The sequence below is a fragment of the Mobula birostris genome, chromosome 5 (assembly GCF_030028105.1).
Source record: "Mobula birostris isolate sMobBir1 chromosome 5, sMobBir1.hap1, whole genome shotgun sequence".
NCBI classification, from domain to species: Eukaryota; Metazoa; Chordata; class Chondrichthyes; order Myliobatiformes; family Myliobatidae; genus Mobula; species Mobula birostris.
Genome location: NC_092374.1, coordinates 90180188 through 90252276, shown reverse-complemented (window position 1 = coordinate 90252276; position 72089 = coordinate 90180188). Strand labels below are relative to the sequence as shown.

The 72089-nt window shown below is 45.6% G+C and overlaps 1 protein-coding gene across 7 annotated transcripts; it reads left to right on the top strand.

Annotated features, from left to right (window-relative positions):
- Positions 1-13468: 13468 nt before the first annotated feature.
- LOC140197864 (uncharacterized) lies at positions 13469-54125 on the top strand. Of its 7 annotated transcripts, none has more exons than XM_072258390.1 (8): positions 13469-13567; positions 14863-15219; positions 16353-16727; positions 20395-20514; positions 23123-23150; positions 32892-32938; positions 39398-39450; positions 52882-54125. In XM_072258390.1, the coding sequence occupies exons 1-8, from the start codon at positions 13525-13527 to the stop codon at positions 52957-52959; spliced, it is 1101 nt and encodes a 366-aa protein (XP_072114491.1). In that variant the 5' UTR covers positions 13469-13524; the 3' UTR covers positions 52960-54125. The 7 variants fall into 7 exon arrangements, with proteins under 7 accessions (XP_072114491.1, XP_072114490.1, XP_072114488.1 ...); XM_072258389.1 differs by lacking the exon at positions 52882-54125 and adding an exon at positions 51250-52874; XM_072258387.1 differs by lacking the exon at positions 52882-54125 and adding an exon at positions 46342-47280.
- The last annotated feature ends 17964 nt before the right edge of the window (positions 54126-72089 follow it).

Genomic DNA, 72089 nt, shown 5'->3' with positions numbered 1-72089 from the left:
GGAGAAGCCTGGGGAATATTCCGTCAGGCCCCGAGGACTTATCTGTCCTAATGTATTTTAACAACTCCAACACCTCCTCTCCCTTAATATCAACATGCTCCAGAACATCAACCTCACTCATATTGTCCTCACCTTCATCAAGTTCACTCTCATTGGTGAATACCAAAGAGAAGTATTCATTGAGGACCTCGCTCACTTCCACAGCCTCCAGACACATCTTCCCACCTTTATCTCTAATCGGTCCTACCTTCACTCCTGTCATCCTTTTTTTTTCTTCACATAATTGAAGAATGCCTTGGGGTTTTCCTTTACCCTACTCGCCAAGGCCTTCTCATGCCCCCTTCTTGCTCTTCTCAGCCCCTTCTTAAGCTCCTTTCTTGCTTCCCTATATTCCTCAATAGACCCATCTAATCCTTGCTTCCTAAACCTGCAAGAAGCATCAGGAACAAAGGTGATGAACTGAGAGCTTGGATACATACATGGAATTATGATGTAGTGGCCATTACAGAGACTTGGCTGGCACCAGGGCAGGAATGGATTCTCAATATTCCTGGATTTCAGTGCTTTAAAAGGAATAGAGAGGGCGGAAAAAGGGGAGGAGGGGTGGCATTACTGGTCAGGGATACTATCACAGCTACAGAAAGAGTGGGTAATGTAGCAGGATCCTCTTTTGAGTCAATATGGGTGGAAGTCAGGAACAGGAAGGGAACAGTTACTCTACTGGGGGTATTCTTTAGGCCCCCTGGTAGTAGCAGAGATACAGAGGAGCAGATTGCGAGGCAGATTTTGGAAAGGTGCAAAAATAACAGGGTTGTTATCATGGGTGACTTTAACTTCCCTAATATTGATTGGCACCTGATTAGTTCCAAGGGTTTAGATGGGGCAGATGGGGCAGAGTTCGCTAAGTGTGTCCAGGATGGATTCCTGTCACAGTATGTGGACAGGCCGACCAGGGGGAATGCCATACTAGATCTAGTACTAGGTAATGAACCAGGTCAGGTCACAGATCTCTCAGTGGGTGAGCATCTGGGGAACAGTGACCACCGCTCCCTGGCCTTTATAATTATCATGGAAAAGGACAGAATCAAAGAGGACGGGAAAATTTTTAATTGGGGAAAGGCAAATTTTGAGGCTATAAGGCTAGAACTTGCGGGTGTGAATTTTGTGGGATGATGTTTTTGCAGGGAAATGTACTATGGACATGTGGTTGATGTTTAGAGATCTCTTGTGGGATGTAAGGAATAGATTTGTCCCGATGAGGAAGATAAAGAATGGTAGGATGAAGGAACCATGGGTGACAAGTGAGGTGGAAAATCTAGTCAGGTGGAAGAAGGCAGCATAAGCTTGATTCTGTTATGGGTTTCTAACATGGACTGAGAGTGAGAAGGGGGCAAGGAGAGTGTTATTATTGTTGGGAAAAGGGGAAGGGAGAGAGAAAGGATAAGTTAGATAAGTCACCAGAACCAGATGAGCTATATCCCGGGCTATTGTGGGAAATGAGGGAGGTGATTGTTGACCCTCTAACAATGATATTTGAGTCATCAGTATGGATGGGAGAGTACTGGAGGATTGTAGGTTTGCAAGTGTTGTTCCCTTGTTCAAGAAAGGGAATAGAGCTAACCCAAGAAATTATAGACCAGTGAGTCTGACTTCAGTGGTGGGCAAGTTGTTGGAGAAGATCCTGAGAAGCAGTATGTATGAACATTTGGAGAGACATAATCTGATTAAGGATTGTCTGTGTGTCTTTGTCAAGGGCAGGTCATGCCTTATGAGCCTGATTGAATTCTTTGAGGATGTAACAAAACATAATGATGAAGGTAGAGCAGTGGATGTAGTGTATATGGATTTCAGTAAGGTATTTGATAAGGTTCCCCATGCAAGGCTCCATTAGAAAGTAAGGAGGCATGAGATCCAAGGAGACCTTACTTTCTGAATCCAGAATTGGCTTGCCCATAGAAAGCAAAGGGTGGTTGTAGATGGTTCATATTGTGCATGGAGGTCGGTGACCAGTGATGTTCTGCAGGGATCTGTTCTGGGACCCCTCCTCTTTGTGATTTTTATAAGTGACCTGGATGAAGAAGCGGAAAGGTGGTTTAGTAGGAAGTTTGCTAATGACACAAAGTTTGGGGATAGGTTGGAGGGTTGTCAGAGGTTACAGTGGCACATCGAAAGGATGCAGAACTGGGTAGTGGCAGATGGACTTCAATCCAGATAAGTGTAAAGTGTTTCATTTCGGCAGATCCAATTTGTAGACAATATAATATGAATGATAAGACTCTTGGCAGTGTGGAGGATCTGAGAGATCTTGGGGTCCACGTTGATAGGACACACAAAGCTGCTGTGCAGGTTGACAGTGTTGCTAAGAAGGTATATGATGTGTTGGCCTTCATCAACTGTGGAATTGAGTTCAGGAGCCGTGAGGTAATGTTACAGCTATATAAGACCTTGATCAGACCCCACTTGGAGTACTGTGTTCAGTTCTGGTTACCTCACAACAGGAAGGATGTGGATACTATAAACAGTGCCGAGGAGATTTACAAGAATGTTGCCTGGATTGCAGGGTGTACCTTATAGGAATAAGTTGAGTGTACTTGGACTTTTCTCCTCGGCGCAATGGAGGATGAGGGGTGACCTGATAGAGGTGTATAAGATGTTGGGGGGCATTGATCGTGTGGGTAGCCAGAGGCTTTTTTCCAGTGCTGAAGTGGCTAACATGGGAGGCATAATTTTAAGGTGCTTGGAAATAGGTACCAAAGGGATGTCAGGGGTAAGGCTTTCACACAGAGTGTGCTGGGTGCGTGGAATGCACTGCCGGCAGTGGTGGTGGAAGCAGATACAATAGGATCTTTTAAGAGCCTCTTAGGTAGATGAATGGAGCTTAGAAAAATAGAGGGCTATGCGCTAGGGTAATTCTAAGCAGTCTCTAGAGTAGGTTACATGGTCAGCACAACATTGTGGGTCAAAGGGCCTGTACTGTGCTGTAATTTTCTAGGTTCTATATTCACTCCAGGTTAACAAATACAGTATTGCACAAATATCATAGTCTCCCTAGCTACACTATATATATATATATCTAAGACTTTTGCACACTATTCTTTGGCTGTCACCTGCTTGGATAAGCAGATGTCCTGAATACCTGTTGCACCATTTCTGCTGGTTCAGTTCACACTGAAAAATCCACCTGCCTGTTTACAGATGCCTACAGTCAGGGATTGAAGAAGGAGACATTCCAGGAAACCCAACTCTGAGAAGCACTGGGTGAAACAGAAGATCACTCATCAATGCAAAGTGAGATCACGTCACAGTGACAGAACTCAAAGCAGCAGGGACAGGGGCCAATCTAAGCATCATAGTGTTCCTATCTCTTCTGGGTATTTATGGTTTATGTGCAACACCTCAGTGTTACCTGTGTAATAAAACCCTGGAACTAATTTCCAAATATGCGGGATATTTTCATAGCTTGGATGACCAATATTGTTCAGTGATGTTGGCAACAATTTTGAAAATTTCCTCTTTAGTTCTGTTGATGAATATATTAATAGTGCAATGCCTTAAACGCAAGGTGTTTTAAAGTCGTGGGAAATCCAGAGGAACACGCACAGAATGCTGGTGGGAGCCTGCAGGTCAAGCGGCATCAATTGAAATGAATACACGGTTACAATTCCAAGCTGAAACCCTTCTTCTGGACTGGGGATGAAGCAGATGGTGCCAGAAGGGGGGGATGGGAAAGAGGACTAGTTAGAAGTGATATTGAGGCCAGGAGGGTGTGAAACCTATAGGGCTGGAGAACAAGGATCCTGATATAGGAGAGGAGTGTGGGCCATGAGGGGTAGGGAAGAATGAGTGCAGCAGGGGGAGGTTTTTGCGTTGGTGAGGCGAAGAGGTTACAGGCTAGATTAGGGAATAGAGGGAAAAATACTGGAAGGAGAAATCGATGTTCACGCCGTTAGTTTGGAGTTTATACTCTTGACTACACCTCTCCCCACACAGTCTGCTGTAAAAATGCTATTGCCCTTCCTCAGTTCCTTCGTCTGTGCGGTCTACACTTTGTCCATCCCATCTGTTCCCAGGATGAGGCTTTCCTTTCCAGGACATCAGAGATGTCTTCACTCTCAAACTGGAGATGATCGTCGATTTCAGACGGTCTCAGCCTGAGCACACAGCCCTCAGCATCAGCGGCTCCACAGTGGAGAGAGTGGAAAACATCAAGTTCCTTGGGGTGCAGATCTCGGACAATCTCACCTGGTCCAGGAACACCACTGGGATTGTGAAACGGGCCCAGCAGAGATTGCACTTTCTGAGGAAGCTTAAACAAGCATCACTCCCCACTAACATCTTAACTACATTCTACAGAGGCATGGTCGAGAGTGTGCTGATCTTTTGCATCACAACCTGGTACTCCAGCTGCAGTGCTGGTGACAAAAAAGCCTTGCAGAGGGTGGTTAGGGGAGCAGAGAAGGTTATTGGGGTCTCCCTACCTTCTGTCCAAGACCTCTTTCAGAGTCAATGTCTTCAAAAGACCCTGTACGTCATTAAAGACCCCTCACACCCTCTCCATGAACTGTTTGTTCTTCTGCCATCAGGCAAACGATACAGGAGCATCAAAACTAAAACCACAAGGCTACTAAACAGCTTCGTCCCACAGGCAGTCAGACTGCTAAATAGCTGCTCCACCTGACTCTGCTTTGGACACTTTTAACTTGCACTGGACACTTAAACCTGATTTTAACTGACATGTGGCTGTTGTGTTTTACTATTTATTGCTATGTTTATTATTTAGTGTTGTGTTTGTTACGTTATGATTGCACTGCTCCTGAGAAACTCTGTCTCATTCTGCCCTGCAGAGCTGATGTACGGTTAGAATGACAATAAAGTTTTCTGAACTGAACTGAATTGAATTGAGTTTCACTTACACCACCATTGACATTGCCATCACCCATATCTCCACGATTTCCCGGATATCCGTGCTTACACCATCTTCCAGCAGCCTTAACAGAGATAGAGTTCCACATGTCCTCACTTATCACCACATTCGCCTCCACATCCAACACAAAGTTCTCCAGACTTCCACCATCTTCAACAGGATCCCGCTGCCATACGCATTTTTATCTCCTCACCCTCACTCTCCACTCTTCGCAGGGCTCGCTTCCTCCATGACTTCCTGTCTATTCATCCCTCCCTATTAATCTGCCTCCTGCCCTCCTGTCACATGTTGTGCAAGTGAAAGAATTGCCACATCTGTCAATTCACTTCCTGTCTAGCCTCAAGTCAGGGATCCATATAGTCCTTACAGTTGAGGCCACAATTCACCTGCAAATCTGCTGGGCTCTTCTATTCGATGCAACCTCATCAACATCGTGGTGAGACCGGGGGTTAAATTTGCAGACCATTTTCACCAGCAACTCCACTCCACCTGTGGTTAACCATTTTAATTCCTAACCCCATTCCCCTTCCAACTATCTCCACATTCGCTATGATGAGGCCACATTTAGGATGGAGGAGCAAAACCTCCTATACAGTCTAGGGAGCTTCTAACCTGATGGCATGGAGAAGAATTTCTCATTTTGGTATTTTTTTTCTCTCTGTTTCCCCTCTACTATTCCCCACTGTGGCCTCCTACTCCTTTCTACTCACCTGCCTATCAATTCCCCCTGTGCCCCTCCTTGTTCCCTTTCTCCCGTGGTCTATTCTCCTCTCCTATCTGGTTCCTTCTCCTCCAGCCCCTTCCCTTTTCTACTCACCTAACTTCAAGTTTCACCTTCCAGCTTGTCCTCCCTCCCCTGTTCCACCTGTCTATCGTGCGATGTCATTCTGTGCATCACAGGCCCGTCCCTCCCCACCGTCGGTAAAGACTACAGGAGGGGCCACTTCAAGAAGGCAACATCCATCATTGAATATTCCCAGCACCCAGAGCATGCCAGCTGCTCACAGACAGGACGTACAGAAGCGTAAGATCCCACATCACTGAGTTAAAGAAGACCTACTTCCTGAACCAAGCGGCACAACCCTCATCACCAGAGCTCAGCGACATTTTGCCAACTGTGACTTTGCACTGAAATAGACTTCACTTTTTAACGAATTGCATATTATGTGTGTATAATAAATGTTTTGCTTGAGCATGCTGCTTATCTGATGCTACAGTGTGTGTGATGCTGCTGTGAGTCAGTTTCTCATTGTATCTGTGCACACGTGAAGTTGCTCGTCTGACAGTAAACCTGACTTTGGCCTTGACATTGACTTTATCTCTGAGCAGGACTGAAGGAAGATTTTGCATATTGTGCTTCTCAGGTGCACTCTGCTGTGATGCAGCCCACAGCTCACTGTGGTGTTGGGTGAGATCTTACATGTATGATATCAGAGCAGAATTGAGTCAGCTCCCCCCAATGCATCATGGCTGAACCATTTCAGTCTCAGCCCCAACATCCTGCCTTCTTCCCGATTCCCTTCATGCCCTGACTAACCACAAATCTAGCAACCTGTGTCTTAAAGCTGCCTGTGCAACATCTTCCACAGATTCAACACCTTCTGTCTAAAAATGTTTGCTCATCTTCATTGTTCTAAATGGATGTCCCTCCAATCTGAGGCTATGTACCTTAGTTTTTTGACTCCCTCACCACAGGAACATCACCAGTGCTTTATAAAACCTCAACATTACATCCTTCCTTTTCTGTTCAAGTCCTCTCTAAAGAATACTAGCATCGCATTTGCATCTCTCATCGCAGATTGTAGGCAGCCGTCAATCCCAGGGGATCATGGGTTTGCCCCTCTGGTGGACTGTGTCCTCTCCAGGGCACAAGCCTGGGCGGGAAGATTTGAAGAGCCGGCTGTTGCCCATGCAGCGGGCTTCCCCTCTCCACGTCACTGATGTAGTCCAAGGGAAGGGCAAGTGCTGATACAGCTTGGCACCTGTGTCATTGCAGAGGTTGCCAGAGTGAAGTTGTAAACAACATCAAGCTGCTGTAGGGAACCCAGCTCTGGATTTCTTCCTCAAGGTTTACTCCTTAAGCCTTTCCCGTGGGTGGGTAAGGCTGCAAGGCAGCAGAGGATTAAAATCAGAGTTTTCCTTCTGATAGGCAGGCTGCTGTCCAAGGCTGATGAGCCCCACCTCCCCGAAGCAACTGGTTTTGAGGTGCTAGTAGGCCACCTTTGTCCCTTCTCTTGTCAGTAGGAACAGTTCTGGGCCTATTCCATCTGCCACTACTTTGCCCATTTTCCTAGTCTGTCTACAATGACTTAGCATCTCTGCTTCATCAAAATCACCAACCCCTCCACCTATCTTCATACCGTCTGGAAACTTAGCCACAAACTCATCCTAATCATTGATGATGAATGTAAAAAGAAGTGGTCCCAACACAGACCCCTATGGAAAACCACTAGTCTCAAGGAAAGGCCCCTTTTATTCCCAATGTTTGCCTTCTGCCCATCAGCCAATGTTTAATGCATGCTAGTATCTTTCCTGTATTACCATCGTCTCTTAACTTGTTAAGCAGCCTCACATGTGGCACCTTGTCAAAGGCCTTCTGACACTCAAAGTATGCGACATCCACTGATTCTCTTTTGTTTACTTTGCTTGTTGTTTTCTCAAACAATTCTAACAGATTTGACAGACAAGATTTCCCCTGAACGAAGCAATGCTGACTTTAGCATATTTTATCATGTGCCTCCAAGTGCCTTTAATCTACATCTGTACTAATTAATTTCAGCATCTTCCCAATCACTAAAATCAGACAAACTAACCTATAATTTCTTTTCTTTTCACTTTCCTCCTTGAAGAATGGAGTGATATTTGCAATGTTCCAGTCTACCAGAACCTGGCCAGAATCCATTGATTATTGAAAGATCATTGCTAATGCCTCAACAATCTTTTCAGCCACCTCTTTCAGAACCCTGGTGTGAAGATCACCTGGTCCAGGTGACTTGTCTCATTTCAGAACTGTCAGTTTCCCAATAGCCTTCTCCCTAGTGACGGCAACTCCACCAACCTCTGCCCCCGACACTCTTGAACTTCCAGCGTGCTGGTTGTGTCTTCCACACTCCACAATGGCCGGTCTTTTTCTTCATCCTGTAAAATTTGATGGCGATTGGCAGACCAACATAGGGTGTATTATCGCCACCTGCTGAATGGGCGTGTAAAGCAGGAGCCGGGAAGTATAACCATGCCCCCTCCCAAAAACTCAAATAGTATCAAAAAGTCTAATGCCTTTTAGAAAGTCAAATACACATTTATGCACACATTACAATTGGAGTCATACCCTAATAAAATTTCCAGGTTAAACTCCATCTATCCCAAAGATCACAATTTAACAATTAGATGGTTCCTTTGCTCCTCTTCCCAACATTCGAACAATATTTGTGGCACAAGTTCTTGATCAGTACATTTCCTACAGATGCTAGTATCACAAGATCAAAAGACCATTCAGCTCATCAAGTCCACTCCACCATTTCATCATGGCTGATCCCGGATCCCATTCAACCCCATACACCTGCCCTTCCACCTTATCTCTCAATGCCCTGACAGAGCAGGAATCTATCAACTTCTGCTTTAAATATACTTATGGACGTGGCCTCTACCACAGTCTGTGGCAGAGCATTCCACAGTTTCACCACTCTTTGGCTAAAAAAAGTTCCTCCTTACTTCCGTCATAAAAGGTCACCCCTCAATTTTAAGCTGTGCCCACTAGCTCTGGGTAGCCCCACCAGAGAGAACATCCTCTGCACATTCACCTTAAGCAACATTGAGATCCCCATGCATTCTTCCAAATACCAGTGAATACAAGCCTAAAGCTACCAAACCCTCCTCAGATCTTAACCCCTTCATTCCCCAAATGATCCTCTTGAGCCACTTCTGTACTCTCTCCTGTGACAATACATCCTTTCTAAGATAAGGGGCCCAAAGCTGTAGACAATACTCCAATTGTGGCCTGACCAGTGTCTTATAAAAGCTCAGCATTATTTCCTTGTCTTTATATTCTATTCCTTTGAAATGAATGCCGAAGTTGCATTTGTCTTCTTTACCGCTGACTCAGCCTGTGAATTAACCTTCTGGGAGTCTTGCACGAAGGCTTCCAAGTTGCCTTGCACCTCTGATGTTTGAATTTTCTCCCCATTTAGATAATAGTCTACACTTTTGTTCCTTTTACCAAAATGCATTATCACAACACTATTATTCCCAACACTGTATTCCGTCGGCAACATTTTTGCCCATTCTTCCAATTGGTCTAAGTCCTGCTGCAATTGCATTGCTTCCTCAGCACTACCTACCCCTCCAACTATCTTTGTATCATCCACAAACTTTTCCAGAAAGGCGTCAATTTACTATCTAAATCATTGACAAACAAGGTGAAAAGTAGCGGTGTCAATACTGACCCCTGAGGAACACCACTAGTCACTGGCAGCCAACTAGAAAAGGCCCCTTTATTCCCACTCGCTGCCTCCTGCCTGTCAGCTATTCCTCTATCCAGCCAATATATTTCCTGTAACACCATAGTTTATCTTGCTAACCAGCCTCATTTGAGACACTGTAGCAAATGCTTTCAGAAAATTTTAGTAAATGAAATCCACTGCCTCTCCTTTATCCACCCTGCTTGTTACTTCCTCAAAAAAATTTAACTGATTTGTCTAGTAAGATTTCCCTTTGCAGAAACCATACTGACTTTGACTTATTTTATCATTAGTCTCCAAGTACCCTGAAACCTCGTCCTTATTAATAGACTCCAGCACTTTCCCAAACACTGAAGTTAGGCTAGCTGGTGTATCACTTCCTTTCTTTCTGTCTTCCTCCCTTCTTAACATGAGGAGGTGATAGAGAGGAACGAGAGGCAGGTAGTCACTCTGGGGCCTGGGGAGACAGATAACTGGGTAACAGTCAGAAGAGGGAAGGGTGAGTCAGCTACCAGAGAGTACCCCTGTGGCTGTCCCCCTTAGCACTAAGTACTCCTGTTTGAGTACTGTTGGGGGGAGGGAGTGACCTTCCCGGGGGAAGCAACAGTGGTCATGCCTCTGGCACAGAGTCTGGTCCTTTGGCTCAGAACTGTAGGGAAAGGATGAGGGTGGAAGCAGTGATTGGGGATCTCTATAGTTAGGGGGTCAGACAGGCGATTCTGGGGACATAGGAAACAAACTTGGATAGTAGTTTGCCTCCCAGGTGCCAGGGTCTGGGACACTTCTGATCGCGTCCATGATATCCTGAAGTGGGAAGGTGAACATATTAGTACGAAAAGAGAAGGAGTTAGGAAAGAAGCTGAGAAGCGGACCACAAGGGTAGTAATCTTGGGATTACTGCCTGTGCCACGCGACAGTGAGTATAGGAATAGAGTGGGGTGGAGGATAAATGTGTGGCTGACTGATTGGAGCAGGGGGCAGGGATTCAGATTTCTGGATCATTGGGACCTCTGCTGGGGCAGGCATAACCTGTACAAAAAGGACGGGTTGCACTTGAATCCAAGAGGAACCAATATCCTGGTGGAGAGGATTGCTAAGGCTATTGGGGAGAGTTTAAACTAGAATTTCTGGGGGGTGGGAACCAAACTGAAGAGGCGGAGGAAGGGGCGGTTGGCTCACAAATAGAGAAAGCTTGGAGACAATGCGAAAGGGAGGATAGGCAGGTGATAGAGAAGGGATACACTCAGACCGATGGTTTGAGATGAGTCTATTTTAATGCAAGGAGCATTATGAACAAAGCAGATGAGCTCAGTACTTGGAGCTATGACGTTGTGACCATTACAGAGACTTGGATGGCTCAGGGGCAGGAATGGTTACTTAGTGTGCCAGGCTTTAGATGTTTCAGAAAGATCAGGGAGGGAGGCAAAAGGGATGGGGCGTGGCGCTGCTGATCAGAGATAGTGTCACGGCTGCAGAAAAGGAGGAAGTCATGGAGGGTTTGTCTACTGAGTGTCTGTGGGTGGAAGTTAGAAACAGGAAGTGGTCAATAACTCTACTGGGTGCCTTTTATAGACCACCCAATAGTAACAGGGATATTGAGGAATAGATAGGGAGACAGATTCTGGAATGGTGCAATAATAACAGAGTTGTCATGATGGGAGATTTTAATTTCCCCAATATTGACTGGCATCTCCCTAGAGCAAGGGGTTTAGATGGGGTGGAGTTTGTCAGGTGTATTCAGGAAGGTTTTCTGACACAATATGTAGATAAGCCTACAAGAGGAGAGGCTATACTTGATTTGGTATTGGGAAATGAACCTGGTCAGGTGTCAGATCTCTCAGTGGGAGAGCATTTTGGAGATAATGATCACAATTCTATCTCATTTACCATAGCATTGGAGAGGGATAGGAACAGACAAGTCAGGAAAGCATTTAATTGGAGTAAGGGGAACTATGAAGCTATCAGGCAGGAACTTGGAAGCATAAATGGGGAGCAGATGTTCTCAGGGAAATGTATGGCAGAAATGTGGTAATGTTCAGGGATATGTGTGTGGCATTCTGCATAGGTACATTCCAGTGAGACAGGGAAATGATTGTAGTAGGGTATAGGAACCATGGTGTACAAAGGCTATAGACAATCTAGTCAAGAAGAAAAGAAAAGCTTTCGAAAGGTTTAAAAAACTAGGTAATGATAGAGATCTAGAAAATTATAAGGCTAGCAGGAAGGAGCTTAAGAATGAAATTGGGAGGACCAGAAGGGGCCATGAGAAGGCTTTGGCAAGCAGGATTAAGGAAAAACCCAAGGCATTCTACAAGTACAGTTTGTGAAGAGCAAGAGGATAAGATGTGAGAGAATAGGACCAATCAAGTGTAACAGTGGAAAAGTGTTTATGGAACCAGAGGAGATAGCAGAGGTACTTAATAAATACTTTGCTTCAGTATTCACTACAGAAAACGACCTTGGCAATTGTAGGGATGACTTATAGTGAACTAAAAAGCTTGAACATATAGACATTAAGAAAAAGGATGTGCTGGAGCTTTTGGAAAGTACCTAGTTGGATAAGTCACTGGGACCAGACGAGATGTACCCCAGGCTACTGTAGAAGGTGAGGGAGGAGATTGCTGAGCCTCTGGCAATTATCTTTGCATCATCAATGGGGACAGGAGAAGTTCTGGATGATTGGAGGGTTGCAGATGTTGTTATTTTATTCAAGAAAGGGAGTGGAGATAGCCTACGAAATTATAGACCAGAGAGTCTTACTTCAGTGGTTGGTGAGTTGATGGAGAAGATCCTGAAAGACAGGATTTATGAACATTTGGAGAGGCATAATGTGATTAGGAATAGACAGCATGGCTTTGTCAAAGGTGGGTCGTGCCTTACGAGCCTGATTGAATTTTTTGAGGATGTGACTAGATATATTGATGGAGGTAGAGCTGTAGATGTAATATATGTAGATTTCAGCAAGGCATTTGATAAGGTACTCCATGCAAGGCTTATTGAGAAAGTAAGTCGGCATGGGATCCAAGGGTCCTTGCTTTGTGGATCCAGAATTGGCTTGCCCACAGAAGGCAAAGAGTAGCTGTAGACGGGTCATATACTGCACGGAAGTTGATGACCAGTGGTGTGCCTCACCTCAGGTTCATCTTGGACAGCACTTGGAGGCCTATGATTCCCATTATGGTTTCTGAACAGAATTAGCACGCATGATGCTGACGTCGATGTCCGTATTTAGCTTCGACGTTCACCCCCGTGACCCAGAAGGGTTCCCTCTGGGTGTTCCCACAGTTCGAAGATGTACGGGTTGCTGGATTGTCCCGTGATTCGTCTAGGATTCAATCAGGGGCTGTTGAGTGGCGCGTCTCGAAGGACTGGAATGGTGCATTCCAGGCTGTAACTCAATAAAGAAACTATTTAAGAGTATGTCCAATACATAAACGTGTCAGTATAACTTCTTAGGTCATTTTATACCGATCTCCTATTTAAGTTCCCGCCATCCTCCGATTTTTATATAAATGCCATCCTTCGTTTTCTTTTTCCCAATTTAGTTGCCACGGTGATAAATAGACTTTTTAATTCTGGATTTTATCTCCCTGTCACGCAAAGGCACCTCTACATTTATATTCTAATGTTAAGCGATTGTTTGGCAAGAATCAATGGCTGTTTGCAGGCTCCTAACTTCTGTTTCTGGCTGCTGTCAATCAACTAACTAACTAATCAATTTCCTCCCAATAATTTGCAAAAAGTGTCTCTTTCGGGCTTCAGAACTTCTGAACTATGCAATACGCGTGGAGACACAACATTTATCAGAACTCCCGCCTCCTGCTCCAACCTGCGCCTCACTCGTTTGTGGTGCTGCTTTCCCGCTTCACTGACTCTCGCATCCCGAACTCAACCTCAGTACAGGAGGATTCACCTCACTCCCCACTTTGGCCGCACAAGCCGACCCAAGTGTAGAGAGCGGCGGGTGGGGCAGGAGCAAGGGAAATGTCCCGAGGGGTGATGGAACCCAAGAGCTGGAGGCGGAGTCGGGGGACTGAAGAAAGCAGAAGCATTGATTCAGTGACAGGGCAGTCGTGAGTCATAGTCAGAGTTAACTCCGGACGCGATCAGGTCCAGAGAGGAAGTTTTGGTGGGTGAGGCGCCATGGACGTTTCGCTCTGTCTTGTGTTGGTACAGTTGATAGTGGGTGAGTAGACTCACTTTCATCATGTACCTCCTCTATCCCCATTCCTCAACCCTCCTCTCATCAGCCAACCCCTCCTAACACGCCCTCCAGAATACTCTCTCCGGTGCAGAAACCTCGGCACCGTTTCGAGAGGCCTCCCTCCTGTCCCGCCTCTCTAATTCAGAGAGAGAGAGAGTTAGTCCGTGTGATGCCTTCCCCGGCTGGAGGAACAAATGCCTGCATTTGACTTGCACCCTCACAGGAGATTAGGAACAGCCCGAAGTGCTTCCCACCCGCTAACGGGTATGAAGAGTTGAAATGAGGAACAGAAGATCCGGGAAAGGCCTGTTGCTAAAGTCGGGGTTATAGGTGGAGGATTGCTGAAGCGGAGGATTTCTTTTTTTGGAGAGAGACCATTCGTTGCGGCTTGTATAGCTGATCGGAGAGTGGGCAAGAACAGAACGGGCAGAGAGAGCTCGAAGGGCGACAGTGCGAGATCCGGGTTTTAGTCCATAACCGATTCCCGGGGATAGTTACAGGTTGGAATCCAGTAAAAGGTTTTAATGTGTTTATACAACGAATGACAGATCCTCAGGGGTTAGTTCCAGGCTGGAATCTCATGCGAGGGTCTGCGGTGTTTATACAGTGAATAACAGATCCGAAGGGTTAGTGCCAGGCTGGAATCTACACACGCAGGAGCACACACACATAGTATTGCAAGGGTTAAATGCGTTTATATGGTCAATAACATTCCCGAAATGTGTAGATTCTGAAATCTAATCCCCGGGCCCAGGAGTTTAAAGCTGTGTTGCCTGATTCCCCATTGGTGATCTTAGGCTCGGAGTGTGAAAGGGAATCGTAAAATTTACTATCGATGTAGGTAAATGTCACGATATTTCAGAATTTCAGGACAATAATGTAATAATGTAATACAATGGAATTTATGATAATCGGCACATAAGCATAAAACTGTCAACCAATGCGCAAAGCAAGTCAAATTCTGCAAACAGAAATTTTACTGACAACTAGATTTGTAAAGAGATCTTAAAAGTGAGTGTGCAGCTGGGAGAGTGAGTTCACAGATTCAGTGAGTGAAGTTCTCCACGCCGGGTCAGGGTGCTGGTGGTTGGTAATGCGGGTCTTTTGCAATTTGGATTTAACGGGTTTGAGAGGAGAAAGAATTGTTCTGGAGCTCGGTCTGTCAATCAGAGGGCAGGGATTTGCCTGGCGCTGAGAGAATTACGGGCTGATTATCCGCCGGGTGAGATGTGGGTGGAGGTTCCCAAATGACCATTTGCTCCCTCCCTCTCCCTCAGCATGGAGCAGCGGAAGTGGCTTCCGGGTGGAGCAGCCGAAATACGTGGAGGCTGTAGAGAACGAGTCCGTCACTCTCACCTGCACCTTTACCCACCCGGAAATCTCCTCACTCCGAGACATTGACATCAGATGGAGAGTTCGCATTCACTACAAGACAGATATATTCAGGTATCTGGATAACTACACACACAAAGTGTTCAGTGACCGAATCAAGTTCGTGGGTTCGCCGCTTGGAGACAACACGGGCTCCATCCGCTTAGACGGGGTCAGAGAACTGGACAGCAACATGTACTTCTGCAGTGTGGTGATCTTGGGGGAAGAGTACACAGGTCCTGGGACCGTCCTGTCGGTTCAAGGTGAGAACCCCTTCCTCTGTCTCAGAGATGGTGGAGTTTGTTGCGGCTGGAGGTGTTGCCTGGGGTTGGGGTGTTGCAGGTGAGGGAAAAACGAGTGGTAAATGGGGGAAGCTACGGGTTTACGGAGTGTACATGTCTCTGTGCCGAATAAGGAATTAGACAGGCAGACGAAGCAGATGAAACTGCGGGAGTCTCACAGACACACACAGGCACGAACACACACGTAACAATTCCTGACAGCCCGTGGTGAGAGGGGAGTCGGGGCGGGCATAATGTAATTATGTTGGATAACAGACCCCTGGGATTCAATTACTGAAGTGGGTGTAACTTCGGCGCTCCGTGGGTTTATATATCGATTAAGTGATATTTAGCTGTGAGATGCAGACGGGGATCTAATCCAGGGGTTCGGGTGTTTCTCTGCAAGAGACCCCAGAGAGTTAGTAGTGAGTGGAATCTTATCCAGGGGTTCATTGAGCTTATGTTGTGAAATACAGATTCCCAGACGTGAGTTAGACGCTGTGATCTCTGAAACAATCTGGGAGTTTAATATAGAGTATAACAACTAACCATGAGTTGGGTATGGACCAGAATCTAATCTGGTGTTCAGATTGTTTGCCTAGCAATGCACAGATGCCCGGGAGTGGGTTGCAGACTGGACTACAATCAAGGGTTCAGAGGTTTTATATTTAGAAATATATGCCCAGAGAGAGTTTCAGGCTGTGACAGGTTGTTTGGACTTCGGGACTATATATAGATAACAAATTCCCATCTACGTGTTACACGTTGTGATCTAATTCAAGAGTTTAAACGGTCTTTGTTGAGAATGGCAGGACCCCAAAAGTGAATTTGATGCTGACATGTAATCTCGGGGCTCAGGGGTTGATGTCTGATTTGCCTAATTCCCGATTGGTGGTCACAGGCTTGGAGAGAGGACGATGCTAGCGGTTAGGAATGGGGACTTGTTTTCAGTAAGCATTTGATGGATTTGGAAGGGGAAGGATTTAGTCCAGAGGTTAGCTTATTAATCAGAGCGCAGGGACTTGTCTGTTGCTGAGAGTATTATGGGATGATTTTCTGCCAAATGAAATGTGATAGGAGGTTCCCGAATGATCGTTTGCTCCCTTTTCCCTCAGCACTGACCGGTAGCCGTGAGTTCCTGGTGAAGCAGCTGGGGTACCAGGAGGCTGCAGAGAATGGGTCCGTCATTCTCCCCTGTTCCTTCACTTACCCGGACACTTATACACCCAGAGACATTCATATCACTTGGAGAGTTGGTGGCTTTCATGGTATACAGATATTCGATTCTTCACGAAACAGCGCACTCGGTGAATACCGAGGCCGGATCGAATTCCTGGGCTCCGCACTTCGAGACAAGACGGGCTCCATCCGCTTACATCGGTTGAAAGGAAATGACTCCAATTTCTATGTCTGCCGTGTGACAATTTTGGAAGATCATCGGAAGCCGACTGAATGGCAAAGCATCTCAGGGACGTTTCTGTCCGTGAGAGGTGAGTCCTGAATCCTTACCCTGACCTCTGCTCTTGTCTAAATGTTGTTTCAATTAATCCCTGTGCATCAACCCAGCTTCATGTTTTCACATTCTCCTCCTGCAGGAGGTCAGTCCGCTTAGTCCATCACATCCATACTGACCGATTGACTGCCACCCGCATTATGCTCACCTCCGGGGCTTCGTCCTGTACCTGTCCCTGGATAGTTCAGGTACTGGCGTAGATAATTCCGAAAGGATGTCAGTGACTGCTCCGGCCCTCCCTCTCTGGCAGTGGGTTCCAAATACTCACCGCTCTCTGTGTGAAACTTCCTTCTCAGACCCCCTCCAAATCCCTTAGCCTAAACCTTTATGTTCTATCAAATGTTACCTGTAATCTACCCTGTCTCTGCCCTCATGGGCATATGTACCTCAATCATGTTCCTGCACAACCATGTCCTTTCATGACATGTAATCTCGGGGCTCAGGGTTCGATGCCTGGTTTGCCGAATTCTCCACTGGTAGTCACAGACTTGGAGAATGGACGATTTAGTCTGGATTTATTCTGCATTGGTCTAGTTTATGAATCAGAGTGCAGGGACTTGTCTGTTGCTGAGAGTATTATGGGATGGTTTTCCGCCGAATGAAATGTGATAGGAGGTTCCCAAATGATCGTTTGCTCCCTTTTACCTCAGCACGGACCGGTAGCCGTGAGTTCCGGGTGAAGCAGCTGGGGTACCAGGAGGCTGCAGAGAATGGGTCCGTCATTCTCCCCTGTTCCTTCACTTACCCGGACACTTATATACCCAGAGACATTCATATCACTTGGAGAGTTGGTGGCTTTCATGGTACAGAGATATTCGATTCTTCACGAAACAACGCATTCGGGGAATACCGAGGCCGGATCGAGTTCCTGGGCTCCCCCTTGCGAGACAAGACCGGCTCCATCCGCATAGAAATGAGTCCAATTTCTATGTCTGCCGTGTGAGAAGTTTGAATGATCATGATAAGCTAACTGAATGGCAAAGCATCTCGGCGACGTTTCTGTCAGTGCGAGGTGCGTCCTGAATCCTTACCCTGACCTCTGCTCTTGTCTAAAGGTTCTTTGATTTCATGGTTTAATGTAGTTTCTCACGATTTATTTCCTGTGCATTGACTCAACTTTATGTTTTCATACAGCAAGGACGCAGTCCCCTCCACCCATTATGTCCATGCTGACTCTTATCCACATGAAACTTGTCTCCCGCCACTTGCCTACTCACCTTTTGTCCCTGGGTAGTTCAGGTACTCGTCCAGACGCTTCCTTGATGCTGTCACTGACTCCGCTTTTTCAGGCAGAGTGTTCCAGGTGCTCACCACTCTGTGGTTCTCCCCACCCCCATCACCTCTACCCAATCACCCTAAAATTGAACTCGCAAGTTTTATTTACTTCTGACATGAGCATCCTGTAGTCTATATCTCTTATAATTTTAAAGACCTTATACATATGTCCCTTCGAAATCTCCTCAACTCCAGGGACAACTGACCTGGTCTCTGCTCATCACTGCAGCTCTATCCCAGATTACATCCTGTGAAACTTTCCACCATCTCCAGCACTACCTCTGTTTGACAATACTCAATATTTTCCTACCATTGGTGCTGTGTGTCCTGTCCTAGTGGATACTGGCAAAATATATCGCCTCACATGGATCAGGATTGAACTCCACCAACCACTTGCCAAATACAATAGATTCTGCAGATGCAGAAAGTCCAGAGTAACACACACAAAATGCAGGAGGAATTCAGCAGGTCAGGCAGCATCTATGGAGGGGAATAAATAGCCAATGTTTTGGTCAGAGATCCTTCTTCAGGACTGGAAATTAATGGGGAAGAAGCCGGAATAAGAAGGTGAGGGGCGGCGAGGAATGAGTACAAGCTGGCAGATGGCTGTGTCTGGGTGCAGTCACGGTTGAAGAATCAGAGAGCAGCAGAGACAACAGATGGGAAGCAGTGGGATGAGGCCCTGTGGGAGAGATGACTAAACTTCTCCAGAGTAGGCATACCCTGAAGAGAGATTGCGGTGGTTCATCAAATTATAACACGAGGTTCTGTAGATGCTGGAGGAACTCAGCATGTCAGGCAGAATCTGTGGAGATTTCTCAGACCATTTCATCAAAACATTCCCCATAGGGAAAAGCTAACACTTCCCTCCACACTGCCAACACCTTAACCCATCTTTGTGTCATCTGAAAACTTACTGATCATGCCTTCGACATCCACATTCAGATCAGCCATATGCACGCAGAAGCCACTTTATTAAGTACACCTGCTTGGTAATTCATGTATTTAATTAGCTAATGATGTGGCTGCAACTCAATGCCGACATGGTCAAGAGGTTCAGCGGTTCAGCCCAAACATCAGAATGTGGAAGAAATTTGACTGCAGAATGATTGTGGTTCCAGAAGAGGCAGTTTGAGAATCTTAGAAAGTGTGGATCTGCTGGGATTTTCACTCAGAACAGTCAGTCAACGTCAGAGGAGAATGGCCAGATTGGTTCAAGTTGTCAGGGAGGCATTCACAACAGGCGCTTCAACAGTGGTGTGCAGAAGAGCACCCCTGAACGCACAACACATCGAACCGTGAAGTGGATGGGCTACAGTAGCAGAAGACCATGGACATACACTCAGTCACCACTTTATTTGGCACAGAAGCTACAAGATAAAGTGGACACTGAGCAGCAAGTTGGATCCTGATGCTTTGAGTCCAAAGGTACTTCAGAAGTCAAGAATCAGGCATAAATCCTGCTAATGATCATCTCATTTGATATTACAAGAGCAGAAAATGGACAAGAAAGAGGAGCTTAAAAAAAAACAAAGAAATGGTCAAAGGGAAAAGCGGTTGTAATCACCTCAGTGATAACACAATCTCTAGTGTCAAAGACTAGAGATAACTCAAATTCCAGCGATAACAATTAGCCCATAAAAGACAAACACAAGAAATTTGGACGCTGGAAATCTAAAGCAGCTCACAAAAAAATTGCTGGAGGAACTTTACAGGTCAGGCAGCATCTATGGATATGAATAAATAGTCAACACTCTGGCCGAGTCCCTTCTTCAGGGCTGGAGAGTAAAGGGGAAGACGACAGAATAAAAGGTGGTGGGAGGGAAAGGAGGATAGCTGGAAGGTGATCGGTGAAGCCAGGTGGGTAGGAAAGGTAAAGGATTGGGGAGGAAGGAATCTGATCGCAGATTGGACTATAGATGAAAGGGATGGAGGATGGAACCCAGGGGAGGCAATAGCCAGGCGAGAAGAGTTAAGGAGCCAAAGTGGGGAATTGAAGAAAAGGGTAGAGGGTCATTTTTTTTTAGCAGCAGGAGAATCGATATACATGCCATCAGGTTGTAAATAATTTATATTTAATTAATATATTTCTTATGAATGTTTTGTGCCTGATGCTACATGCCTGTGATGCTGTTGCAAATTAGTATTTCATTATACCTATGCAGATGACAATAAACTTGACTTTGACCCTTCTCAAAAAACAAATGCTCCCTCTTTGTGGTGAACCTGCCCTGGACATTTGAAGTGGCAAGTTCTTCATGGCTACTGACCAGGAGCAACACATACCCTCCTTAACATGGAAGGGGTAGTTCAAGGAGTAGAGATTGCAGAAGGCAGGCTAATCACTTCTCTGCTTGAAATCTTCACAGCCGGATCAGCTGACCCCAGGGGCAGTCCGACCTTGCTCTACACCCTTTTGGGGGTCTGTGGGCTAGCACTATGTGTCGGACTGGTCTTCGGGATTTGGATCATCAAGAGAAAGAGGAGTGGTGAGTAATTCTCCAGGATATATATGGAAGCCCTTTCCGTGGCAGATCCCTCTCACTGTGAGGTCCCTCGCTGACACATGCTTTTGGGAGATGACTCTCATTGGGAGAACCCTCAGTCTCTGGAAAATCCCTCTCACAGAGTTTACTCCCTGTGAAATTCCTCTCACTAGGAACCCTGACTGGACAGTCCCCCGCTCTGCGAGATACCCTCCTTCCCCTTTGGAGAACCCCCCCCCCCCAATGCTCTGGGAGACTTACTCCTCCCTCTCCCACTCTGGGAGATTCATCTTCCCCCCCGCTCTAAGAGATTTGAGCTTCCTCCTCCCCCCACTCTGGGAGATTACACCCCACCCTGCTCTGGAAGGTACCTCTCCCCCACACTTGTGGCACCAGAGACCCAGATTCAAACCCCACCTCCGGTGCTACCTTTCTATGTGTGGAATTTGCATGCTCTCTCTGTGACTGCATCAGTTCCAACCCCCCACCCCCAACAAACCCCCTTGTTCTCTGGTTTCCTCCCACATTCCAATGATGTGTGGGGCCGGTTTGTTAACTGGCTGTCGTAAATTGGCCTGCGTGCGCGGTTAAGGGTGAGAGAACATGGGAGGAAGAGGGCAGATGGGGAATATGTGAGGGGAAAATTAGTTTCATAAGTGGAGGAGTGGAATTGTTCTGAGGGGCTGCAGAGCCTTGATGAGCCAAATGTCAGTACAGAACACAAGTGACAAATCACCTCATAGCTAAAGCGAGGATGTAGGAGTTTTGAGCTTATGAACAACCTAACTCTAACACAACGAGCGTCAGCACCCTGCACCCCTCCTGTGCAGCTCAGTTGCAGCTGGAGCAGTTGCGGTTAGTTCTGCAATACAAATATTTGTGTAATAAGTGGGAAGTCATGTATTTAGGGTAAAGCAACAGGAAGTGGACATGAAATTCTACAGCTGTTGGAAATCTTGAGCAACATGCACCAAACATTGAAGGAACGCAGCAGGTCAGGCAGCACCTATGGAGAGGAATAAACAGTTGATGTTCTATGTTGAGATCTTTCATCAGGACTGGAAAGGAAGGGGGCAGAAGCCAGAGTAAGAAGGTGGGGGCACAGGGAAGGAGTACAAGCTGGCAGGTGATAGTTGAGACCAGGCAGGGGAGAGGGATGGCAGGTTGATCATTCCTCGTAATTACTCACCCCCCTCCCCCTTCTCTCTGTTTCCATTCCTCATTCTAGGCACCCTTTCTTCCCTTCTCTTCTCCTTACCTGCCCATCCCCTCCCTCTGGTTCTCTGCCTCATTCCCTTTCTCCCACAGTCCACTGGATCTCCTTTGGGATTCCTCCTTCTTCAGTCCTTTACCTCTCCCTCCTATCCTTCCCTCACATCATCCACACTTTCCCCACCCACTCACCTTCCTCCCCACCAGGGTCTCACCTATCACCTGCCAGGTTGTACTACCCCTCCCCCACATTATTCTGACTTCTGCCCTCTTCCTTTCCAGTCCCAATGAAGGGTTTCCGCTTGAAACATCAACAGTTTATTCCCCTCCATAGATGCTGCCTGACTTGCTGAGTTTCTCCAGAGTTTTGTGTGTGTTGCTCCGGAAGTAGATGAGTTGAACAGATCACAGGTTGAGAATGGAATAAATTTCTTTCAGGGTCTCTCTCATTCCACAGCTGGACGCAGCCCCACTTCCGACAGATGGATGGAGAGAAGCAGAAGAGAGAGAGAAAGGTGGGGGGAGAGGGAAAGGAACACAATGAGAGAACAGGGCAGAGTTAGATAGGGAGATGGAGATAAAGAACAAGTGAGCAAGATAGGAGGGAGACAAAGAGAGAATGAGAGATTGGGGAGTGAAAGAGAAAGAGGAAGCAAGGGAGAGAACAAGAGCAAGCAAGTCATGAGATGGCAAGAGAGAGATGAAGTTCCTCAAACAGAATTGAAAGGAAGATTAATGATACCAGAGGAGATCACTTGGCCCATTGTATTCATGCCAGCCAACGTGCCTCATCCCAGCTCTCAGCACTGGATCTGTAGCCCCACCCCACCCCCCAGAGGTCACAATTCCTCAAGCACACTCTGTAATTGTGACAGTTGTCTCCTTCTCCACCAATTCCTCGAGTACACTCTGTAATCCTTCTCCACCAATTGCTGAGGCTGTGAGTCTCAGAGCCCCAGCACCCTCTGGTGTGGAACACATCCCCCTCCACCACCATCACCAATCACTTTAATCTCCTGCACTCTGAGGGTTCATTCCTCTTTGGACCTGTTTCTGTGAGATAGTGCTCTATGACTCTATGTTGTTGAAACTAGGGATCAGCAGGTCCCCCTCAGAGGTATTTCGATTCTCCCCCACCCACAGACGCCAAGTGCGCCGTGAGCCCAGTTCCCACGACAAAACATCTCAGAGGGTTGAACAGGGATGTCGGCGTAGTTTCAGACAGGATGACTTAGCCAACAAGGCTCTACGACCCATGGGGTAGAGCAGGTGTCAACAATGACCTCTCAGAATTGTCCAGGAAGTCTAAGCTTCCACAGACGAGCATGAGAGAAGCTGAAACCCTGCCCAGTATTCGCCATCTCCAAACTTATTCTCTTCCTTGTCTGTCTCTCCACAGGGAATATAAAGAAAGAAAACCACAATCCGTGAGTATACAGTATTAATAGCCTGTTTTATTGGCTCAACACTGCTGTATTATTTGCACTCAGTGGCCTCTGTATTAGGGACACCTGTACACTTGTCATTAATGCAAATAGTTAATCAGCCAATCATGTGGCAGCAACCTAATGTGTAAAGCATGCAGGTATGGTCAAGAGGTTCAGTTGTTGTTCAGATCAAGTATCAGAATGGGGCAGATATGTGATCTAAGTGACTCTGACTGTGGGATGATTGTTGGTGTCTAACAGGGTGGTTTGAGTATTTCAGAAGCTACTGTTCTCATGGGATCTTCACACACACTAATCTCTAGACTTTACAGAGAATGGTGTAGAAAAACAAAACAAAAAAACATCCAGGCAACAGCAGTCCTGTTGGCAAAAATGTGCTGTTAATGAGAGAGGTCAGAGGAGAATGTTTCAAGCTGGCAGGAAGATGCCAGTGTGTTAAATAACCACATGTTACAACAGTGGTGTGTAGGAACTCACCTCTGAATGCACAACACGTCGAACACTGAAGTGGATGAGCTGCAGCACAGAAGACCACCAACATTAGGTACCTTCTGTACCTAACAAAGTGGCCACAGAGTGTAATTAACTGGGCTACTGACAGTGCAGTTTCACTACCTAACACTTAACACAGCATAAGCTACGATAGCTTCCTGCTTCTCTCATGCTCGTTTGTGGAAGCTTGGGCTTCCTGGACAATTCTGAGAGGTCACTGTTGGTGCCTGCACTACCCATGGCTTGCAAAATCTTATTGCCAAAGTTATCATGCGTGAGTCCCTGTGGATCTCCCTGTTCCACCCTCTGATTTCCTCCAGTAGATGGTTTGTTGTGGGAACTGGGCAGTTGAGGAACCCGGAGCCCTTGGGGAGGAGGGAATCAAACCCTCTCTCAGGTGCAACAGCATAGAGTCATACAGCACTACAGCACAGGAACAGGCCCTTCGACCTGTCTAATCCATGCCAAACTATTATTCTATCTATTCCCATTGACCCACACCTTGACCTTAGCCCTCCATACCCCTCTCAAGCGTGTACTCATCCAAATTTCTCTTAAGTGCTGAAATTGAAGCTGGCAGCTCGTTCCACACTCGCACTACCCTCTGGGTGAAGAAGTTTGCCCTCAAGTACCCCTTAAATCTTTCACCCTTAACCCATGACCTCCAGTTCTGTGGAAAAAGCATGCCTGGATTTACCTTGTCTACATTCCTTATACCTTGAGCAAGGCACTTAATCACACATTGCTCTGCGACGACACTGGTGCCAAGCTGTATGGGTCCTGATGCCCTTCCCTTGGACAACATCGGTGTCATGGAGAGGGGAGACTTGCAGCATGGGCAACTGCTGGTCTTCCATACAACCTTGCCCAGGCCTGCGCCCTGGAGAGTGAAAACTTTTCAGGCGCAGATCCATGGTCTCGCAAGACCAATGGATTCCTTATAGTTTTGTTGTATCTCCTCTTCATTTTCTATATTCCAAGGAATAAAGTCCTAACGTGTTCAATCTTTTCTTATAGCTGATGTCCTCCAGACCTAACAAATTTTCTCTGTACTCCTTTACCCTTGTTTACATCTTTCCTGTAGGAAGGTGACCAAAACTGCACTCAATATTCCAAATTAGACCTCACCAACATCTGATACAACTTCGACATAACATCCCTGTACTCAGTACTTTGATTTATGAAGGCTAATGTGTCAAAAGCTCCCTTTACGACCCTATCTGCCCGTGACATCACTTTCAATGAATTATGTACCTGTATTCCCAGATCCCTTTGTTCTACTACACTCCTCTGTGCCCTTCCGTTCCTGTGTAAGACCTATCCTGGTTGGTCCTATTAAAGTGCACTTCTCTGCATTAAATTCCATCTGCCATTTTTCAGGCTATTTTGCGAGCTGGTTCAGATCAGCTGCAAGCTCTGATAATTTTCCTCGCTGCCCACTGCACCCCCAATCATGGTGTCATCCGCAAATTTGCTGAACCAGTTAACCACATTATCCTCCAGATCATTGATATAGATGACAAACAACAATGCACCCAGCATCACTACCTCCACTAGTTACAGGCCTCCAGTCTGAGAGGCAACCATCTACTACCACTCTCTGGCTTCTCCCACAAAGTCAATGTCTAATCCAATCTACTACTTCATCATCGATGCCAAGCAACTGAGCTTTCTTGACCAACCCCACATGTAGGACCTTCTCAAATGCATTGCTAAAGTCCATCCACTGTCCTGCCTTCATGAATTTCCTGGTAATTTCTTCAAATACTCTATAAGATTGGGTAGACATGGCACACCATGTACAAAGCCATGCTGACTATCTCAACCAGTCCAAATCCATCCAAATACATATATACCCAGTCTCTTAGAATACCTTCCAATAACTTCCCCACTACTGATCTCAGGCTCACTGGCATACAATTTCCTGGTTTATTTTTGGAGACTTTCTGAACCAGCAGAACAACATTAGCTATCCCCCGATCCTCTGGTACCTCACCTGCCGCTAAGGATGATTTAAATATCTCTGCTAAGGCTCCTGAAATTTCTGCACTTGCCTCCCACAGGAACACCTTGTCAGGCCCTGAGGATTTAGCCACTCCAATTTGCCTCAAGACAGCAAACACCTTCTCCTCTGTAATCTGTGTTGGGTCCATGACTTTGCTGCTGCTTTGCCTCACTGTTATAGATTCTGTGTCTGCCTATTGAGTAAATACAGTTGCAAAAAAATCAGTTTGAGATCTCCTCCATCTCTTTTGGCTCCACATATAGATTACCATTCTGATCTTCCAGAGGACCAATTTTGTCCCTTGCTATTCTTTTGTTATTAACATATCTGTAGAATCCCTTAGGATTTACATTCACCTTGTCTGCCAGGGCAGCCTCATGCCTTCTTTCAGCCCTCCTGATTTCTTTCTTAAAGGTTCTCTTGCTTTTCTTATACTCAATAAATACCTTATTTGTTCTTATCTGCCTATACCTGCTAGGCACCTCCTTTTATTCTTAACCAGATTCCCAATATCTCCAGAAAACCAAGGTACCCTAACCCTATTATTTTCACATTTTTAATATGACAGGCACATGCAAGCTTTGTACTCTCAAAGTTACACATTTGAGGGCCTCCCACTTCACAAGTACACATTTGCCAGAAAACCACCTGTCCTAATCCACACTTGCCAGATCCTTTCTGATACCATCAAAATTGGGCTTTCTCCAATTTAGAATCCCAGCCTATGGATCAGACATATGTTTTCCCATATTTAGATTATGATCACTAGTTACAAAGTGTTCCCCTACACAAACATCTGACACTTGCATTGTCTCATTTTATAATCGGATATCAACTATTTATCTCTCCCCCTCCCCCTTCCCCCTCTCCCCCTCTCTCTCCCCCTCTCCCCCTTTCCCCCTCTCCCCTCTCCTGTGTACTGATTAAGGAAACTTTTCTGAACACATTTGACAGACTCTTTCCCATCTAGTACTTTTACAGTATGGGAGTCCCAGTCAATATGTGGAAAGTTACTATTTCCACTGTAACAGACTTGTATTTCTTGCAACAATCTGCAATCTTTCTCCAGATTTGTTCTTCTAAATCCCATGGACTGTTGGCTACTCTATAGTTGAGCACTATTAACGTGGTCATACCTTTCTTATTCCTCAATTCCACCCATAAAGCCTCTTTAGATGAGTTCTCAAGGCTGTCCTGACTAAGCACTGCAGTGACACTTTCTAGTACCACCGCCCCTCCCCATTTAATCCCTTCTGCTCTTAAAATAATGGAACCCCAGAATACGGAGCTGCTGGTTCCGCCCCCCCCCCCATAATCAAGTCTCACTAATAGCTACAATATCACAATTCTATGTGTTGATCCATGCCCTGAGCTCATCTGCCTTTCCTACAATACTTCTTGCATTGAAATATACACACTCATGACACTAGTTACACTATGCTCAACCTTCTAATTCCTGACTTGTCTGAGGTCTTACCAACTTCTGGCTCCACAAACTCTCCACGATCTGTTCTGGACCTCTAGGTCCCATCCCCCTGCAACTCTAGTTTAAACCCCACCATGCAGCACGAGCAAACCTTCCAGCTGGGATATTAGTCCCCCTCTACTTCAGATGCAAACCATCTCTTCTGTACAGGTCCTAACTTCACTGGAAAAGCGCCCAGTTATCCAAAAATGTGATGCCCTCCCTCCTACACTAACTCCTCAGCCACATGTTAAAATGTATGATCTTCCTACTTCTGGCCTCAATAGAGTGTGGCACAGGTAGCAATCCTGAGCTCACAACCCTGCAGATCCTGCCCTTGACTTAGCACCTAGCTCTCTGAACGGACTTTGCAGGATCTCATCATTGGTACCTACATGGACCATGATCTCCAGCTACCCACCCTCCCACTTAAGAATGCTGAGGACTCAATCGAAGATATCCCGGACCCTGGCACCTGGGATGCAATATACTATTCAAGAATCTCATTCTTGTCTACAAAGCCTCCTTCCTGTCCCCCTAACTACCAAATCCCCTATCACCACAGCTCACTTCTCTCCCTTTCCCTTCTGAGTCACAGGGCCAGACTCTGCTAGGTCATTTCCTCCGTGCCCCAACAGTATCCAAAGTTGAGGAGTATGGCCACAGGAGTATTTTGCACTGGCTGTTTAACTCCTTTTCCTTTCCTGACTGTCACTCATTCTCACGTGCGCAATACCTTGGGTGTAACTCCCTCTCTATATGCCCTACCTATCAGCCCCTCAGTTTCCCGGATGATCCAGAGTTCACTCAGTTCCAGCTCCAACTCCTTAACGGGGAGTGTTAGAAGCTGCAGCTGAACGAGGAGAGATTGAGTGAAGTAGGGTTTTCCTCTTTGGAGTGAAGGAGAATGAGAGCTGATTTGACAGAGTCATACAAGATGATAAGAGGCCTGAATAGATTAAATATCCAATCAGTTTTTCCCAGGACAGAAATTGCTAATACAAAGGGGCAAAATTTCAAGGTGATTGGGAGAAAGTATGGAAGAGATGTCAGCTGTATGTTCTTTACACAGAGTGTGGTGGGTGCATGGAACATGCCATGCCTGGGGCGGTGGTAGAGGCAGATACATTAGGGGTTTTTAGGAGACTGTCAGATAGGGACACTAATGATAGTAAAATGGAGGGTTATGTAGAAGGAAGGACTTAGATTGCTCTTAGTCTAAGTTAAAAGGTCAGCACAAAAGCGTGGACTGTGCTGTAATATTTTATTTTTATGTATTAAGTAATGTCAAATATCATTGTCTATAGTTAGATATGTCACATTTTAACTGTAGTGGTGTCATATTTCAGGGAAGTATGTCCTTTGACCCAAGTGCCTGCATTTGGTGCATTTCCTTCTCAACAGTTTCCATCCATGTACCCGTCTTATGTCTTTATCCTGCCCGTCTCAACTACTTGATCCTTATATGCACCACCCTCTGCATGAAGAAATTGTCCCTTAGGTCCCTCATAATTTTTCAAAAATATTTTTGAGGTACTGCACGGTAACAGGCTCTTCTGGTCCAATGAGCCCATGCAACCCAATTGCATCCATCTGACCAAATAACCCACTAACCTGTAAGTCTTTGGGAAGTGGAAGGAAACTGGAGCACCTGGAGGAAACCCCTGTGGTTACTGTAAGAAAGTACAAACTTCTTACAGACAACAGCAGGAGTTGAACACAAGTTACTGGCATTGTAATATGGTAACTGCTACGTTGCAGTCCACCTGGTGAATAGCTTTCCCCTCTCATCTTAAATCAATGTCCTCTATTTTTCAATTCCCTTTCCCAAGGAGTATGTGAAACTGTGCCTTCACCCTATCTATGCCTCTACCAAATTTCCTCTCATCCTCCTACGTTACAGCCTGCCCATCCTTTCCTGGCAATATTTTCATAAAATCTTCTTTGCACTCTTTCCTGCTTAATTTCTGAGAGCAGGAATGACCAAATCATACACAATACTCCTACACACGGGCTCACCAATGACTTGTATAACTGAAACATTACATTTCAAGTCCTATACTCAGTGTCCTGTCTGATAAAGGCTAGCCTGCCAAATGCCTTCTTAACCAATCTACCTGTGACATCACTTTGAGCGAACTATGTGTTTGTGCTCCTGGGTCCCACTGTTCTACAACATCTTCCAGATGCCTACCACTCTCTGTGAATGTTCTTCCTTGTCCTACTCGGAATTTCTGAATTAAACACCATTTGCCACTCCTCCGCCCAATTTCCTGGATGATCAACACCTGCCTGTAATTTCGATAGCTGCCTTCACTCTCTACAATATCACCTACAGACTTGCTAACAATCTGCTGGGGGTTCTAATGGGTCAAGCAACATTTGTGGGAGGAAATGAGTTGTCTGCATTTTGCATCGAAACTCTACAGGAATCAGAATCGGAATCAGGTTTAATATCACTGACATATGTCGTGAAATTTGTTGCTATGTAACATAATAATACAATGCAATACATAATAAAAAGCTGTAAATTACAGTATTTTTATAAATATAGTGCAAATAAGAGAAAAAAATGTAGTGAGGCAGTGTTCATGGATTCAATCTTCACTCTGATGGTAGAGGGGTTGAAGCTGTTCCTGAATTCTTAACTGTGTGCCTTTAGGCTCCTGTACCTCCTCCATGATGATCACAATGAGAGGAGGGCATGTCCTGGGTGATGGGGGTCCCTGATAATGGATGCAGCCTTTTTGAGGCATCGCTCCTTGAAGATGTCCTGGATGCTGGGGAGGTTAGTGCCCATGATGGAGCTGGCTGAGTTTACAACTTGCTGCAGTTTTTCCGATCCTGTGCATTGCGCATGCCCCTTGCCCTCATACCAGACAGTGATGCAGCCAGTCAGAATGCTTTCCACTGTACATCTGCAGAAATTAGTGTGTGACTTTGGTGACATACCAAATCTCCTCAGACTCCAAATGAGGTATAGCCGCTGTCATGCCTTCTTTGCAACTGTATCGGTAGGTTGGTTCCGGGACAGATCCTCAGAGTTGTTGACACCCAAGAACTTGAAATTTCTCATTCTTTCCATCTCTCATCCCTCTATGAGGACTGTTGTGTGTTCCCTCATCTTACCCTTTCTGAAATCTACAATCAGTTCTGTGATCTTACTGACGTTGAGTGCCCGGTGTTGCTGCAACAACCCTCAACCAGCTGATCCATCTTGCTCCCATATGCCTTCTCATCATCATCTGAAATTATACCAACAATAGTTGAGTCATCAGCAAATTTATAGATGACATTTGAGCTTTGCCTAGCCAAACAGTCATGGGTATAGAGAGCGCAGAGCAGTGGGCTATGCACACATCCATGAAGTGTGCCAGTGTTGATCATCAGGGAGGTGGAGATGTTATTTCCGATCTGCCAGTGGTTTTCCAGTGAGGAAGATGAAGATCCAGTTGCAAAGGGAGGCATGGAGGCCTAGATTTTGGAGTTTTTTGAGCATTCCTGCAGGACATGAAATATTGACATTTCCTTCCATCCAGTTACATAGTTAGCTCTCCCTAGATTGCCTGCAATGTAACCTTCCAGACTAGTCTTCCATGTGGTACCTTGACAAAGTCTTTGCTGAAACAACACCTCAACAACCCTCAAGGTTACCTCTTCAGAAACAGATTTGTGACACAAAATTCCCACACACAAAGCCCTAATAGGCCTTTGTCTATCCAAATGCTGGTAGGCCTTGCCTCTCAGAATTCCCTCTATTAAATTACTGACATTAACATTAGCTGACGTTGGACTCAGTGGCCAGTAGTCCCCGAAATGTCTTTGCTGTCCTTCTTAAATAATGTACAACACCAGACAATCTCCAGTCTTCCAGAACTTCTACTGTGGCTAAAGATGAAGCAAATATCTCTCAGCAAGGGCCTCTGCAATTTCTTCCCCAGCCTCCCACAAGGATTGAGAATGCACTTTGTAGGTTCCAAGATGGCTACAGTACTGGATAATAAACCACTGTTCTGTCATTGTATAAAGAGGCCACTTGACCAAGTGTGATATGATATCCCAGCTACTCCATCTCTCTCCGTCCCTCTGCCCCCTCTATTCCATTGTGGGAGGAAATGGTAGCACCCAGGGGAAATGCCTGTACACACAACATCATCAGCACTGGAAAGGAAGGGGAGGAGTCAAAATAAGAAGGTGAGGGGAAGGGATAAAGAAGTACAAGGAGGTAGGTGATAGGTGACTGGGAGATGGGGAGGGTGTGCAGGCATGGGTGGAAAAGAGTAAACAGTCGGCGTTTTGGGCTGAGACCTGAAAAGAATAAACAGTCAACATTTCGGACTGAGGCTTATTCACTGCTTCAGTTGACAGTGAGGATGAACATTATATACCTTCTTCTTTATCAGTGAAGGGGTTTAAAGGAGTCTGGGGTGGCACGATAATGTAGTGGTTAGCATAATGCTATTACGGTGACAGTGACCTGGGTTCATTTCCCACTGCTGCCTGTAAGGAGTCTGTATATTCTCCCTGTGACTGCACTGGTTTCCTCTGAGTTCTCTGGTTTCCTCCCACACTCTAGAGATGTATTGGTTAGTAGGTTAATTGGTCATCTGGGTATAATTGGGCAGCGGGGCTCACTGGACGGGAAGAGTCTGTTTCTGTGATGTGTCTTTATATAAAATAAAGTAAATGAAATGAACCAAGGGGTGACATCATGTGCCATGTGCCAACAATATTTTTGCACCTGCCATTGGTTCACCGACCCTGGTTGAACATACACTCAGTGGTCATTTTATTAGGTACAGGAATGGAACTCAATGTGGTCTTCCACTGCTGTAGCCCATCCACTTCAAAGTTTGACGTGTTGTGCCTTCAGAGATGCTCTTCTGCACACACGGTTGTGACGCCTGGTTTTCCAAGTTACTGTTGCCGTTCCATCAGCTTGAACCAGCCTGACCATTCTCCTCTGACCTCTCTCATTAACAAGATGCTTCCGCCCACAGAACTGCTGCTCACTGGATTTTTTTTTTTTGCTTTTAGCTTAATTTTCTGTAAATGCTTGAGACTGTTGTATGTGGAAATCCCTGGAAATCAGCAGTTTCTGAGATACTCAAACCACCCCATCTGGCACCAAAATCATTCCATGGCCAAAGTCACTCAGATCACATTTCTTCCCCATTCTGATATTTGATCTGAACAACAGCTGAACCTCTTGACCATGTCCGCATGCTTATATGCATTGAGTTGCTGCCACTTGATTGGCTGATTAAATATTTGCATTAAGAGCAGGTATATAGGCGTATGCTTTATGCTCTATGGAAAACTGCTCACCGCCATCTTCCCAGTGCCACAGGGTTGGATGTAGACCATTGCTCTCCATATGCATCCTGTCCATTATCAATGGATGTATGGCTGTCACTTGCTTTCATAAGCAGATGTCCTGACTGTCTTGACATCAACTGAACCTCTTGACTATGTAAACACGAGGAATTCTGCAGATGCTGGAATTTCAAGCAACACACATCAAAGTTGCTGGTGAATGCAGCAGGCCAGGCAGCATCTCTAGGAAGAGGTACAGTCAACGTTTCAGGCTGAGACCCTCCGTGTGCTCTTATGCAATGAGTTGGCTAACATGTGATTGGCTGATTAGATAGCTGCATTAATGAGCAGGTCTATGCATGTACCTAATGAAATGGCCACTGAATATATAAGCAAGCCCATATTGTTCCACATTTAATGTTATTCTTTCACTTTTTCACAGTGTGCCAGCTGTAGGTGGAGACAAGAACGTTCGTCAATGTCAGGAAGGTACAGTGAGACCTTGTAACGTATTAATATTGGGGTTGGCGTTAACCAGATCTCAAAGTCTAAGTTGCTTTCTGATGGGTTAAGGGTGTGGTTATGCATTCCTCAGATTCCAGAAGATCAAACCCAGCAAAGGGCCACCAAACTTAGCTGCTCCCAATGTGACCTCCTCTTAAGTTGACAAGACCAAGGAGAGGACTGGATGACGGTGTTGTCAACACCCACGTTCAAACCGTAGTGGCCATCCGGGACTCCCAGATGCAGATTATTTCAACTCCCCTTTCTTTTCCCACACTGACCTGTCCATCCTCAGCCTTCTCTTCTGCCAGGATGAACCTCTACACAAAATGGAGGAGTAACACCCCAGTACCGCCTGAATAGTCTACAAATCAATGGCAGGATCATTGAGTTTAGGTAGCCCCTTTTCTTACCACTTCTCTCCTTCTATCCTCCAATCCTCCCACTTTTGTCCTCCTTACCACACTCCCTACAACCCCTTCCCTCACCCGCCCACCTCATCATCCTCTCTCACCAGGTTGCTCTCCCTCCCTCCCCATCTTGTTCCAGGACCATACATCTCTCCCCTAATGGTCCCCATTTTCACCTACTTTCCTTATGAGAATCCATCATTGTGTTCCTGCTTTATGTTTTCGTTTATCCCCCCTATCAGCTGCCTCCAACCTTCACTTTGCTCTCCCCACACCTCACTCCATCGGGTTGATTCCCGCTCTTCTCTTTCTCTCTCTGTCATTCACCTGCCAATCCATCGTCTCCGTCCCCACTCACCCTCCTACCCGGCATAGCATTCCCGCCATCTCACACTCCTCCTCAGTCCACCAATCACTTCGGAATCCCCTCTCACATTTCCCCTTCTCCTCATTATAATCGACCACCTCGCCTCGCCTCTCCTCTCCCTGTGCTCGAGCAGAATTTTGACCCCAAACGTTACTATTCCTTTCCTCCCACAGATGCTGCATGACCTGCTCAGTTACTCCGGCAGATTGCCTTATGACCCAGGTTACCCTCCCTCTAGCCCTCCCACACACCCCTGGCAAACCTTCTGGTCAAAAGGAACTTGGCTCAAGCAAAGACACATTCAATATCATCATTATTTATCGTATTGTGTGGACGATCATGATTATTCTTGGCAATTTTTTCTACAGAAGTGGTCTGCCATTGCCTTCTGCTGGGCAGTGTCTTTACAAGATGGGTGACCCCAGCCATTATCAATACTCTTCAGAGATTGTCAGCCTGGTGTCAGTGGTCACATAACCAGGACTTGTGATCTACACCGGCTGCTCATACGACCACCCACCACCTGCTCTTATGGCTTCACATGACCCTGATCGGGGAGGAGTGGCAGGGGGCTAAGTAGATGCCACACCTTGCCCAAGGGTGACTTGCAGACTAGCAGAGGGAAGGAGCGTTTTTCACCTCCACCCTGGAGCAGTGGAGACTGAGGATCGGTCTACAGCAGCGGATAATGGTATTGGTCCATGGTATAAATAAGGTTGGGAACCCCTGGTCCATATTCTGAGCCCAGCATCTACATGCAATCTTATGTCCATAGACACAGGAGCAGAATTAACCGTTGAAAAATGCTCACAATATTCCAAATGCAGTCTGACCAAAGTCTCTGCAGTACATCCTTGCCATTATATTCTGCTTCAAGTTCAAGTTTATTGGCAATTAACCATATACAGGGATATCACCAAGCAAGGCACTGTTCCTCTGGACCAAGGTATGCAACACAGGACACATAATTCACACACATAACGCATAAATTAAAACTATCACAGATAAATTAGCAAATAGTAATAATGTACATGCATGATGTTGTTCATCGACTATAGCTCAGCATTTAATACCATCATTCCCACAATTCTGATTGAGGAGTTGCAGAACCTGGGCCTCTGTACCTCCCTATGTAATTGGATCCTCGACTTCCTAACCGGAAGACCACAGTCTGTGCAGATTGGTGATAACAAATCCTCCTCATTGACGATCAACACTGGCACACCTCAGGGGTGTGTGTGCTTAGTCCACTGCTCTACTCTCTGTATACACATGACTGTGTGGATAGGCATAGCTCAAATACCATCTACAAATTTGCTGACGATACAACCATTGTTGGTCACCAATCTCAGGTGGTGACAAGAGGGATTAAAGGAGTGAGATATGCCAACTAGTGGAGTGGTGCCGCAGCAACAACCTGGCACTCAATGTCTGTAAGACGAAAGAGCTGATTGCAGACTTCAGGAAGCGTAAGACAAAGGAGCACATACCAATCCTCAGAAGGATCAGAAGTGGAGAGAGCGAGCAGCTTCAAGTCCTTCAGTGTCAAGATCTCTGCGGATCTAACCTGGTCCCAGCATATCAATGTAGTTATAAAGAAGGCAAGACAGTGCTATACATTATTAGGAGTTTGAAGAGATTTGGTATGTCAACAAATACACTCAAAAACTTCTATAGTTGTACTGTGAAGAGCATTCTGACAGGCTGCATCACTGTCTGGTATGGAGGCGCTACTGCACAGGACTGAAAGAAGCTGCAGAGGGTTGTGAATCTACTTAGCTCCATCTTGGGCACTTGCCTACAAAGTACCCAGGACATCTTCAGGGAGCGGTGTCTCAGAAAGGCAGCATCCATTATCAAGGACCTCCAGCACCCAGGGCATGCCTGTTTCTCACTGTTACCATCAGGTAGGAGGTACAGAAGCCTGAACGCACACACTCAGCAATTCAGGAACAGCTTCTTCCCCTCTGCCATCCGATTCCTAAATGGACACTACCTCACTTTTTTTTAATATACAGTATTTCTCTTCTTACACATTCTTAAAAAATCTATTCAATATATGTAATTAATTTACTTGTTTATTTATTATTACGTCTTATTTTATTATTATTATTTCTTCTCTCTCTGCTAGATTATGTATTGCATTGAACTGCTGCTGCTAAGTTAACAACTTTCACGTCACATGCCGGTTATAATAAGCCTGATTCTGATACAAGATAATAAGTAAACAGCATAATGCTACTGGCACGTCATACGTGATAAGACCTGTGTGGTGACAGGGAGTTCAGTAGTCTTACAGCGTGGATGAAAAAGCTGTTCCTATCCAAACAGTTCTTGTCCTAATGCTACGGTCCCTCCTGCCTGATGGGGGTGGTATATTTAGATAGCGATTGTTGGATAGATGGGAGGGAACATTAACAATGCTAAATGCCCTGCATATTCAGCACTCCTGATAAATATCTCTGATGGGTGGAAGAGAGACTGGGATGATCCTCTCAGTAGTCCTCACCATCCTTTGTTGGGACTTGCAGTCAGATACTATGTAATTCCCACACCCGATGGGGATGCAGCTTCTTAGGACATTCTAGAGATTGTGAAAATTGGTTAAAATAGCGAGTGGTGGAGGTGAATGGGAAACCTCAATTCCCTCAATCTCCTCTGGAAGTGGAGATGCCGCTGTGCTTTCTTGACCAAAGAGATGGCGTTGAGGGACCAGGTAAGGTTGTCCATTATGTGCACTCTCAGAAACTTGGTGCTCCTAACTCTCTTTCTGCGGGAGCTGTGAATGTGCAGTGAAGAGTGATCAGCTTGCACATTACTAGAGTCCACAATCAATGCCTTGGTCTTGTCCACGTTGATACTCAAGTTGGTGCACTTTCACCAAACTACCAGCCCCCTTCCCTCATTGTTGATGAGGTCAACCACTGTTGTGACAACAGTGAATTTGATGATTCGCTTTGATCGTGCATGCAGCTCTGGGGAGTGCCAGTTCTCAGTGTGGTGGAGCTAGATGTGTTTCTGGCAACGCAGATCGACTGTGACCTTTCTGTCCAAAAGTCCAGAATCCCGTTATAGAAAGAGGTGCTGAGACCCAATGAGGACAGCTTCTGAGGTATGATTGTACTGAACACCGGGCTGAAGTCAATGAACCACATCCTGGCAAATGTATCCTGGCATTTTCCAGGAGGGGCAGGACGGAGTGGAGTGCAGAGTCTGTAGCATCGTATGTGGATCTATGTGAGCAATAAACAAACTGCAAAGGGTCCAATGTACTAGGAGGATGGGATTTAATGTGATCCATAACTAGCTAACTCAAAACACTTACATTATTGTTGAGGTCACTGCCAGAGGGCGGTAGTTGTTGAAGCAGGTCACTGTCACCCTCTTGGGTACCAGGATGACGGTGGTCACCTTGAAACCTGAGGAGACAGTGAACTGTTCCAGAGAGAACAGTCATGGTTAGAGAGTACCGTGGCACAGAAACAGGCCCTTTGGCCCATTAAGTCCATGCCAATCTATTTCTCTGCCCAGTCCCATCGACCACAGCCCTCCATGCCCTTCTCATCCCAGTACTTGCACAAATGACTCTCAAATGTTGAAATCGCCAGTATTGCATTTGCCTTCATTCCGACCGACTCAGTCTACAAGTTAGCCTGAACGGAATCCTGCACAACAACTCCCAAGTCCCTTTGCAGCTCCAATTTCTGAATTCTGTCCCTATTTAGAAAAGCAACCATGAGGCATAGAAGCAGAATTAGACAATTCCACCCTTCAAGCCTGCTCTCTGCTGTTCGATCCACGGCTGATTTACTTTCCTTTTGACATCATTGTCCTGCCTTCTCCCCATAACCCTTGATGCCCTTACCAATCAAGAACCTATCAACCTCCGCTTTAAAATAGTCTACACCTTTATTCTTCCTGCCAAAGTTCATAACCTACACTTTCCTGAGGTGAAGTCCAAGAGTCAGAGTGTGTGTGTATATATGGCATTTATCATCAAGGATATCCACATCCAGGCCTTGCACACCACCAGATTCATTACCCTACAACCATCAGGCTCCTGAATCAACAGGGATAACTTCACTCAGCACAAGACTGAACAAAACCTATGGACTCACATTCAAGGACTGTACAACTCATGTTCTCAGTGTTATTTACTTATTTATGATTCTTATTTTGTATTTGCACGGTGTCTTCTTTTATGGGTGGTGGGATGGAAATATGTCTCTACCAAAGGAGGTGTAAGGTGCTCCTTCCCTCTGCTAGGCAATGGGTCACTCTTGGGCAAGTGTTTAGCAACCACCCCCCACCGCTGATCAGGATCCTGTGAAGCCACAGGAGCAGGTAGTCGATGATTGTATGAGCTGCTGGTGCATATCACCACAAGTCCTGGCTATATGACCACTAATGCCAGGCAGACAAGCTCAGAAGAGTATAGACAATGGCTGAGGTCACTCCTCTTGTAGAGACATTGGTCACAAGAAGGCAATGGTAAACCGCTTCTGTAGAAAAATTTGCCAAGAACAATCAAGGTCAAGAGACCATGATCGCCCACATCAGATGACACAGGATATCATAATGATGATGATATTCTCTTTTGCACAGTGGTTGCTGCTTAGTCATTGTGTTCAATTTTTAAATGATTCTATTGTATTTTTGCTCTACTGTGAATGCCCGCAAGGAAATGAATCTGAAGGTAGTATTTGATGATATATATTGTACGTACTTTAATGACAAATTCACTTTGAACTTTGGACAAATAGACTTGCATGAATTGCAAGGTCATTTTGAAATGCATGCCTAACTGAACAAGAAAAGGAACTGCTATTGAACACAGATTCAGTGCAGGAACTGTCAGCTCTATGAAATGCTGCAAGAGGATACCTCGAACACCACCCAGGACTTTGAACTGCACCTTTCCCCTGAGTAGTACACTCAACAGTGTAGGCTTCCCTCGCTCCTGCACTGGGCTGTCAACCTTTGGTCCTGTGTTCAGCTCATCCACTCGTACACCTCTGATACCAACACCTTTCTTTTCCCAGATGGCGCCAAGCTAGTCTCCGTCAGTTTCACAGTTCATACTTGGTTGCTTTTAAGGATTTGGGGAACAGAGGACAGTCAGGGGTGAGGTTAAGGTTTAAGGACGAGGATCTGAAGGGATTATGCAGTCAGGCCAGATTCCAAGCATCCACTACATGCTTGAAGGCCGGCAACGTTGGACATCCATGATTGGATTTCAGGCAGGCAGGCAGACGTGTATAAGGGCTAGTGCCCACCCCCCACCCCCATCCCCCTGAGTCAGCAAGTTGTCGGTGTGTGTTCTGGAGTTGGATTTCTGTGTGGGCAGGAAGAACGAGATCTAATGAAACCCTGGGGTAGTAAATTGGTGTGACCTGAGTTCATGGCTCAGTGTAAAAGTTCCCAACATTGGCCAGTCCAGAGTTTGAGGCACAATTTTTAGTAATTGGTCTGTCCTGGGTCAAGTCTGAGGATTGAGGCCAGGGGGTCAAATTGGAAATTCAGAAGTCACGGCCTGCTGGCTAGTACACATGAGGGAAACTCATGCAGTCACAGGGAGAATGAGCAAGATTCATTTGGATGTGATTCATTTGGAGGATGTGAATGGTAGAATGAGTTTCTAATAGGTTTTCTGTGACTATATTTCAGATGCCTCTGGGTCGCCTCAGAATTATGACATGCCTAACATCATTGCTGCTGAGGTAAGATACCTTTCTTGGCTGGTTAAGCTGAGAACACAAGTAAACTTATTATATCCCTGGGTGATAACCTACAGACCCAGACTAGAATCAGGGAACATGATGATTATTTTAACCATTGAATGTGGTGAGAACAAGGCCATTCTGCCCCTTGAGTCTGAACTGGCTCCTAGCAGAACCAAATGGAGACACGAGTGACTGCAGATGCTGAAATCTGACCAACATGCAAGGTGTTGGAGGAATCCAGCAGGTCAGGATGTCGATCTTTTGGGCTGAGACTTTTTATCTGAATGGAAAGAAACCAGGGAGATAGCCGGTACAAAGAGGTGGAGGGAAGAGACAGAGCAATAGCTGGCAGGTGATGGTGAGGGAGAGTGGGTATAGAGGCAGATGCTGGGAGGTAAGGTGACAAAGGACTGAAGATGTTGGGATTCAATAGGAGAGGAAGGTGGGGCATGGAACCAAGTGAGGGAGATAGGGATGGCAGAGTGGAGCTGTATAGGGAAGGGAACTGCAGTTATTCTCACTCATCTGTCTAACCTTCTCCTATCTGGATCCACCCATCACCTACCAGCTCTTGTTCCATCCCTTTCTCTCCCCACCCCCCACTTATTTATTCAGGCCACCACCCCTCTCTCTTCCAATCCCAAGGAAAGGCCTTGGCCCGATACAACGACTGTCCATTTCCTTCCGCAGTTGCTGCCTGACCCGTTGAGTTCCTCTGGTGTATTGCTTCTCACCTAGTTGGGCAATCCCTTAAATTATAACAATCTCCTCCCTCCCGAACACTTGTCCGTCCTTCTACAAACTCTTCTCCCTCAAGGTGTCCTCGGATCCTTCTCGAAGCCTCCAGATGGTCCAATGACCAATTTATCTACCTACTGGTACATCTTTGGACTGTGGGAGGAAACCGGAGCACTCGGAGGAAACCCACATGGTCATGGGGAGAATGTAGAAACTCCTTACAGGTAGTGGAGAAAGTGAACCCGGGCCACTGGTACTGTGAAGCATTTTGCTAACCATTATGCTACAGCACCACCCCATGGTGTTGATGTTTTGAGCCAAGGCCTTTCATCAGGACTGGAAAGGATGGTGACTCTGGCTTCAGACCCATTCCTCTCCAGTCCTGATGAAGGGTCTTGGTCTGAAACGTCAACAATTTATTCCCATCCATAGATGTTGTCTTACCTGCTGAGTTCCTCCGGCATTTTAGACGTAGGTCACTTGTTACCTTGTCCATTTGAGGTAAGAAGTATCTACCTGTGTAGTCGCTTGAAATAAGGACTAACCTTGTCCATTACCTTAGAAACATAAAAAGTCTACAGCACAATACAGGCCCTTCAGCCCACAAAGTTGTGCTGAACATGCCCCTACCTTAGAAATTACTAGGGTTACCCATAGCCCTCTATTTTTCTCAGCTCCATGTTCCTATCCAGGAGGCTCTTAAAAGACCCTATTGTATCCGCCTCCACCACCGTCGCCAGCAGCCCACTCCACGCACTCACCACTCTCTGTGTAAATAAACTTACCCCTGACATCTCCTCTGTACCTACTCCCAAGCAGCTTAAACCTGTGCCCTCTTGTGGCAGCCATTTCAGCCCTGGGAAAAAGCCTCTGACTATCCACATGATCAATGCCTCTCATCATCTTATACACCTCTATCAGGTCACCTCTCATCCTCTGTCGCTCCAAGGAGAAAAGGCTGAGTTCACTCAACCTATTCTCACAAGGCATGCTCCCCAATCCAGGCAACATCCTTGTAAATCTCCTCTGCATCCTTTCTATGGTTTCCACATCCTTCCTGTAGTGAGGTGACCAGAATTGAGCACAGTACTCCAAGTGGTGTCTGACCAGGGTCCTATATAGCTGCAACATTACCTCTTGGCTCCTAAATTCAATTCCACGATTGATGAAGGACAATACACCGTATGCCACCTTAACCACAGGGTCAACCTATGTAGCAGCTTTGAGCGTCCTATGGACTTGGACCCAAGATCCCTCTGATCCTCCACACTGCCAAGAGTCTTACCATTAATGCTATATTCTGCCATCATATTTGACCTACCAAAACGAACCATCTCACACTTATCTGGGTTGAACTCCATCTGCCACTTCTCAGCCCAGTTTTGCATCCTATCAATGTCCTGCTGTAACCTCTGACAGCCCTCCACACTATCCACAACACCCCCCACCTTTGTGTCATCAGCAAACTTACTAACCCATCCCTCCACTTCGTCATCCAGGTCATTTATAAAAATCACAAAGAGTAAGGATCCCAGAACAGATCCCTGAGGCTCACCACTGGTGACCGACCTCCATGCAGAATATGACCTGTTTACAACCACTCTTTGCCTTCTGTGGTCAAGCCAGTTCTGGATCCACAAAGCAATGTCCCCTTGGATCCCATGCCTCCTTACTTTCTCAATAAGCCTTGCATGGGGCACCTTGTCATCTTGACCTCCCAAACTACTTGGTCATGACTCTTGCACCTTCCTGTCTACTTGTACTACACTTCCTCTAACGCATTCTGTATTGTTATTGATTTACTTTGAGCTACCTCAATGCACTGTGTAATGAACAGGTCTCAAAGGCTGGTAGATAGGGTCATAAAGAGGGCTTTTGGCGCGTTGGCCTTCATCAGCCAAAGTACTGCATATGGGAGTTGGGATACTGTGTTGAAGTTGTATAAGCTTGTGAGGCCTAATTTGGAGTCTTGTGTGCAGTTCTGGTCACCTTCCTGCAGGATGGGTATCAATAAGATTGAAAGAGTACAGAGAAAATTCACAAGAATGTTGCCTGGACTTGAGAACCTGGCTTATCGCAAGAAGGTTGAATAGGTCAGGACTTTATTCCTGGAATGTAGGAGAATGAGGGGAGGTTTGATAGAGGCATACAAGTTATGAGGGGTATCGATAGGCAAGCAGGCCTTTTCCACTGAGGTTGGGTGAGTCTAGAACTAGAGGTCATGGGTTAAGGGTGAAAGGTGAAATATTTATTTAATTTTAATTTTATTTAGTTACTTTAGCATGGAGTAGTCCCTTCGGCCCTTCAATCCCCCCAGCTCAGCAACCCCCCATTAACCCTAACCTAATCACGGGACAATTTGCGATGGCCTTTTCACCTACCTAGTACGTCTTTGGACTGTGGGAGGAAGCCAACGTACCCTAGACGAAACCCCCACACTCCCCGAGGAGGACGTAGAGAGACCCCTTACAGAACGGCACAGAATTGAACTCCGAACTCCAGACACCTCGAGCTGTAGTAGCATGGTGCCCGTATGTTCAAGGGTAGCAAGAGGGGAAGCTTCTTCACTCAGAGTGCGGTGACAGCGTGGAACGAGCTGCCAGGGGAAGGGGCGGATGCACGTTTGATTGTGACATTTAAGAGAACTTTGGATAGGTTTATGGATGGGAGGAGGATAGAGGGCTATGGTCCAGGTGCAGGTCAATGGGATTAGGCAGAATTATAGTTTGGACCTAAAGGACCTACTTCTGTGCTGTAGTGCGTTATGACTCTAAGACAAGTTTTTCTCTGTATCTCAGTACATGTGACAATAATAAACCTATAGTTATGGTGAATGGCAGAGCTGAGGAATGGAGACACCTTGCTGTGCAAGACCAAGGATGCCAGCAGGTGGCAACGCAGGTAAATAAATTGGTGGAGAAGGCACACACAACACTTGCCTTCATTAGTCAAGGTACAGAGAATGAGACCTGAGTGGTTTCGGTATAACTCTATAAAATATTAGCTAGGCCTCATCTGTTCACACCCCTTCCACATTATCGAGTGGACGGGGCTGTGCCGGAGAGGACACAGAGGAGACCTGCCAGCAATGGAGTCTTGCTGGATAAGTTCAGTTTGAAGCTTAGGGGGAACCGACAGCCGTAGATTGAATCGTGAGGGCACAGATAGGATTGCAGGTGGGAAACTTTTCTCCGAAGCAGACCTGTTTCATACGAGAAGATTTTGGATTAGGGTGAGGGATAAGAGATTGTGAGGGGGGTTCTAAGGAAGAAATTTTCTGCCCAGAGGTGGGGTTGGAATCTGGAGCTCACTGCCTGGGGACGTGGTGAAGGCAGAGACTCACAAGCTCTATCTAGACAAGCCTTTGAGTCACCGAGGCCTTGGACCCAGCGCTGGTAAATGGATTCTAGATGGGTTAGGACAGATGTTGTGGGCCAAAGAGGCTGCTTCCATTCTGTGTGAGAAAAAGATAAGAGGGGGACATTTTAAGATGAGCGGGAAAAAGTTTAAAGGAGCTAATTAATTAATATCCTGTTACACCTGTTGGTGTTTAGGGCAGCAATGAAGGTCCCCCATCTGTCTGTCCTTGGCCACATAGAAGGAATCTTCATTACTGTTTCCATAGCATTTTTGACCATTCAGGGTTGTTTGTCCTGAGCTGAACCCCCAAACCTGGAGGATTGACAGATCTCATCTGCATCTCCTCCATCTCCCGAACATCTGCGCTCACCCCATCTTCCTGCAGCCTTAACAGTGATAGAATTCCTCTTGTCCTTACCTACCACCCCATGAGCTTCCACATCCAACACGTCATCCTCTGCAACCTGCCATTTCCACAGGGATCCTGCCACCAAACATAGCTTTAGCTCCCCTCCCTCCATTCTCTGTTTTCTGCAGGGATCACTCCCTCAGTGGTTCCCTTGTCCATTCGTCCCTCCGCACTAATCTCCCTCCAGGGACTTATCCCTGCTAGCAGCCAAAATGCTACAACTGCCCATGCACCTCCTCTCTCCACTCAAGGCCCCAAACAGTCCTCCCAGTTGAGGCAAAACTTCACTTGCGTGTCTGCTGGGGTCGTCTATTGTGTCTGGCACTCCCAATGCATTAGTGAGACCTGTTGAAAATTGTGGGACCATTTCTTTGAGCATCTCCTCACCTTCCCACCAAAAGCAGACCTTCCCAGTGGCCAAACACTTTATTTCTGATTCCCATTCACTTTGAAATGAATAAATATTTTGCATCAGTCTTCCATGTGGAAGACACCAGCAGTATGCTGGAAGTTCAAAACTGCCGGGGGCAGAAGTGAGTGCAGTTGTTCTACTAGGGAGAAGATGTTTGGGAAGGTGAAAGGTCTGAAAGTAGATAAGTCACTTGACCCAGATGGACTGCAGAACCCCAGGGTTCTGAAATATATAGCTGAAGAGAATGTGGGGGCATTATTAATGAACTTTCAAGAACCACTAGTCTCTAGCATGGGTCTGGAGGACCGAAAAATTGCAAACGTCATTTCACTCTTGAAGAAGGGAGGAGAGAAGCAGAAGAAAGTAAATAATATGTCAGTTAGTCTGACCTCAATGGCTGGGAAGGTGTAGGAGTCGATTGTTAAGGATGAGGCTTTGGAGTACTTGGAGGCACATGATTAAATAGACTGAAGTCAGGTCAGCATTGTTTCATCAAGGGGAAATCTTGCCTGACAAGTCTGTTGGAATTTTTTGAGAAAATAGCAAGCAGGATAGATAAAGGAGAAACAATACTTGGATTAGGCGTACTTGGACTTTCAAAACGCCTTTGACAAGGGGCCACACATGTGGCTGCTTAGCAAGATAAGAGCCCACAGTATTACAGGAAAGATACTAGCATGGATAGAGCATTGGCTGATTGGGTGGAGGCAAAGAGTGGGAATAAAGGGAGCCTTTCATGATCACATGCCAGTGGGTAGTGGTGTTCCACAGGGGTCAGGGTTGGGACTGCTACTTTTTCCATTACACGTCAATGATCTGGATGACAGAATTGATGGCTTTGTGACAAAGTTTGCAGATGATATGAAGATTGGTGGAGTGGCAAGTAAGTGGCAACATGAATACATTGTTGAGAAGTGTATGGTCATGCACTTTGGTAGAAGGAATAAAAACATAGACTATTTTCTAAACAGGGAGAAAATTCAAAAATCTGAGCTACAAAGGGACTTGGGAGTCCTTGTGTAGGATTTCCTAAATGTTTACTTGCAGGCTGAGTAAGTGGTGAGGAAGACAAATGCAATGTTAGTATTCATTTTGAGACAGCTAAATATAAAAACAAGAATGTAATGCTGAGGCTTCATAAGACAGAGGTGAGACCTCACTTGAGAAGTTTTGGGCACTAAGAAAAGATGTGCTGACGTTGGAGAGGGTTCAAAGAAGGTCCTTGAAAATTATTCCTGCAATTGAACGCCTTAATATATGAGGAGCGTTTGATGGCCCTGGGCCTGTGCTCAGTTCCTCCAGCGTGTTGTGAGTGACAGTTTCTTGATTAGTCAGGGTGTGAAAGGTTATGGGCTTGAGAGGGAAATGGATCAGTCATAATGAAACTGCAGAGCAGACTCAGTGGGCATAATTCTGCTCCAATGTCTAATAATCTTATAGTCTAATATCTTTCTTTATAACCCCTCACGACATCTGGAGGCCATTTGGCCCTTCGAGCTTATGCCGACTCAGAACAATTTTCATCAGTTCCATTGCTAAGCTTAAACCGTTTCTCTCCTCTGTGCTCACTGACCTACAGCAACTCCCTGCACCCTGAGATTCTACCCCTCACCTAAGCACGAAGAAGCAATTTGCAGTGGCCAGTTAACCCACCAGCCCTGCACATGGTGGGGATGTGGAGGAAACCTCGGCAACCGAGGCGGTCACGGGGAGAATGTGCAAAACCACCCACCCCCCCCCCCCACACACACACACACAAACACATGTGCAAACTTGCGCTCACACTTGCACACTCACACACACACGCTCTCTCTCTGGAGCTATAAGGCAGCGACTCTAATTATCACACCACTGTGCTGACTAGGGATCACTGGCTGTCTCGACCTGCCTCACCAACTCTTTGATTATCTCCTTCCCCTTGAGAAGAGCTCTGCTCATTCTCCTGTGCTGCCCTGTACCTCTCTTGCAGGGCGAGAGTCCGGAGGGGATCATCTACTCAGTCGTACAAGCCAAGGGAAGGCCAAAAGCAGTCAGAAGCGTCGCCTGTTCAGAAGAGAAATGTCTCTACGTAGATGTTAAATTCAGGGCTGAGACTCAGTAGCCCTTTCATGTCACCAGGATATCTGTCTTCACAATCTGAATTAGTCAATATATTAACAAGCACAGTTACTCAAACATGTATACATATCACTCACAAGCACTTTACCGCACACCACACACACTAAACATGACAAAACAGAAGAAACAGGACCCATTGCCCACGATGTACTGGCTGGGCACAGAGATGGGCTGCTCTCCATCCCACTGTGCCCCCTGCCCAACCACTCAAAAACACAATAGAACAGACTTGGCATCACTGGCTCACATCGGCCTGCGCTCTCAGAACTGAACCGGCAGCAAACAGCCGGGGACCAGAGCCTTGGGTAAAACAACAACTTGCATGGTGCCTCTTGCTCCTTCACTCTGGGACACCAAAACAAGTGGGTAAGAGATGCAGATGTACAATTGGACAAAGGGAGAGCGGGATTGAGAGACACCAGTCAGTGTACAGATATCCCTGACAGAGAGGGACTGAGAGACACCGGTCAGTGTACAGATATCCCTGACAGAGAGGGACTGAGAGACACCGGTCAGTGTACAGATATCCCTGACAGAGAGGGATTGAGAGACACCGGTCAGTGTACAGCTATCCCTGACAGAGAGGGACTGACAGACACCGGTCAGTGTACAGATATCCCTGACAGAGAGGGACTGAGAGACACCGGTCAGTGTACAGATATCCCTGACAGAGAGGGACTGAGAGACACCGGTCAGTGTACAGATATCCCTGACAGAGAGGGACTGAGAGACACCAGTCAGTGTACAGATATCCCTGACAGAGAGGGATTGAGAGACACCGGTCAGTGTACAGATATCGCTGAGTGAGAGGGACTGAGAGACACCGGTCAGTGTACAGATATCCCTGAGAGAGAGGGATTGAGAGACACCGGTCAGTGTACAGATATCGCCTGACAGAGAAGGACTGAGAGACACCGGTCAGTGTACAGATACCTCCTGAGAGAGAGGGACTGAGAGACACCGGGTCAGTGTACAGATATCCCTGACAGAGAAGGACTGAGAGACACCGGTCAGTGTACAGATACCTCCTGAGAGAGAGGGACTGAGAGACACCGGGTCAGTGTACAGATATCCCTGAGAAAGAAGGACTGAGAGACACCGGTCAGTGTACAGATATCCCTGAGAGAGAGGGCCTGAGAGACACCGGTCAGTGTACAGATATCCCTCAGAGAGAGGGACTGAGAGACACCGCTAAGTGTACAGATATCCCCTGAGAGAGAGGGACTGACAGACACCGGTAAGTCATAGTCACAGTCATACTTTATTGATCCTGGGGGAAATTGGTTTTCGTTACAGTTGCACCATAAATAATTATAGTAATAAAACCATAAATAATTAAATAGTTATATGTAAATTATGCCAGGAAATAAGTCCAGGACCAGCCTATTGGCTCAGGGTGTCTGACCCTCCAAGGGAGGAGTTGTAAAGTTTGATGGCCACAGGCAGGAATGACTTCCTATGACGCTCTGTGCTGCATCTCGGTGGAATGAGTCTCTGGCTGAATGTACTCCTGTGCCCAGCCAGTACATTATCTAGTGGACAGGAGACATTGTCCAAGATGGCATGCAACTTGGACAGCATCCTCTTTTCAGACACCACCGTCAGAGAGTCCAGTTCCATCCCCACAACATCACTGGCCTTACGAATGAGTTTGTTGATTCTGTTGGTGTCTGCTACCCTCAGTCTGCTGCCCCAGCACACAACAGCAAACATGATCCCACTGGCCACCACAGACTCGTAGAACATCCTCAGCATCGTCCGACAGATGATAAAGGACCTCAGTCTCCTCAGGAAGTAGAGATGGCTCTGACCCTTCTTGTAGACCGCCTCAGTGTTCTTTGACCAGTCCAGTTTATTGTCAATTCGTATCCCCAGGTATTTGTAACCTCCACCATGTCCACACTGACCCCCTGGATGGAAACAGGGGTCACCGGTGCCTTAGCTCTCCTCAGGTCTACCACCAGCTCCTTAGTCTTTTTCACATTAAGCTGCAGATAATTCTGCTCACACCATGTGACAAAGTTTCCTACCGTAGCCCTGTACTCAGTCTCATCTCCCTTGCTGATGCATCCAACTATGGCAGAGTCATCAGAAAACTTCTGAAGATGACAAGACTCTGTGCAGTAGTTGAAGTCCGAGGTATAAATGGTGAAGAGAAAGGGAGACAATACAGGCCCCTGTGGAGCCCCAGTGCTGCTGATCACTCTGTCGGACACACAGTGTTGCAAGCACACGTACTGTGGTCTGCCAGTCAGCTGCTTTTCCCATTGGATAGTTGCCTGGTGTCCAGTTTCAAATACTCTGGGTATCCGGAAAGGCCTTGCTCACCTCTTCCTATGTTTAAGGCAAGGACGCACATGGCAATTGTGAAGGAATTCTCTGCATGCACTTTTGTCGAGTATTTGGCTTTGTGGTGTCTTAATGAATGTTTGGTCAAATTTTTACTGTTTGAAAATAAATGATTAATGTACCTGTTCAAAGTCAGTGCATTTCCTGTCTCACTTGCCAACCCTGCAAACCTGATCCATCATTGTAGGATCACGCAATGATACACAATAAACTAGTCTACACCATCCCATCACACACTCCCAGGGTCAGAAGCAGAGTGAAGCTCCCTCCACACTGTCCCATCACACACTCCCAGGGTCAGACAGTGTGAAGCTCCCTCTACACTGTCCCATCACACACTCCCAGGGTCAGACACAGAGTGAAGCTCCCTCCACACTGTCCCATCACACACTCCCAGGGTCAGACGCAGAGTGAAGCTCCCTCCACACTGTCCCATCACACATTCCCAGGGTCAGACGCAGAGTGAAGCTCCCTCTACACTGTCCCATCACACACTCCCAGGGTCAGACATGGGGTGAAGCTCCCTCTGTCCCCATAATTTAGTCACAAATTCACATTTCACTGAAACTTGAAGACACAGGGGACTGCAGATGCTGGGGGATTTCTGTGGGACAGGCAGCATTTGTGGTGACAGAAGGCTGGTCAGTGTTTCGGGTTGAGACCCTGCATCAGGACTGAGAGTGGAGAGAGATGAAAAGAGGTGAGAGGGATAATTGAGAGGAGACTGACAGGTGACAGGAGAAAATGGATGACATTGGGGGGTGACGTACAGATGATCAAAGACAGAGGCTGAAGTTGATGTGCAAGTGGCTACGCTGTCCACTTCTGCCCCCTTACACTGAAAGTTCATTTACGTCTCTGGCTGCACTTTCTGCATCTCAGTAAAGCAGCCAGCATAAGCAAAGGACCCACCCACTCCAGACATTCTCTCTTCTGCCCTCTCCCATCAGGCAGAAGATGCACACTGCCAGGCTCAAGGACATCTTTCAGGACAGGGTCAAGGGAGCGGCATGTTGGCAAAGCGAATAGTGCAACGCTTTACAGTGCCAGCGTCACTGATCAGGGTTCAATTCCCACTGCTGTCTGTAAGAAGTTTGCACAGAACAGTGCCAAAGTCTTCAGCACACATATATATAACTAGACAGTACTGTATTTATCAACACGGAGTGCAGAGTGTCTGTGTAAATCTGGTGGAAGCAAAGGATGGATGTGGGACAGGTGGTAGAGGAGGAGCGCCGGGGTGGGGGTGGTGCGGGTGCAGACACACCCAGCCCTGAGACACCAGGCAAGGTCATTTGATTCCAAACAATTGGTTTATTGATCATTACAGAATATCTGACTGGTGCTTCCTACACCCTCCTCTCTGCTTTCACTTTTCCCAATCAGAATCAGGTTTATTATCACCGGCATGTGTTGTGAAATTTGTTAACTTAGTACCAGCAGTTCAATGCAATACATAATATAGAAAAGGGAAAAAATAAAATTATAATAAATAAGTAAATCAATAATAATAATAAGAAGAAGAGAGCCCTCAACTCTGAGTGGAGTCATTGGGACGCCATCATGATGGCGATTTTAGCAGGCTTTCTTATTTTTACGAGGCCAAGTTGCTAGCTCGATGCTCAACCCAGCACGGACAGAAAGCGTGCAAGGGAGCCGGCTGGATTTGAACTCGGGAGCCTTCGCTCCGAAGTCCAATGCTGTTGCCACTACGCCATTAGCCGGCAGTATACATATTACAGTATACGTGCTGTATATTTAATAGATTAAAAATCGTGCAAAAAGACAGAAATGATATGTATATTAAAAAAGTGAGGTAGTGTTCACGGGTTCGATGTCCATTTAGGAATCAGATGGCAGAGGGGAGCACGCTTTTCCTGAATCGCTGAGTGTGTGCCATCAGGCTCCTGTACCTCCTACCTGGTGGTAACAGTGAGAAACGGGCATGCCCTGGGTGCTGGAGGTCCTTAATAATGGACACTGCCTTTCTGAGACACTGCTCCCTGAAAATTTCCTGAGTACTTTGTAGGCAAGTACCCAAGATGGAGTCGACTAAATTTACAATCCTCTGTAGCTTCTTTTGGTCCTGTGCAGTAGCGCCCCCCTCCCACCCCGCATACCAGATAGTGATGCAGCCTGTCAGAATGCTTTCCACAGTACAACTATAGAAGTTTTTGAGTGTATTTGTTGACATGCCAAATCTCTTCAAACTCCTAATAATGTATAGCACTGTCTTGCCTTCTTTATAACTACATCGATATGTTGGGACCAGGTTAGATCCTCAGAGATCTTGACTCTGAAGGACTTGAAGATGATCACTCTCTCCACTTCTGATCCCTTTATGAGGATTGGTATGTGCTCCTTTGTCTTACGCTTCCTGAAGTCTGCAATCAGCTCTTTCGTCTTACAGACATTGAATGCCAGGTTGTTGCTGTGGCACCACTCCACTAGTTGGCATATCTCACTCCTGTACGCCCTCTCGTCACCACCTGAGATTCTACCGACAATGGTTGTATCGTCAGCAAATTTGTAGATGGTATTTGAGCTATGCCTAAACACAGAGTCATGGGTATAGAGAGAGTAGAGCAGTGGGCTAAGCACACACACCCGTGAGGTGCACCAGTGTTGATCGTCAGCGAGGAGGACATGTTATCACCAATCTGCACAGACTGTGGTCTTCTGGTTAGGAAGTCGAGGATCCAATTGCGGAGGGAGGTACAGAGGCCCAGGTTCTGCAACTTCTCAATCAGGATTGTGGGAATGATGGTATTAAATACTGAGCTATAGTCGATGAACAACATCATGCATGTACATTACTATTTGCTAATTTATCTGTGGTAGTTTTAATTTATGCGTTATGCGTGTGAATTATGTGTCCTGTGTTGCATACCTTGGTCCAGAGGAACAGTGCCTTGCTTGGTGGTATCCCTGTATATGGTTAATTCCCAATAAACTTGAACTTGAAGCAGAATATAATGGCAAGTATGTACTGCAGAGACTTTGGTCAGACTGCATTTGGAATATTGTGAGCATTTTTCAATGGTTAATTCTGCTCCTGTGTCTATGGACATAAGATTGCATGTAGATGCTGGGCTCAGAATATGGACCAGGGGTTCCCAACCTTATTTATACCATGGACCAATACCATTACCCCCTGCTGTGGACTGATCCTCAGTCTCCACTGCTCTGGGGTGGAGGTGAAAAATGCTCCTTCCCTCTGCTAGTCTGCAAGTCACCCTTGGGCAAGGTGTGGCACTTACTTAGCCTCCCCACCCCTCCCCGATCAGGGTCACGTGAAGCCATGAGAGTAGGTGGTGGATGGTCGTATGAGCAGCTGGTCCATATCACAAGTCCTGGTTATGCGACCACTGACACCAGGCTGACAACCTCTGAAGAGTATTGATGATGGCTGGGGTCACCCGTCTTATAAAGACACTGCCCAGAAGAAGGCAATGGCAAACCACTTCTGTAGAAAAAATTGCCAAGAACAATTATGATCGCCCACACAACACAACAAATAATGATGATATTGAATGTGTCTTTGCTTGAGCCAAGTTCAGACGGGCTCCACCTGAACTGTGATGGGACCTGGATCCTAGTGAATCGCATAGTAGATAGGGCTTTAAACTAAATAGTAGGGGGGTGGGTTCAACAGATTGGAGAAGTATGGATAAAGTAAAAGAGAAAAGTGTGGATAACGATAAAGTAAAAGCAAAAGATAAAAAGAGAAAAGTAAATGTGGAGTGAAGATAAGTCAAGTGCAAAAGACTAAAAGATTACAAGATTTTAAAAGCAAAATCAGAATCAGAATCAGGTTTATTATCGATGGCATGTGATGGGAAAGTTGTTAACTTAGCAGCAACAGTTCAATGCAATACATAATCTAGCACAGAAAAAACAATAAAATAAAAATAATAATAATATTCAATAGACAAGTAAATAAATTATGTATATTGAATAGATTTTTTAAAATGTGCAAAAACAGAAATATTGTATATTAAAAAAAAGTCAGGGAGTGTCTAAAGCTTCAATGTCCATTTAGGAATCGGATGGCAGAGGGGAAGAAGCTGTTCCTGAATCGCTGAGTGTGTGCCTTCAGGCTTCTGTATCTCCTACCTGATGGTAACAGTGAGAAAAGGGCATGCCCTGGGTGTAGGAGGTCCTTAATAATGGACGCTGCCTTTCTGAGACACCATTCCCTGAAGATGTCCTGGGTAGTTTGTAGGCCAGCATCCAAGATGGAGCTGACTAGATTCACAACCCTCTGCAGCTTCTTTCAGCCCTGTGCAGTCGTCCCTCCATACCAGACAGTGATGCAGCCTGTCAGAATGCTCTCCACGGTACAACTGTAGAAGTTTTTGAGTGTATTTGTTGACATGCCAAATTTCTTCAAACTCCTAATGAAGTATAGTCGCTGTCTTGCCTTCTTTATAACTACATCAATATGTTGGGACCAGGTTAGATCCTCAGAGATCTTGACACCCAGGAACTTGAAGCTGCTCACTCTCTCCACTTCTGATCCTTCTATGAGGATTGGTATGTGTTACTTCGTCTTACCCTTCCTGAAGTCCACAATCAGCTCTTTTGTCTTACTGACGTTGTGTGCAAGGTTGTTGCTGTGACACCACTCCACTAGTTGGCATATCTCACTCCTGTACGCCCTCTCGTCACCACCTGAGATTCCACCAACAATGGTTGTATCATCAGCAAATTTATAGATGGTATTTGAGCTACGCCGAGACGCACATTTATGGGTATATAGAGAGTAGAGCAGTGGGTTAAGCACACACCCCTGAGGTGCACCAGTGTTGATGGTCGGCGAGGAAGAGATGTTATCACCAATCCGCACAGACTGTCGTCTTCCAGTTAGAAAGTCAAGGTCCAATTGCAGAGGGAGATACGGAGGCCCAGGTTCACCCTGCCCCCTTCCCACTCTCAATTCACAATAGAGACCCATATCAGAATCAGGTTTATCATTACTCACGTATGTCATGATTTTTTTTGGGGGGGAAACAGTACAATACAATACATAAATTTCCTGCTGTACTGTGCAAAGGACTTAGGCACCCTACCTATATATATTTGCCTAAGACTTTTGCATAGTACTCTACGTTCTCGCCTTGTGTGTTCAGTTGTGGTTCAGGTTATTTAATTGTTGGCACCAGAAGCAAGGGGCGCTTGCGGGCAGCCCCCAGCTTCATCCTTGAACTATGTTGATTGTTGACACAAATTACAAACGTTTACATATTTCTCTGAATGTTTTGATGTGCATGAAACAAATAAAGATAAGCTTTCATTCTTCGTACTCTGCTGTTATCAGACTACACTCAATGGCCACTTCGTTAGGCATCCCGTATTACCTGATTGTTAACTTAAAAAGTCAAGATCATAAATGCAGAAAATGCCAAGAAGCCAGAAACAATCCAACACATCACAGGATCCTGCAATAGTTTAACTCAATCCGATTGATCAAGAGGCAAACGTCATTCACCAAAATCTTGCTTTAAAATGCAAACTCATACAAGAAACCATACCTTGCTATAAATTAGATTATTAGATTAGATTAGAGAACACTCAGTCCTCTTTTATTGTCATTTAGAAATGCATACACGCGTTAAGAAATGATACAATGTTTCTCCAGAGTGATAGCACAGAAAACAGGACAGACCAAAGACTAACACTCCATCCAACATATTGATTCAAGCTCCATCCAGTTTTAGATTCAGAGTGCTACGAACTATATTACAACCAATCCATTATTACAGATAGAATAATCCATCATAATAGTCCAGGTATAATAATACAGGGTAAACAACTTATTTAATAGATATAACCATTCCAAATACAAATCTTTCTTTCTTTTTCAATCTTTTTATTAATTTCAAAATATAGAAACAAAACATAGCAATAATACAAATAATATGAGATGTATTGTTACATTTAAAAAAAGAGTAATTGCAAAACTAAATAGTGGAAATTACCAGAACTCCCATACATGTAAAACTGATCACGGATAATATAAAGCAAAAAAAAAGGAAAAAGACGAAAAAAGAAAAAAAACCCATCCCAAAAGAAAAAAAACTAAACTAAACTAAAAGACTTGGGCAAAACTAACAGCTTAAAAATGGAAAAGAAGAAAACCTCAGCGTCGACGATTCCATTCCCCTCCAACAACAGTACAGAGAAATAAAACCAGTTTGGAAATGATCAAATTACATCAAATGAAAATGCTGAATAAATGGCTTCCAAATTTTTTCAAACTTAATAGAAGGGTCATAAACTGCACTTCTAATTTTCTCCAAATTCAGACACACCATAGTTTGTGAAAACCAATGAAATACTGTAGGAGGGTTGATCTCTTTCCAATTCAACAAGATGGACCTTCTAGCTATTAAAGTAAGAAATGCAATCATCCTTCGTGATGAAGAGGTTAAATTATTTGAGTCTATCATTGGTAATCCAAAGATAGCAGTAATTGGATGAGGTTGTAAGTCTAGATTTAGGATCGTTGAAATAATATCAAAAATATCTTTCCAATATTTCTCCAACAAGGGACATGACCAAAACATGTGAGTTAAAGAAGCAATCTCAGACTGGCATCTGTCACATATTGGATTAATATAAGAGTAATAACGAGATAGTTTATCTTTGGACATATGAGCCCTGTGAACTACTTTAAACTGTATCAACCTATGCTTAGCACATACAGAGGATGAATTCACCAACTGAAGAATTTTTTCCCATTTTTCAGTCGGTATATTAATCTCAAGTTCTCTTTCCCAGTCAGCTTTAATTTTATTAGAGGCATCAGGACATAAATTCATAATTATATTATATACAATTGCTATTACACCTTTCTGAGAAAGATTTAAGCAAATACAAATCTTACCGAAATCAAAAAGTGAAAAACACCAGAAATATGTTGAATCAAAAGAGGAAATTTAAAGACTTTGGAACAATAGTAATATCTACCTCTGGCATCATCCCAGAGTCACTACACAACAGCATTAAACAATTAAGCCTACACATCAATATTTATGCAAATCTCCAGAAAGCCACAATACTAAACACAACTAACACATTCTGAAAGTTTGTAGCAATTGAGAAACGAATGTGCTTGGCTATACCTCAAGTTTTACCAGCTTGAACTGAGAAAAAGATAAAAATAACAATACTAATAATGATAGACATTACCTCCCTGGGAAAAAGAGTATCCATCCATTCTAAGCCCCTCAAAGTTTAAAGTAAATTTATTATCAAAGTACATATATGTCGCTATATACAACTCTGAGATTCATTTTCTTGTGGGCATACACAGTAAATCCAAGAAACAAAATACAGTCAATGAAAGACCACATCCAACAGGATGGGTGAACAATCAATGTGCAAAAGAGAAAATCTGTGCAAAACCATGTAACACCCTGGGAAAGGTTTCACTGCTAATGTAGTGGTCTTTCTGTGGAAGCAGCGGTTGGGTTATGGTTAAAGATAATGGGTGCTGTGGAATGTGAGTCTCCAAGGACTGGAGGGTGTTTTCGTGCCGTGTGCCTGACACCAGGGTGACCTGGGTCTTTTGTTCGACGGGAGATGAAGAGGGAAGACGCCGGAGTGGAGCCATGATCCGACGAAGGCCGAGGAGATCGAAGGAGGATGGGCGAAGGGGAAACCGTGAGCTCCAACTGGTGCACGTTAGACTGTTTCATTAAAATGTACCCTTTACTTTTTTTCTTTTTCTTCACTAACCCTGTAGTCAAATTAAGAATCACAGAAACAAAGAAACATAGAAAACCTACAGCACAATACAGTCCCTTCAACCCACAAAGCTGTGTCGAACATGTCCGTACCTTCGAACTACCTAGGCTTACCTAGAGCCCTCTATTTTTCTAAGCTCCATGTACCTGCCAGGAGTCTCTTAAAAGATCCTATCATTTCCACCTCCACCACCGCCGCCGGCAGCCCATTCCACGCACTCACCACTCTCTGCATAAAAAACTTAGCCCTGACATCTTCCCTGTACCTACTTCCAAGCACCTTAAAACTATGTCCTCTCATGCTAGCCATTTCAACCCTGGGAAAAAGCCTCTGACTGTCCACATGATCAATGACGCTCATTATCTTATACACCTCTACCAGGTCACCTCTGATCCTCTGTTGCTCCAAGGAAAAAAGGCCAAATTTACTCAACCTATTCACATAAGGCATGTTCCCCAATCCAGGCAACGTCCTTGTAAATCTCCTCTGCACCCTTTCTATGGTCTCCACGTACTTTCCATAGTGAGGTGACCAGAATTGAGCACAGTACTCCAATTGGGGTCTGACTAGGGTCCTATATAGCTGCAACATTACCTCTCGGCTCTTACACTCAATCCCATGATTGATGAAGGCCAATGCTCAGTATGCCTTCTTAACCACAGAGTCAACCTGCGTCTTATGGATTTGGACCCCAAGATCCCTCTGATCCTCCACACTGCCAAGAGTCTTACCATTAATACTATATTCTGCCATCATATTTGACCTACCAAAATGAACCACTTCACACTTATCTGGGTTGAACTCCATCTGCCACTTCTCAGCCCAGTTTTGCATACTATCAATGTCCCGCTGTAACCTCTGACAGTGCTCCACACTATTCACAATATCCCCAACCTTTGTGTCATCTGCAAATTTACTAACCCATCCCTCCACTTTCTCATCCAGGTCATTTATAAAAATCACAAAGAGTAGGGTTCCCAGAACAGATCCCTTCAGAACACCACTGGTCACCAACCTCCATGCAGAATATGACCTGTCTACAACCACTCTTTGCCTTCTGTGGGCAAGCCAGTTCTGAATCCACAAAACAATGTCCCCTTGGATCTCAGGCCTCCTCACTTTCTCAATAAGCCTTGCATGGGGTACCTTATCAAATGTCTTGCTAAAATCCATATACACTACATCAACTGCTCTACCTTCATCAATGTGTTTAGTCACATCCTCAAATAATTCAATCAGGCTCATAAGGCACGACCTGCCTTTGACAAAGCCATGCTGACTATTCCTAATCATATTATGCCTCTCTAAATGTTCATAAATCCTGCCTCTCAGGATCTTCTCCATCAACTTACCAACCACTGAAGTAAGACTCACTGGCCTATAATTTCCTGGGCTATCTCTACTCCCTTTCTTGAATAAGGGAACAACATCCGCAACCCTCCAATTCTCTCTCGTCCTCACTGATGATGCAGAGATCATTGCCAGAGGCTCAGCAATCTTCTCCCTCGCCTCCCACTGTAGCCTGGGGTACATCCCTTCCGGTCTCGTTGACTTAACCAACTTGATGCTTTCCAAAAGCTCCAGCACATCCTCTTCCTTAATATCTACATGCTCAAGCTTTTCAGTCCACTGCAGGTCATCCCTACAATTGCCAAGATCCTTTTCCGTAGTGAATACTGAAGCAAAGTATTCATTAAGTACCTCTGCTATTTCCTCCAGTTCCATATACACTTTTCCATTGTCACACTTGATTGGTCCTTTTCTCTCATGTCTTATCCTCTTGCTCATCACATACTTGTAGAATGCCTTGGGGTTTTCCTTAATCCTGTCCACCAAGGCCTTCTCATGGCCCCTTCTGGCTCTCCTAATTTCATTTTTAAGTTTCTTTCTGCTAGTCTTTATAATCTTCTAGATCTCTATCATTGCCTAGTTTTTTAAACCTTTCGTAAGCTCTTCTTTTCTTGACTAGATTTACAACAGCGTTTGTACACCACGGTTCCTGTACCCTACTATCCTTTCCCTGTCTTATTGGAACGTACCTACGCAGAACCCCATGCAAATGTCCCCTGGACATTTGCCACATTTCTTACATACGCTTCGCTGAGAGCATCTGTTTCCAATTTATGCTTCCAAGTTCCTGCCTGATAGCCTCATATTTCCCCTTACTCCAATTAAACACTTCTCTAACTTGTCTGTTCCTATCCCTCTCCAATGCTATGGTAAAGGAGAAAGAATTGTGATCATTGTCTCCAAAATACTCTCCCACTGAGAGATCTGACACATGACCAGGTTCATTTCCCAATATCAGACCAAGTACAGCCTCTCGTCATGTAGGCTTATCTACATATTGTGTCAAGAAACCTTCCTGAACACACCTAACAAACTCCACCCCATCTAAACCCCTCACTCTAGGAAGATGCCAATCAATATTTAGGAAATTAAAATCTCCCACCACAACAACCCTGTTATTATTACTCCTTTCCAGAATCTGCCTCCCTATCTGCTCCTTGATGTCCCTGTTGTTATTGGGTGGTCTATAAAAAACACACAGTAGAATTATTGACCCCTTCTTATTCCTAACTTCCACCCACAGAGACTCTGTAGACAACCCCTCCATGACTTCCTCCTTTTCTGCAGCCATGACACTATCTCTGATCAACAGTGCCACGCCCCCAGCTCTTTTGCCTTCCTCCCTGTCCTTTCTGAAACATCTAAAGCCTGGCACTTGAAGTAGCCATTCCTGCCCCTGCACCATCCAAGTCTCTGTAATGGCCACAACATTATAGCTCCAAGTACCGATCCAGGCTCTAAGCTCATCTGCTTTATTCATAATACTCCTCGCATTAAAAGGAGACACATCTCAAACCATCAGTCTGAGTGCGCCCCTTCTCTATCACCTGCACAGTCTCCAAACTTTCTCTATTTGTGAGGCAACCTCCCTTTCCTCCATCACTTCTCTTCGGTTCCCGCCCCACAGCAATTCTAATTTAAACTCTCCTCAATAGCTCTTGCAAACTGCCCCACCAGGACATTGATCCCCCTCAGATGCAAGTGCAACTCGTCCTTTTTGTACAGGTCAGACCTGGCCCAGAAGAGGTCCCAATGATCCAGAAATCTGAATCCCTGTCCCCTGCTCCAATCCCTCAGCCACACACTTATCCTCCACCTCACTCTATTCCTACACTCACTGTCACATGGCACAGGCAGTAATTCCGAGATTACCACCTTTGAGGTCCTGCTTCTCAACTTCCTTCCTAACTCCCTGTAGTCTGCTTTCAGGACCTCCTCCCTTTTCCTACCTATGTCATTGGTACCAATATGTACCACAACCTCTGGCTGTTCTCCTTCTCACTTCAAGATATCATGGACGCGATCAGAAACTTCCCGGACCCTGGCACCTGGGAGGCAAACTACCATCTGCGTTTCTTTCCTGCGTCCACAGAATCGCCTGTCTGACTATAGAGTCCCCTATCACTGCTGCCATCCTCTTCCTTTCCTTACCCTTCTGAGCCACCGGGCCAGACTCTGTGCCAGAGGCGCGACCACTGTTACTTCCCCTACGTAGGCTGTCTCCCCCAAAACAGTACTCAAACAGGTGTACTTATTGTTAAGGGGGACAGCCACTGGGGTACTCTCTAGCATCTGACTCGTGCCCTTCCCTCTCCTGACTGATACCCACGTATCTGTCTCCCCAGGCCCCAGAGTGACTACCTGCCCATGGCTCCTCTCTGTCACCTCCTCACTCTCCCTGACCAGATGAAGTTTATCGAGCTGCATCTCCAGCTCCCTCACGCGGTCCCTAAGGAGCTGCAGCTTCATGCACCTGGTGCAGATGTGGCTAAGTCATTTAATTGTATGCAATGTAGTGCCTGTTACTTTGTGGTACTGATTTATAACAGGGTAACACATCACGCAGCATCCACCCAAATGGGGGTTTTCGGGTGGACTCGCATCTCAATCTCACCCGTTGGGCAGGGCCAGAGATTATCTCCCCTAGACTTACACAGCCGACAGGACCTGAGAGTTATGTACAGAAGAGAGCAAAAGTGAAAATAAATAAATAAATAATAAATATTGAGACCAGGAGATGAAGAGTTCTTGAAGGTGAATCGATAGTGTTACGTACCCCGTAACTGGGTTGCCAAACCAGCAGAAATGGATCACTCAGTTGGAGTCTGGATTACTAGAACTAAGAAAGTTTTATTAAAGAAACAAGCAACACAGTACTCTAATCAAAAGGATAATGAATGCAACAGTTCAGCAATGATAAACACACATGTGCACAGAATTAGGATAACAGGATCAATCAAGCTCTATCATTGTCTAGGGGTAAATGACCAGTTTCAAAGTGACGCAAAGTCCAGTTCAATTTAGTTCAGTTCGCAGTAATTGTTGCCATGGCGATGAACAGTGGGGGGGAGGAGGAGAGAGAGAGCAAAACGAATGAATATTCAACACAGCTTCCACACACAGACCTTCGCAGTCAGCTGTCGGGCGAGTCCTTTATGATGTCATCTGAGGTCACTGACCGTGACCCCTCCATTTCCAGATACAGTCGTTTCCCTGCGCTGAACCTGGCACCCAGGAAAGGGTGGACACACACTAGGTTCCCGCCGATCGTGCCTTTCCACCTTGTGCGTTTATGGCTTGATCCCGTGATCAGCCGTCCAAAAGCTTCCCACCGACTTGTGAGAGGCGCACCGCTTCCAGGGTCTCGTTACCTCGGGTGTCGTGCGTGTGTCCCACCTTAGCGAACCTGTCCCTTTTCATCCCCCTGCTGGGGTATCGCCTGTCCATCACTTCAAACAGTTCAGGGTTCAAAGGGGGAGCCGATCTTGACAGCTCTCCTTCCCCTTCATTACACATCTCCAAATGCTGCTCCATTGTTTTCCTTATCTCTCTCTCTCCTGAGGACAGGTGGCAGACCAACTGCTGATCACACAGGACAGCTAACATCTTATCTATGTGTATTCTCGTCACAATAGATAGTTCATTGATAGGATGAGTGAAGCTGAGTGACGTTTTCCCCAATGGTTTAAGATCTAGCTGGTTGAGGGGTAGTTATTGTTTACTGAACCTGGTGTTGCGGCTCCTGTACCTTCTTCCCGATGGCAGCAGTGAGAAGAGAGCATGCTCCGTGTAGATGTTCTTGATGGTGGAGCTGCTATACCTGCTGTAGCTCCAAGCCAATTTTCCATGTGTTGGACACTAAGGCAACCAGATCCCTCTGTGGAGCTTTTTCAGTCCTTTGATTGAATCAGTCTTCTGTTTACATTCCTTCATCCCTAAGTATTGAACCTCACCTTCCCCATCTCTTTCTCTACTGATCAAACCATCCCCTCTTATTCAGTCTATCCATTTGAGTAATAGGTATATTCGATTTAGTAAAAGCAGAGGTTGATAGATTCTTGAGCTAAGGTTACGCAGAGAAGGCAGGAGAATGGTGTTGAGGGAGATAGAATGGTGGAGCAGAATCAAAGGGTCGAATGGCCTTGTTCTTCTCCTACTGTATGTCCTTCGGTCTTGTGGATACTTCTTGTCTCTCTCACAATTGATTGTAGACTGCAGCTCAGCGCTCAACTCAATCATGCCCTCAGTTCTAATCAACATGCCCCAAAACTTGGGCCTCTGTACCTCCCTCTGCAACTGGATCCTCGACTTCCTCACTGGGAGAGCACAGTCAGTGCAGTCAGTACAATGTTAGCATTCATTTCAAGAGGACTAAAATATAAAAACAGGACGGGATGCTGAGCACTGGTGAGATTTCACTTGGAGTATTGTAAGCAGTTTTGGGCCCGTTATTTAAGATAAGATGTGCTGACATTGGAGAGGGTTCAAAGGAGGTTCACAAAAATTAATCGGGGTTTGCAAGGCTTATCTCCTGAGGAGCATTTGATGGCTCAGAGCCTGTACTCACTGAAGAATAAGTAGGGAACCTCATTGAAACCTATGGAATGTTGAAAGGCCTCGACAGAGTGGATGTGGAGAGAATGTTTCCTGTAATGGGGGAATCTAACACCAGAGTACACACTGCTTCAGAATAGAGGGATGTCCATTTAGAATGAAGATAAGGAGGAGCTCTTTTGAGACAGAATGGTGAGTTAGTGGAATTCACTGCCACAGATGGCTGTGGAGGCCAAGTCATTTGGTATATTTAAGAGAGAATTTGATAGTCTCCTGATTAGTCAGGGCATGAAGGGTTACTGGGAGAAGGCAGGAGAGGGAATATGAATCAGCCATGATGAAATGGTGAAGCAGACTTGATGGGCCAAAGGGCCTAACTCTGCTCACATATCTTATGGTCTCATGGTCTAGCATCTCCTGCTAATCAGGACTCTTGACCCATCATCTCAGCCATACCGCAAGGAAACAGGCCAGTCAGCCAACAAATCTGAACTGACCTTCAACAGCCCTCTCATACTGATACCACTTGGTTTTCTCCCCACATTCCCCTCAACTTCTCTGCACCCCTGATTCTACAACTACCCACTCAGGGAGGGCAGTTTACTCAATTAACTCACTTCCCCTGCATGTCCGTGTGTGGGACATGGGAGGAAGCCATGTGGTCACTGGGAGAAAGTGCAAACTACACACACAAACGACACATACAAACTATGCACGCAAGCACAAACTACACACACACTCACAAACTATACACACAAACACACACGTAAACACACACTTGCACGCACACACACATATGAGCACACGCGTACTCCACTATTCCCCCCACTCACACACTCGTGCGCACACAGACACACTCACACAAGCACGTCCTGGAATTGAACCTGGGTCTCAGGAGCTGTGAAGTGGAGGCTCTGCCCACCGAGCCACTGTGTGCCCCAGTTTGTAAATAGATCTGATGACGTGACAATGAAGAAGAAGTTCTGCTTCCCACTTCTATAAATAAATGTGACACATGCACAAACCTGTTTTAACATGATCCTCTGCTTCTTGTTATTGTTTCAGTAAGTCAGTTGTCAGCCACTCCCAGACATTCATCTTCCACGCAGGAATTCCTCCAGAATTTTGTATGTGTTATTGTATGTAGGAGGCAGTGCAGGGAGTGGCAGAAGGAGGGCAAGGAGGCAGAGTGAGGAGGGCGAGGAGTTGAGAATGAGATTGAGAGCAATGGCAAGGTACACATAATGTGCCATATCATCTAAATGGGCTTATTCTGTGTCACAATCTATAAAATCCTTGATCACTACAGGACAGAATGGGTCCTTTGGCCCATCTAATCCTTGCCGAACCATTATTCTGCCTAGTCTTATCGACCTTCACCTGGACCATAGCCCTCCATAACCTTCCCATCCATGTACCTAACCAAGAACTCACATCTACTACTTGCTCCGGCAGCTCATTCCAGAATCACAGTGAAGAAGTTCCCCCTCATTTCACCTTTCGCCCTTATGACTTCTGGTTCTAGTCTCACCCAACGTCAGTGGGAAAAGCCGGCTTGAATTTAATAAGCGAGGAGATCCTTTCAGCTGGTGATTCAATTGGGAAAAGAGCACAGACACAGTAGCTCCTCGTCGTGCAAGGCCACTGAGAAGGTTCTGGGATAAAAGGGAGACATGGCCTAGCAGAGCTGTCATTGAAGGAGTGGTTGTCGGAGTAACGTGAGTCAGACTAGTAGGGCTTTGGCTCATTGGGACTTTAGCGAGGATGGACCTGAGCGAGGTAAGGAGGTAAGTTTCATATCTCTTTTTCCCTCTAACTTAAAAATAGTGTGTATGACTGCAAGGCCGGTTTTCTGCTCTGATGTGGGATATCCGGGAAACTCTGCATCCTCCCTGATAGCTACATCTGCACCAGGCGCATTGAACTGCAGCTCCTTAGAGACAGAGTTCAGGATATGGGGCTGCAGATCAATGATCTTTGGCTTGTTAGGGAAAGTGAGGAAGTGATCGATAGGAGCTACAGGCAGGTAGTCTCAACGGGAACACGGGAGACAGGTAAGTGAGTGACTGTCAGGAGAGGGAAGGGAGAGCATCAGGTTGTGGAGAGATTACCTGTGGCCGTCCCCCTTAACAATAAGTACTCCAGTTTGAGTACTTTGGGGTGACAACCTACTTGGGGGAAGCAACAGTGGCCATGCTACTGAGTCTGGCCCTGTGACTCGGAAGGGTTGGGAATGGAAGAGGATGGCGACAGTAATAGGGGAGTCTATAGTTAGAGGTGCAGATAGACAATTCTGTGGGCACAAAAAAGAAACTTGGATAGTAGTTTGCCTCCCAGATGACAGGGTTCATGATGTTTCTGAACATGTCAACAATATCGTGAAATGGGAGGCTGAGCAGCCAAAGGTCGTGATACATATTCGTACCAACGACGTAGGTAGAAGAAGTAACAGGGACATCGAGGAGCAGATAGGGAGGCAGATTCTGGAATGGTGCAATAATAATAGGGTTGTTGTAATGGGAGATTTTAACTTTCCTAATAGTGATTGGCATCTCCTTAGAGCAAGGGGTTTAGATGGGGTGGTGTTTGTTAGGTGTGTTCAGGAAGGTTTCCTGACACAATATGCAGATAAGCCAACTGAAGGGCAGGCTGTTCTTGATCTGGTATTGGGAAATTAACCTGGTCAGGTGTCAGATCTCTCGGTGCAAGAGCATTTTGGAGGTAGTGATCACAACTCTATCTCCTTTACCATACCGCTGGAGACAGTTTGGGAAAACTTTTAATTGGTGTAGGAGGAAATATAATGCTATTAGGCAGGAACTTGGGAGAATAAATTGGAAGCAGACGTTCTCAGGGAAATGCACAGCAGAAATATGGCAAATGTTCTGCATAGGTATGTTCTATTGAGAACATGGTTTACAAAAGATGTGGAAAATCTAGTTAAGAAGAAGAGCTTATGAAAAGTTCAAGAAACTGGGTACTGATAGAGTACTAGAAAATTACAAGGTTGCCTGGAAGGAGCTTAAGAATGTAATTAGGACAGCTGCAAGGGACCATGAGAAGGCCTTGGTGAGCAAGGTTAAGGAACACCCCAAGGCATTCTACAAGTATGTGAAGAGCAAGAGGATAAGCTGTGTGAGAATAGGACCAATTAGCTGTGATAGTGGAAACGTGTGCATGGAATTGGAAGAGGTAGCGGAGGTAATTAATGAATATTTTGCTTCGGTATTCACCAGACAAAAGAACCTTGGCAATTGTGGGGATGACTTACAGTGAACTGAAGTGCTTGTGCATATAAACATCAAGAAAAAGAATGTGGTGGAGCTTTTGAAAATGATTTCATTAGATAAGTCGCTGGGACCAAACGGGATGTACCGCAGGCTACTGTGGGAAGTGAGGGAAGAGATTGCTGAGCCTCTGGCAATCATCTTTGTATCATCAATAGAGATGGGAGAAGTACTGGAGGATTGGAGGGTTGCAAACATTGTTCCCTTGTTCATGAAAGGGAGTAGAAATAACCCAGAAAATTATAGACCAGTGAGTCTGACTTCAGTGGTGGGTAAATTGCTGGAGAAGAACTTGAGAGGCAGGACTTATGAGCATTTGGAGAGACATAATCTGATTAGGGATTGTCAGCATGGTTTTGTTAATGGCAGGTTGCGCCTTATGAGTCTGATTGAATTCTTTGAGGGTATAACAAAACACATTGATGAAGGTAGAGCAGTGGATGTAGTGTATATGGGTTTCAGTAAGGCATTTGATAAGGTTTCCCATGCAAGGCTCACTCAGAAAGTAATGAGGCATGGGAATCCAAGGAGACCTTGCTTTGTGGATCCAGAACTGGCTTGCCCACACAAGGCAAAGGGTAGTTGTAGATGGTTCATATTCTACATGGAGGTCAGTGATCAGTGGTGTTCCATAGGGATCTGTTCTGGGATCCCCTCTTCTCTGTGATTTTCATAAATGACCTGCATGAAGAAGTAAGAGGGTGGGTTAGTAAGTTTGATAATGACACGGAGGTTGGGGGTATTGTCGATAGTCAAAGGTTACAGTGGGACATGGATAGGATACAGAACTGGACTGAGAAGTGGCAGATGGAGTTCAACACAGTTAAGTGTGAAGTGGTTCATTTTGGTAGGTCAAATTTGAAGACAAAATATAGTATTAATGGTAAGACTCTTGGCAATGTAGAGGATCAGAGAGACCTTGGGGTCCGTGTCCATAAGACACTCAAAGCTGCTGCACATGTTGCCAGTGTTGTTAAGAAGGCGTATGATGTGTTGGCATTCGTTAACTGTGGAACTGAGTTCAAGAGGCATGAGGTAATGTTACAGCTAAATAAGACCTTAGTCAGACCCCACTTGGAGTATTGTTTTCATTTCTGGTCATCTCATTTCAGGAAGGATGTGGAATATGAGAATATAGAAAAGGTGCAGAGGAGATTTACAAGGATGTTGCCTGGATTAGGGAGCATGCCTTATGAGAATAGGTTGAGTGAACTCGGCCTTTTCTCCTTGGAGTGATGGAGGATGAGAGGTGACCTGATAGATAAGAGGCATTGATCGTGTGGAAAGCCATAGGCTTTTTCCCAGGGCTGAAATGGCTAACATGAAGGATAGTTTTGAGGTGCTTGGAAGCAGGTACAGAGGGGATGTCAGGGGTAAGTTTTTCACACACAGAGTGGTGGATGTGTGGAATGCACTGCCGGTGACAGTGGTGGAGGTGGGTGTTAAAGGATGGGGTAATGAGGGGACAGTAGGATTGGACTGCAGGGTGTGAACTATTATGTGAGGAGCATGGAGAGTGGGATGGGATGTGTTGGATGTTTGGAATATGAGTGCTGAGCAGAGAGCGGCATTGGGTTGAGGAACTGATGTACTATATGTAGACATTGGAATTCCTTCTCTTTCCACACCACTTCTGCACAAATGGGGCACTATGTGAATGTCATCATTTATGCAAACACTTCCCTTCCTGGAACACACACTGCAGAAATAATTACAGGGAAATGGAACAAAATGACTCCTACCCCTGACAAAAAAAAACAACCAATACTGAAAACAGTAACTGCTGCCAAGACTCAACAGGTCAAGTAGCACCTCTAGGAAAGCAATTCCATGAAAATACTTCAGGACAACCCTTCATCCTTACAGATGCTGCCTGACCTGCTGAGTATTTCCAGGGTTTTTAACTTTTATTTCAGATTTCCAGCATCTGTAGTTATATTTTTGATATTTCACCTTGGTATTGATACGTTGCTGCATTTAAATCCCCAGATTAAAATCTTGCAATCAGAATCAGGTTTAGTTTCACTGATATAAATCATAAAAGATGTTACTTAATGGCAGCAGTACAGTGTAACACATAAAAACATTACTATATTAATTTTAATTACTATAATAGTGCAAAAGAGGAATAGTAAGGCAGTGTTCATGGGTTCACGGACGATTAGGGTTTCACGGATGTTTAAACCCTAATGTTTAGATGGCAGAGGGGAAGAGGCTGCTTCTGAACATTCAGTGCAGGTTTTTGGCTCCTGTATGTCCTCCGGGTTGGTAGCAATGAAAAGAGGGTATGTCCCCTGATGGTGGGAGCTTTTAATGATGGACGCCACCTTCTTAAGGAACTGCCATTGGAAGATGTGCCCATAAGGAGCTGGCTGATCTATAACCCTCTGCAGCCTCTTTGAATCCCACCTTCATGCCAGACTGTGATGCAACCAGTCAGATTGCTCTCCACTGTACATCTGTAGAAGTTTTGCTAGAATATTTGGGGACATATCAAATCTCCTCAAAGCCTTAATAAAGTCGAGCTGCTGGCGTGCTTTCTTTGTGATTGCATCAGTGTGGTGGGCCCAGGGTAGATCCTTTGAGATGCTGATGCCCAGGACTTGAAGATGCACTTGGGTCCACTTCCGGTGATTTAATTGAGCCATTGAATCACACGGAATGAAACAGGCGTTTTGGTCCAGCTGGTCCGTGCCGACCAAAATGTCCAACTAAGACAGTCCCATTTGACTGAGTTTGGGACATACCCTTTCCCATCCAAATACCTGTTCAAGTGTCTTTTAAATGCCCCTAATGTACCTGTTTTAACCACTTCCTCTGGCAGCTCGTTCCATTTATTGACCACCCATTGGGTAAAGAATATCTTTTTTAAATGTTCCCCTCCCACTTTAAACCTACACCTTCTAGTTTTTAATTCCCCTCCACCTTCAAGACTCCCATCATCCAGGCCATGCCCTCTTCTCACTGTTACCATTGGAAAGAAGCGACAGGAACCTTAGATCCCACAGCACCTGGCTCAGGAACAGTATTGCCCTACAACCATCAGGCTTCAGAACCAGCGTGGATAACTTCATTCACCACAACTTTGAACTGATTTCACAACTTACAGGCTCACTTTCAAGGAATTTACAACTCATGCGCTCAGTATTATTAATTAATTTATTTTTAATATGCACAATTTGTCTTCTTTTGCGCATTAATTACATCACAGCCTGATATGGAAACACCACTGCCCTTGAACGGAAAATCTTACAAAAAAGCAGTGGATACAGCCCAGTCCAAAGCCCTCCCCACCATTGAGCACACCTACACGTCATCATTATCAATGACCCCCACACCCAGGTCTTCTCCTTACTGCCATCAGGAGCCTCAGGACTCACACCACCAGGCTCAGGAGCAGTTATTACCCCTCAAGCATCAGGCTCTTGAACCAAAGGGGATAACTTCACTCAACTTCACTTGCCCCATCACTGAAATGTTCCTTCAATCAATGAACTCACTTTCAAGGACAGTTCATCTCATGTTCTCAGTATTTACACATATTTATTTTTATTATTCTTTCTTTCTTTTTGTATTTGCATGCTGGTTGAATGCCCAAGTTAGTGCAGTCTTCCATAAATTCAATTATGGTGATTATTATGCTGTAGAGTCAATCTTTCCAGCGGCATGTACACTTGGAGACATAACAACGTTCTCAAAGTTGTGACAGAAGCGGATGAGCAGAGAGTACTGCAGCACAACTTATCTCATGCCCCATGCTGCACAGAACATCACATATCATTTGTGAAAGAAGGCTCCAAGTCAAGGGTGTACAGCGCAGGCCCACGATCAAGCATACTTTCTTCAGCCAATGATTGGTGTGTCAAGGCTGACCTGGATGGGAAAGGCAGCTTCCCGGAGCAAATAGCTTTCACAACATTGCGTCCAGATACAATCGTATGGTCCGACAGCAGTAGAGAAGTGGTTATTGGTGAACTCACAGTCCCCTGGGAAGACAACACCGATGAAGCCCATGAGCGCAAGTTAACCAAGTATGCAGAGTTCAGATCAGAGTGCAGAGACAGAGGGTGGAAGGTCTCATGCTATCCATTTGAAGTAGGCTGCCGTGGGTTTATTGCGTTCACTTTCCAGAAGTGGCTGCGTGACCTTGGCTTCACTGGAAGAGACATCAAGTCAACCAGCAGGGCTGTAGCTGAGGCAGCAGAGAAAGAATCAGCATGGGTGTGGACCAAGTACGTCCAGAGGGGCAGATAGTCAGACAGTGTATACATATCTTGCAAACCCTTCAGTAGTTGCATAGACACCTGAAGAGCAGACTATCTATTGGATGGAAGTGATTGATAGAGGCAGATGTCAAGTTTTTAAGCTCACCAGTGGGAGGTGGTGCTTTAGCCCTGCTGGCCCACCACCTCGGGGGAGTCTTGATCATAAGTGGGCCGAAACTCCTGAAGACAGGTGGCAGATCAACTGATGATCCCACTGGCGATAGCACAGGACAGTTAACATCTTAGTCCAAGTGTATTTTTAACTCTTTTGTTCTGGACACCAGTGACTACCAGGAATAGTCTGGTTGGCAACCGGGAATAGTCCGGTGACAGTGTGGAGAGACAGTGGACAGACAGGAAAGACTGGCACCGGGGGTGTCAGGAATGGCAGTCTGGGCACCAGCTCAGAAGAGCACCCACCTCTTGAAGCTTCTAGTTTATACGGAGAAATATACCCACGGGGTCCTCCAAGAGGGAGGGAGAATGATTGACCCAATCGGACTGATACAGTTAATTACAGGGAACGGCTACGACTAAGAGTTAGGATAAGAGGCTCTGAGTGTCCAGTGTGTTGGTGTGGGAGAGCATTTTCCAGCATTAAGGGTGTACGAGTCCACCAAGCAAAGTTGAGGTGCTATTCTATCCCAGTGGATGAAGATGAGATTACTTCACCAAGCACAGATGATGTTGTCTTTTCAACCACTGATTCACAAGCCACAGCGATTCGCTCTGGAGAGTGTCATCATACTCCAGGTCAGACGAGAGATAACCCAGGTCAGGTTTCAGACCACAGTACCCAGGTAGATCCTTCACATGATAGCAGTGGTGAGGAGGTAGAGAAGAAGAGGAAGGTCAAGTGGCCAGCAATGGCAGATGAGAAGGCTTGGCGTGTGTTTGATGAGGATATCAGTATGATGTTGGAGAACACTCTCAGGGGAAGATCAAAGAGAAAGTTGGAAGTGATGGGCGATATGATTTACGATGCTGGAAAGTACAAGTTTGGTTTGGTTGAGTTGAAGAAAGCAAAGCCTACACAGCAACCAAGCAGGCACCAGAAGGAGATTAGTAGGTTGAGGAGAGAGCTTAGATCATTGAGACAGAGGTGGAAGGTAGCAAGTGAGGGTGACAAGCCAGGGCTTGCTGATCTCCGAGAGCATTTTCAAATAAAGTTAGCATCACTCCGTCGTGCAGAGTCACAACGTAAAAAGAGAAAGAAGAGAGAGAAGGCAAGAAAGTCGTTCATTGAGAACCCGCACGAGTTCACAAAGAAACTGTTTGAACAAAGTAAGAGAGGGCAGCTTAACATCTCTCAACAAGAACTTGCGGATCACCTGGCAAGCACTTACTCTAACAAACAGCAGGAGTCTCCTTTGGTTGACGTTTCAGGGCTTGTGAAGCCTACCAAGCCAGGAGTGAAGTTCGATCTGTCAGAACCCAAACTGGCAGAAGTCAAACGGTTCATCAGGAAGGCAAGGTCAGGCTCAGTGCCAGGACCTAATGGAGTGCCGTATAAGGTGTTCAAGAAGTGTGAAGAGCTGAGGAAATACTTGTGGAGATTGTTAAAGGTGGTGTGGAGACAAGGTGTTGTTCCTTTGTCATGGAGTGAGGCTGAAGGAGTATACATCCCGAAGGAAGAGAATTCTTCTACATTGAATCAGTTCCGACCAATTTCACTCCTGAATATAGAGGGGAAGATTATGTTTGGCATTTTGGCAGAAAGAATATCTTCATTTGTGATAGAGAATGGATTAGTAAATACATCTGTGCAGAAGGCAGGAATACCAGGCTTCCCAGGATGCCTTGAACATTCTAGTATGATATGGCATACCATCTAGGAGTCAAAAAGGTTGAGAAGAAATCTGGCTGTAGTTTGGCTTGATCTGGCAAATGCGTATGGTTCTGTTCCCCATATCCTGATTGAGTTTGCGATGGAATTCCTATGGATTCCTGCAAGGCAAGGAACTTTGTTATGCAGTACTACAATGATTTCCGGATGAGGTTTTCCACTCAGCAGTTTACATCTAGGTGGCAGAGCTTGGATG

What these genes read in the sequence shown, in the direction of transcription:
- LOC140197864 (XM_072258387.1), top strand. Translation starts at nt 13,525, where the DNA reads ATGGACGTTTCGCTCTGTCTTGTGTTGGTACAGTTGATAGTGG. An exon ending in GACGTTTCTGTCCGTGAGAG is followed by an intron (nt 16,728 to 20,394) that starts GTGAGTCCTGAA and finishes AAATCTTCACAG; the next exon opens with CCGGATCAGCTGACCCCAGG. An exon ending in CTAACATCATTGCTGCTGAG is followed by an intron (nt 39,451 to 46,341) that starts GTAAGATACCTT and finishes CCTCTCTTGCAG; the next exon opens with GGCGAGAGTCCGGAGGGGAT.